The 72089-nt window shown below is 31.3% G+C and overlaps 1 pseudogene; it reads right to left on the bottom strand.

Moving 5' to 3' along the window:
• Window positions 1–15123: 15123 nt before the first annotated feature.
• LOC114092816 (adiponectin receptor protein 1 pseudogene) lies at window positions 15124–71154 on the bottom strand (annotated as a pseudogene).
• Window positions 71155–72089: the final 935 nt, after the last annotated feature.

Raw genomic sequence — 72089 nt, 5'->3', positions numbered from 1 at the left:
AGGAGAACTTAATGGGCAGTTCTGGTGGGAACTCAGAAGAGTAGAATTCTGATAGGAATGTGAATAATAAAGACTGTATTTATAGTTTCAGAGGGAAATAGGAACTCTAGGAAATTACAGTAGGGGCAATTCATTCTAAATTCTGGCAAAGAGTTTGTCGAAAATTTTCCCATGTCCTGAGACTTTATATGAGTCTAAATTTAAAAATGATGGATCAATTAATCTGTCAGAAGAAATTTCAAAGCAGCCCAAAATTTAGGCAATCGCATCAATATTGCTATTGATTTTAGCGAAGTTTACAGTGAGAATCTGAAGCAGTAGCAGAACACAGGGATTTTTGAAACTTGCTCTAAATTTGTGAATAAAACTGAGGCCCAGGAAGGTAAGGTTTTTGAAGAAATTATAAACACTAAAGAAACGTAAAGTACTCCACATAGAGACAATAGAAAAGATGACTTGAGGGTATCACGAGAATTAGTAACACCATAACCATTGCAGGCTCAAGGGTGTAAAAGTAAAAATTTCTTTAAGAGACTGAGAGAACATGCTACCCACAGAGGAGGACTAGGAAGTTATTTCACAATGTTCAGCCCCCTAGGCACTCAGAGGCCACTGCATCTATGGCTATTGGGGGAGGGCCAACTACTTCTGAAGCTGACAGCAGATCTTTCATCATTCACATTGTACTGATTCTTTAGGAAGGTGGGGTGCTAGGGTTAAGAGGTCATGAAAGTTCACAACAAGATGTCAAAGGAAATCCTGGGAGAGCATAGAAAGTGAAGTAGAATCAGAATCCCTGCAGGCTTCTCCTAAGAGATTGATGAATGAAGTGTTGAAGGTGAGACCAAAGTTGAAATGGAGAACTCCCTGGACCAAGAGATGCCAGTGATATGGACTTCCTGTCAAGAAAAGCTGCTGTTTAATGTTAATCTTCTTCTCATGCTCTTCATCCCTACTCTGTTCTTAGTTACTCTCCTTATATCAAAGAAGACATTTGGCATTTGTTTTTTAGGGATTGAGAGGTTGGAGGGAAAGGGAGAGAGAAGGGAGAATGCATGGAAATGGAAGGAGACCCTCAGAGTTATACAAAAGTACATACAAGAGGAAGTGAGGGGAAGGGGAAAAATAATACAAGGGGGACAAACGAATGTCAGTAGAGGGGGCAGAGAGAGAAGAGGGGAGGGGAGGGGAGGGGAGGGGGGATAGTAGAGGATAGGAAAGGCAGCAGAATACAACAGACACTAGTATGGCAATATGTAAATCAATGGATGTGCAACTGATGTGATCCTGCAATCTGTATATGGGGTAAAAATGGGAGCTCATAACCCACTTGAATCAAATTGTGAAATATGATATGATATATCAAGAACTATGTAATGTTTTGAACAGCCAACAATAAAAAATTAAAAAAAAAAAAGAAAGAAAAGCTGCTGGCTACAGAGAGAGACAGTACAAAAGAGAGCTGGCATGGACTGTGAACAGCAATGTCAAGGTGGTGGGGCCAACCAAGACCTTTGGAGATCCCACCTCCCCACCATGTTCCCCAAGTGCCAAGCAAGGAGCCAAGGGACTTAAAATTTGCACAGCTATGTTTTGGTCTTCCTTTGGACCCATTCTTTCTTTCTATTTCCACTTTTCTCACTTTGAGGATGGGATTATTTTCTTTATACATAGAATATATGTAATTTGCTTTTGACCTTTACAAAGGCTCAAAATAGAGTTTGCCTTTATACTTAAGGGAGACATTTGACTTAAACTTTTTGGCAATGCTGGAACTCTTAAGACTATTGGAACTACTGGAGAATGACTAAATATATTTTGCATTGTGAAAGGGATATGAACTTTTGGTGACCAGTAATAGAAAGTTATGATTGTGACAGGAGCTGCTCTCCCCAAAGATCCTATACTAATTCAGGAATATTCAGAGGCAAAAAGGTTAGATTATGAGACCAGAAACCTAATCAATCCATTGTGATTTGAATGGACCAAGGAGTTGGTAACTATAAATAGGTTTTGACTTGCAGAAGTAGGTCACTGAGCACACGGTTAGGATTTTACACTTTGTGTTTTGATGCCTCAATATCTGTTTTTCTCTCTTTCCCCCTCCCTCCTTCTTGGCTGCCATACATTGAACAGTGTTCCTCTACTTTATTTTTTTTACAATGATCTTCTGCCTTAATTTTGGCCCAGAGTGATGAAATCAGCTCACCATTAACTAACCACCAAATCCTGAGTCAAAATAAACTTTCCCTCCTCTAAAGTTGCTATTGACAGATACTTTGTTATGTGGTAAAAACCCAATTAACACACATGTTGCTGTTTTAGAAGCTATTAAAGAGCACAAATATGTCTTTTAAGTTTTATTTTTTAAATCTACTACCCAATATTCTTCAGCTTTACTTGCCTTTAAGGCATTGGGATGTATTTTGGGTGTGGGACAAGGTAGATCCTCTATCTTCAGGAACTCACAATAAAAAATAAAAAAAAAAAATCAACTAAAAGCCAGGTGGGATGGTGCACAACTATATCCCAACAGCTTGGGAGGCTGATGTAAGAGAATGGAAAGTTCAAAGCCGCTCTCAGTAATTTAGCAAGGCCTGAAACAACTTCATGAGACCCTGTCTTGAAATAAAGGATACGGCTCACTGGTTAAGTGCCTAGGTTCAATCTCTGGTAACAACAAAAAAGAAATTAAAATTAAAAAAAAAAGTTACAGGAATACAGCTTGAATCTGATAGTAGTAGGTAAAGCAAAATGACTGACAAATGTATTATGACTGATTTTTAAAAATTGATAAGAAGAATATGTATTTACTTATGGGCTCTGAAAGAGAATATATTTTTAAGTGAGAACATCACATTATTTAGGTAGAACACTCAAAAAGCCCAGTTAACAAGTATTGAAAGTTGTTGCAGCCAGTGTATTAAAATATGTAGAGGAATTACAAGATGGAATTGGTCTGGCAAAAAAGAAGGAAAGTTCAATTTAATTATAAACTAATCATGATCATAAAATGCATGAAGTTAATTTAAGTGAAAATATCCTTGAGATGTTGATCAATGTTGAGGAGGGAGAGAATGGCTAAAGCAAGGATACAATGTCAGTAGAGGTATAAATTTAAAAATCATAAGCATGTGCTGAAATGTCTGTATTGGTTATATCAAACTAAAAAGAAAACTAAAAAGAAAAGAAAGTTTTTATGCAACATAAAATATAGATTTCTTATGATGGACTCTTATTCCTTTCCATTAATAATAGAAGTCATTCTCTCAATTACAAAATTTCAAAACATATTAGATAGTAATGTGAATGTATAATGATTCCATTTCACTAAAGTCTCCTAAAACTTTAAAAATATATCCCAAAATATTGTCTCCTCTTTTCTTTGATATTCAGAAACTGTAAACAGAAAGATAAAAAGTAAGACAATGAAACAAACAATGCTTATCTGATGTGTGTATGTGTAGTATTTACTTTAAAAATAATGATATATCCAGAAATTATGAGAAACCATGTACTGATAAAAATTTATTTGGATATATTTATTACAGCAAATAAGAACAACTGAAAAGATCACTCAGTAAAAGAGAAATATGGTGGATTAGTAGTGAAAAAAGAAAGAGAAAGACAACTAATTATAAATAAATGTGTTTATTGGGATGTAAAATATACTGGAACACCAGATTAAGATATGCAATCTTTTTAAAATCATATATTAAGCTTAATTCTATGAATCTACATTCTTGTACCTAAATTTAGGAAATGTGTAGGAATCTCAGATAAGATATAAAAGTGAGATAAGCAATGATACAATGCCAGTAGAGGTATAAATTTAAAAATCATAAGCATGTGCTGAAGTGTCTGTATTGGTTATATCGAACTAAAAAGAAAGAACTTGTTATAAAGTTGTGCAAAATTATATTTAATTCTTGTCATTGTTCTTTAAAGAAAATGAAGCCAAAAATATTTAAATTGGCATTACTAATTTATTCTAAATAATAATAAATAAAAATAACATATAACAAATGTCTAAAAATATTAAAACTAACAAATGAAAGTAGAAATAATAAAAGTAGATGACAAAAATAATATTAATAGGATTAAGCCACCTATAAAATGTCACACTACTGACAGGTATGCTTAGAGACTTCAGATATACAAAGTAAACAGAATGTGAGGTCATATCAAAGATTTATGGAAGTTTTACAGAAGCTCATAAATTAATCTTGAAAATATCTAAAACATGGGTCACAAGAAAATACTACAAAACAAATGATGTTTTCAAAAAATTATTTAGCTTTTTGGAAATTTAAAATTATTGTTTTCTTTCTTCATTAAAGAAAATAATTAAAATTATTATTTTCTTTCTTCATTAACAAATCTTTGATTTGTTAACATTTGTTTACCATTGTTTATATATAATATAGTGTGAGTGGGAGGGGAAAAAGCTCACCATTAAATAAAGATGAAAATGTTTAATTCAAAGCATTTACTATTCTTCCTTGTATGGATTTCAATGTAAAATTAAATGTATGCATGTTTATATGGGAGAAAATAGCTCAAATTTTCTTAACTCCAAATGATATGAAAAAATTAAAATAAATTTGATATTTTTTTTACAGAAGTAGTAAAATTTTATCCTAAAAGTGAAACTAGGAGAATTTCACCATTTTAATTCTAAGCTTATGTTGTCACTAACACTTGTTAATGTTGTTCTCAATTTTTATTTCATGTTTCATATTTTGTGGTATTTTCTGCAATAAAATACTGTACTGATAATATTTTAATGAACTAATATATTTTTTACACTTAGACATAAGATCATATTTTTCTCATTTTTAAAAGGTAAACCTCATAGGGATTCTTTGGTGTAAATATTTAATATCAATGTTACAAATAAAGAGCACAACCCTCAAAAAAATTAAACAACATTTATCAGAAATACTGTGCATCAATCTTCCAGGGCATAGTTATGACATAATGTCAAATAACCTAGAATTCTACTTTGACTTGATCACTTACTGGCTATTTGACTTTGGGAAGTTATTTAAAATTCTGTTCTTTTATATGTTTAACAACAACAACAAAAAAGGCTTAATAGTGTGTTAGTCAACTTTGCATCACTATGACCAAAATACTTGAAAATACTAACTTAGAGTAAGACAAATTTGTTTTGGGTTTATAATTTCAGAGGCTTAATCCATGGTCAGCCAACCCCATTGCTCTGGGCCCAGGAATGAGGCATCACATCATGGAAGAAGGTAATGACAGAGGAAATCTTAGCTCATGGCAGGCAGGAAACAGAAAAAGGAAGAAGCCTTAGGAAAGAAAAACCCTTCCAGAACATGATTCCAGTGACATGCCTCCTTCAACCTTGCCCCAACCTATCTACAGTGATCTCCAATTATTACATCCAAATCAGGATGAATTAATTAGGTTATAGATTTTATAAACTAATCATTTTATTTCTGACCATTCCAGCATCAATAAATTACAATAGTAATAGATAAAACTTTAGTGTTGACACGCTTTTGAATTCTAATAGGCAGGCAAAGTACAGTTTATTACTGCCCATTATCCAAAATTGCTCATTTGATTCATTTACTTATTCATTCATTTACAAAAGATTTTCTTAACCCCTTCTTCCATGTATGAAAGTGTTTCATGAGTTTTGAATACACTTAATGATAAATAGAAAACAATTTCTGTACTCTGGGAACTTATATTTTGTATTTTTCTGGCTAAAATTATAAAAGCCTCTGAATACATCTAGTATCTCAGTAGAAAAAAAAAAACACATATATTTATAGATTCTAAGTGTCCTTTTCGATTGAATAAAACATTTCTTCAATAATCAAATTAGAAATTAGAAACAGCAGATTTTAAGTAAAGATTGAATATATAAGTATTTATTTTTATTTATTAAATATCTCATTAAATTCTGTGAATCTGCTTTTATTATTTTTGACCCTTTTAAAAAGGTTTTTACTTCTTTCTTTGATCCTCTGACTTGTTAGTGTACACAGATTAAATAATTAAAAATTTGTATAATTCATAGGACAGCTAATGTTTTAAAGATTATAGTAGTTTTGACAATGTACAATGACTAATAACTGTTTTATTCTAACCATTTGTATTTTTCATCAAACTTACTACTTATTGAGCTGAAAAGAAAGAACAGGGAGAAGAGAAATCTAACATTTGATTTTTAAATTTCTACTGTCTTTCTGATAATATAATGCCCTGAAATTCCCACAAAAACCAGAGCAGATACATTAATTAAAGAAGAAAAATTAAGAGTAATTTGGATGTCAAAGAAAGGTCTTTATTCATCATCTGTCTAACCCAATAGTTGATTTATTTTATTACAAAAATTTGATTATGGACAATTACTAGAGAAAATCAGTGTTTTCATTGTATGTATGAGCTATAAAAATGAAAGAGAAATTAAAACATAAATATAACTGATATACTTGTTTGAGCAACTAGGATTTACATTTAGTTAAACCTAGTTTTCAGTCAGTTATGGAGCTCCTACTTGTAGTTGTTAAACACTGGGCCAAGCTAAGCATTTTGTATGATCTTTATTTACCTATGGATTGAGGACATGAAAATTATTTAAATCTAACTTACCAAAAGAAAAGTCATGATATCATTTCAGAAGCAATGATTTTCTGCTAAAAAGTACTTGTTTTCTAATATGTGCTTCTTTATCCATCAGGATATTGACCAATAATTTTCACACAACTTTCCATTGCCCTTTTGTCCAAATACCAAAGAAATCAAGATCCTAAACAGTCTTAAGCATCAGCCTCATCAATCATTTGGACAGCCATTGGCTGGGTCAGGGACCCATAAAACATTGCAATATGGATGAAAAAAACAACTCAGTAGAAAACTGTTGAAAATGAAAACTTTCCATCATTCTTACAAAGTCTACCTACTTGAATTTTCATGCTTGAACAGAAAAGAGAAGAAGAAATCAGACCACACAATGACAGGTAAGAATTGAATACCTAACTTTAAAAATGATTTTTTCCTTTCTCAAATATGTTTTGAGAATGTTTAATTTTTTCTTCATTATTTGGATCCTTACATAATATGTTCTTTAATTTCTTACTCGAGTTCTTCTGCAATGATGAATGACAAGCAATTCTTTCAAAACAACTTTCATTTCATTACCTCCTAATGAAACTTCTCTTTGAGGTTTACAAACTGCATAACTAAAAAGTAATTTTAACTCATAAAACATAAGGAAACTACCTGGGCTCTTTGTTTGTACATGTGTATGTATATGCGTGTATTATTTGGGGGGGTTGCTTTTGTTTTTGTTATTTGAATGATTGATTTGATTTATAAAGAAACAGCACTTTTTAAATAAATGGATGTAATAAACATTTGGTATTAGAATAATTATGTGTTTTAAAAGTTTGTCTTTTGTAACTGACCTATAAACCAGACTATTTGTGAGATAATGTTGTCCTTGTATACCTGATATAAAAGTCAACTAAAATGGTGAAATTATCAGAAGAAGATACATTTGTCTAAACCAATAACAAAAAACTTAAAAAAGAAAAAAAAAAACTATTTTTGGTTTCCTGGAAAATTTTGTACCAATTATCTCTTAAAAATTTACTTAATTTATTATTTCAAATGAGGAAAATTTTAGATTGCATTTCTCTCAACAATTATTGTATATAACTATTTGTGACAAAACATCTAAAGCATTTTTTCCACTTAATATTTTTTATAGTCTAAAACTATTTTTTAGCTGACATTAGTTGTGACATTTTTTCATAGAAAAAAAATAATCTACTTAAAATATCAAAACTTATAGTCACTTTGAGATCACTTTAAGGTGATCAAATTTAATAATTATCCAACTTATTAAATTTATCTGCAATATCAGACCAAGCTCTATATTGGGAGCTATTTTCAGTTTATTAATAAGATTTTTCTGGAGAAATTCTGATTTTTTTATGTTCATGCTACATAATGTTTAACTGGGCAGCAAGTAATTTTGTTTTAAAAATCTCATGAGAGAGTTTGAAATCATATATTTTAACAATGAGAAAATATATTAAATATTCTGGTAAGGTAAGGAAAGATTGTGAAAGTTTTTAAAATGATAATTTCCTAGCATACAATTTTTAAAAATATCCAAAAATAAAAATAGGACAAAATAATACATTTAATTGTCATAGTAGAGGAAGCAATTTTGGTTTTGGTGCTTATTTTAATTAAGGTTTCTTTGATATTACTGAAATTATAAAATTGATATTTTTTGTGGAAGATACACAATACTTTCTAGGTTCACTCATTGCTTATGATCTTTTTCTCTCTTTTTTTAAATATTTATTTTTTAGTTGTAGTATTACATGAAGGCATTGCACCTTTATTTTTTTATGTATTCTTATGTGGTTCCGAGGATCAAACCCAGGGCCTCCCCATGTTAGGCGAGCGCTCCACCGCTGAGCCACAACCCCAGCCCCTGATCTTTTTCTCTTATATGTCCTACCAAGCTCTGACTCTCTCAAAAATATTGATCAGACAAGGGACTTCTCAAGGACAGTGACCTCATAAACTACAAAATATCCTCCAAATAATTAAACACTTTTGCTTTTGTACAAATGAAAACTTTAATCTGTCAGCTGAATTAGATACTTTTATATTAACAAAAGAACATTGGATTCCTCAAAGATGTCCACCACAACTATGCATTTTCCACTTACAATAAAAACACATAATACCTTTTATTTCTGTAGCGTTATTTTCCAAAAATCTTCACTTGCAGTTATATTTGAATCAGAATAATATCAGAGTATGACACTTCTTTGGTGAATGCTCAATGAAAATTCAGGCTCAGTAAAAGATTTAAAATTTAGGAGCACATAAAGAAATTCAATTCATAAATAAGTTGAAAGGTATGCTGCAGTTACAAAAGGTAAAAATTATTCTAGAGTCACCCTTGAATATAATTAGTATATCTAATTTTTGAACAAAATGGACTAAACTATTCTAAAACCCTACTCACACATAGGTTTTCAGCTCTGTGAAAAACACACCATTGGATATATAAATCTTAACTGAAAGCATAAATATTTAAGAAAAGAGTAATGTAGAATTGTTTTATATACTTCAATGTTAAAGTAATTCACTTGGTTTTTATTTACTTTGTAAGTGATCACATAATCACTTTCTACTTAATTTTGATATGATACTTAACAATATAAACAACCAAATGAGCTCATTTATGTCCATGATTTCAATTATTAAATAGAATTGATTTGCAAGCACTTATGAGTTTAGGGAAATCTTAAAGCATTTGACCAGCTTACAAAATACTAGAAACTGAGTGTTACTTTTTATTTATTTATTATTATCTGGATTTATTATTTGACTTTGTAATATTTATCTTTTTTTAACAAAGAAGCATTAAAAACTAACACAGATGACACTTTTTGATTTTTTAAAAAAATTGTTTTTAGTTGTAGATGGACACAATACCTTTATTTTATTTATTTGTTTTTATGTAGTGCTGAAGTCCAATCCTCACATGTGGTAGGCAAGCACTCTATCACTGAGCTACAACACCAGCCCCTGTGATTCTTGTACATAATAATGAATTACCCCAGATTCTTGTACATAATAATGAATTGCCCCAAGAAAGAATATTCAAATATAGACACTATTGTTGATGAATTCATCTGTTTATTCATTTAAAATAATTTTCCATCTACCTAAAAAGAGTTACTGTGACCACCAAAATTCCTTATTTCTTGTTTCCTTGTGGAATTCAGTGTTGAACAAAAATATACAGAACCACTTAAATGGGATATATATGCATTGAGATGTGTTTGTTCATCTGAATTGGTTATTTCAACACATGATAGGCATTTGAAACACTGAAGAAGAAACATAGGCCTGTGATTTAGAAACCCTGTACACAGGACTTGAATTCTGGTCCTCATGCTCATGAATTGTTTGAACTTTGGACAAAGTACTTGACCCACTTACATTTTTTTTTCTAAATACAGTTTTTTTTTCATATTAAATAATTTTTAAAGGAAAGCTCACATTTAAGGATATGGATTTTTCTTTTTAAACTTTTGATTCTGTTCCTGTCATCAAATGCAGGATAATTTTATTACCCTCAGTGTGTTAAAACCACAAGCTTAGAAACAATTACTGAACCATTTTACAAGTGAAAAACAAGAAAATTTCCTCTGGCTGATTCTACTCCTGAAGAGACCCAGATATAGTTCTCTGATTTCCACTCAGCAATCACATTAAATTATTTGAACACAGGAGTCTCCACAGAGACTTGGAATTATTCTTTTTTTTCACTGAATTAATTCCATTTGACCATTTTCCTTTGAATTTCAGACCCAAAATGTGAGTAAAATGCAACATATTAAAGTAATAGTAACAAAATTATGCTTTAAATAAGTTAAAATATATAATGTGGAACAATTTGAAGTACTGTCTTATAGGTTTAAAAAGTATTTCAAAAATATTTTTAAAATGACCAAAATTTAACCAGTTTCCTAGGAAATTTTCTATAAAACTTATATGGTCTAAATGCTGATGCAGATGATGAAATGAACAGAAAATGAACAGAAAAGAATGCTTTATGAAATTAGCCAGATCATTGGGAAGGCTACAGAAAAATATAGTAATTTAAAATAGGACAAAGTGACTTCACTAAGAAGATTTAACATTATCTAGTGCAATAAAAATCCAAATTCCTACTGCTCTATTTTAGACTGCCTGATTATATTCAAATTGTCTATTTATTGTGGTTAAATATTGAAATGCAAAGAAAACATCTTTAAAAAATTGAATAATGTCTGTTTTTCATATGCAGTATAATAAAAAAGAATCCAGAAAATTTGAATGAGAAAAATATATTACAGCAATTGTGAAAAATATTTATTTAAAATTTTAAACTTCTCTCAATTAAAAATGAAATATTTTTTAAATCTTTACCACTTTCTCCAGCTCTGTGATTTGCAAGGTATCTGGTCCCTTTCCTACCATCACCTGAATGTGATAAAGGTAGATGCAATAAACAAGGGTATTTAGGAAAGAATATGTCCCTATAAAATTTATGTCAGGCTAAATATAGATAGAACAGACATTTCTACATTTCTTGTACTTATACTTATGTCAAATTAATCCTAATGTTATGTACAACTAATATGTAACAATAAGAAATGAAAAAATGGAAACAGGTTAAAATAATGTCTCATATTTGAGAACCAGTCAGAAGTATATAAAATGTAGTTCTAACTTATTTTACAATATTTAATTCATGAGCAAACAAGAAAAACTAAAGAACATGATTTTCATGTTAGATAAAACTAGGTGCTCTTTAGAAAGATTACTTTGATATAATTTTTTTTGTTCATATGAAAAATAACATTTCTTCAGAGATTTTAAATATATTTAAGTTTGTATTTTTGTTGTACACTACAATATTTATTTTTAAATTTTAATTTTTTTAGATATACGTGATGATAGAGTGTATTTTAACATATTATACATACATGGAGTAAAACTTATCCTAATTAGGATCCCATTCTTCTGGTTGTACATGATGTGGAGGTTCACTGGTCATGTATTCATATGTGAACATAGAAAAATTATGTCAGGTTCAATACATATATGCAATGTATAATTATCCGATCAAGGTTTTGAATACAACTATTACCACAGATACACATGATTTTGGGGGGTTGGGAATATTCAATATCCTCTCTACCAGCTATTTTGAAATATTCTATTAATTTTTATGAACAATAAGTATCCTATTGTGCTATAAAACATTAGAAGATACTTTTCCTCTCCAACTGCCCTTTTGTACCTGTTAAACATTCTCTCTTCATCCTGCCTTCTCCAATACCAAAGTACATTTGAAGAGAATCTGCTAAGTAATAGTCTGACTGAAGATTATTTTTGTGAATATTTTTATGAGAAAAACATTATGAATGGTGTTGAAAAGAAGGGTACTTTTATTTAAGTGTGTATTTTAAATGGCAATTAGTTTAACAGTCTTGTTATTACTCAAGAGTTATCACTTAAGATTGTTGCCATGTTATCCTAATCTTGTTTAAAAGGCTTTCCAAGAAAAGATAAATAAAAGTGCTTTATTTGTATTATTTATGAATTTCTATTCCATAAATACAACTCTATGGTCAGTTTTGAGCTAGCTGTATCATGTCAGTGGAGCTGTGATAAGTCAGCCATCTTAATTGGATTCTAGTTTTGCAGTGCAAATGGACTCCAGCAACTTATTTGTGAAAATTGGAAGCTAGAATTTAGCACAGATTTAAACATTGAGAAGCAATGTGATTTGGTTTAGAATTTTTAATTTTCACAAAAAGAAACATTGATCCCAGTGTGGTGGTGCAGCCTGTAATCCCAAGGGCTCTGGTGGCTGAGGCAGGAGGGTCATGAGTTCAAAGGCAGCCTCAGCAAAGGACAGGTGCTAAGCAACTCAGTGAGACCCTGTCTCTAAATAAAATACAAAATAGGGCCGGGAATGTGGCTCAGTGGTCGAGTGCCCTGAGTTCAATTCATAGTATCCCCCCAAAAAGAAACATTTATTTGTCAATGTCAGGAGAAAACAGATACTCATGGGGAAATGATTATAGTTCATATCAACTATATATCTCAAGAAATTAACACACACTTAGAAAATAGTCTGCTCTGCTCTCTAAGCAACACATCTAATATTATTTCAGAAAGGGCTTTTTCTTTCAAAGCTTTGGTACACATTTGGCATCTTTAGGTATGTCATTGTTAATATTCTTATTTTTTCCCAGTATTTCTAATAACTGGGAAAAATTGTAATTTCTATTATCTCTTTCCCACAATTGAGGATGTCCAATTTCCTAATTACACAGTTTCCATAATGATATTAACTTTCCCATCATGGAACTGCTGAACTTACTTCCTATTTTAATTTGACCACGTACTGAAAACAACAACAACAACAACAACCACCATCAATAGAAGTGGGAATTTGAAGCTTATTTGGCATGCATATCATTTATGTTTATGCATGCTCCCCGTCTTATTTATGTCCTGTCATTCTCCTTATTTATTGTACTGCTCTGTCAATATCTTGTTCTTCTCAATTTATTTGTTTTCAAACAGTAAATTCTCTGTTTTATTTTTGTCTTTTTAAAAGCTAAAGCTATATGAGAACTAAATGAAGTTAGTTCTACATCTGATTATCATTTCATTTTACTTCCAAATTGATCTGATTGATAATATAATTTTATGATGGCATTATTTTTCTTACTGTGTTGAAGGTAAATTAATTCTTTAAATTATTTTAGGGATTTTTTTATACTTTGGAAATCTTACTGCTAACTATTTAGGGTTTTTTGGCATTTGATAGGATCTCAATATTTAAATGAGGAACTAACCCCTTTTTCAGGTCAGGGATATTTGAATATGTCATATTTTTTACTAAAATTCTTCCTTATAATCATTGTTTTCTGGAACTCTAATTATATGTATAATATCTACTTTCCATTTGTAGATTTTATTTTAAAAATTTTTAGTTTTATCTGTTTCTTTTATTTCCTCAGAGGTTTCCTTATCTTAATTTCCCAGAAAATTAGGTTCTCAACAATAATAGAGGCTTTATCTACCTCTTTTCTAGTATTCAGCACTTTAATTAAGCACTTTGTTTCTCAATGAACTTATTTAAAAATTTTCTCTATGTATTTTTCTTTGTCTGCTTATTCTTTGTTTTTAGTGGTCCATTCTTGAAATTTATAGAAATATACTGTCAACTCTATTTAAGGCTACTAATTATTAGTTTTAAATTTATACTTGCTTTTGCTCATTTTCTATATTTCCTAATAGTATGCATTCACATATTGTGCCATAGACATCCATTTAATGAATTAATTTTAACTCATTTCTACTCTTATTTTTATGATTTCATAGAACTGTTATCAGGGATGATTCTGAAGTCCACAGTTAAATCCTCATGTGGTACATGTTCCAATCACCTCTCCCAAAGTTTGGTGTATTAATATAGTAACTTGCTCAATTCACAGTGCCATTTTTTGAAATAATCTACTCTCCTCCATTCTAATTTCCTAGAGCAATTATTCTTCCTTTCTGAAGTTATTCTGATATGTAGCTTCTCTCCTTGCTCCAATTTCTTACCTGGCAACAATAGTCTTCACATTGCCACTGGTGGCTTTCCCTGCATGGGTTTGATTATGTCTCTTAGATGATTAAAACTTACTTTTTCCCACTTTCCATGTTATAATGCAATTTTATTCACTGCAGAACTTAAGACTGTTTATAATGCAGTCCACGCAAAATTCCCTGAACTCATAGCAATCATGGGCTTCCTCCATGCTAGGTTCCAACTACACCATGCAGCTTTACTCCTTGCATATCTCATCAATTCCATACTCCACATGTATGTATACAATCTACATCTTTTTTTTGCTGTACTTTTTTTTTATTATCATCATAATCTTTGCATCAAGATACATAGCAATGATGGCAGGTTTCTTTTTAAAGCTTAGTATTAAATATTAAATATCTTTCCCCAGTTTAATTTTACATTACTCTGCCAAGAAAAAAAAAAAATTAACACTCAAGTTATTTGAAGCCTGGACACACTTCCATGATTAGCCGGGCTATGTAAAAGTTGGTGTCTTATTCTTCCTGCTACGTAAGCAGATCTAGGCCCTAGAAAGATGGGACCAGTGTGCTACAAAAATGGATAGCCTGTTATAAGCCAGGTTACAAAGTAAGGACAGGGGTAAGAGAGGGACATTTTCTTTCAGGAAAAAGAAAACTATTTCTGAAGAGTCCCAGTCCATAATTTTTTCATAAAATGGTTGAAGGAGCAGGTAAGATCTCAAAATGAGCTTCAAAGTACTGTCTCTGTGAAGGAATGGTGGTTGTCTTGCTGAGGAGGGTGACTGTTGAGGAGGGGGATGACTATGTTGACCATCCACACCCTCCCCAGCTAGGGGAATGGGAGTGGAAAGTTTATTGCCCAGTGGCTGTGAAAGTGAGCTGAAGCTTAACTGGTACTGAATTCTCTAAGAAGTTTCTTCTAGAAACAGACAATTCAGACTCTTTCTCTCACTTCAGCAAAGAAGTTATTTTTAAAAGCACTTGGGAAGTTCCTCCTCCACCTCAAGGTGGGAAGGCTCAGAGAAGGAAGTCATCAGTACAGCCACCTTCTAGGCCATAACAGAATTCCTGAAGGTTGGAGACCCCCTGAAAGTGGACAAAGGCTGCGGCCACCACCAGGATGTGGCAATTCTGATGGGACTGGAACCATGTGTCAAACTTTCCCGGAAAGAAGCACTCAGGAATCTGAGCAGCATAAAGCCAGCTCCGGTGATGTACATCACAGCCATGAGGAAGAACCAGCCCATCTGGCCCACTGTGGTGGCCTTGATGAAGCCCTCAGCAATAGTAAAGTGCATGCTGGGCACAACACCACTCAAGCCAAGTCCTAGGAACACTCCTGCTCTTGTTTGCTGGTGCTTAGGAGTGGCAAACCAGTCCCACTGTGCCACAATGATGTCAGAGATGCTCAGGACACGGACGAAGGAGAGGTAGATGAGCCGAGGCGGTGGAGAGCAGTAGAAGGAGTAATAGAGCCAGGGGACAAAGCTCCCCATAATCAGTAAGGAATCCCTGAATAGCCCAGTTTGGAAAAAGTCTAGGAGACTTTGTCTGAATGACAATAAACGGTATGGAAGAGCCAGGAAAAGCTGAGGCAGAGCACTGCACCCAAAAAGCACATGCCAAAAACCACTTTCTCCTGAAGAGGGGCATGAAGTACATATTTGGTCTAAGCATGGTCAAGATTCCCAAAAAGAGAAATAGCACGAAACCAAGTAGATGGGTCCAAATGTTGCCAGTTTCTGTGTGGATGCAGAAGATGCTCTTGAAGCAAGCACAAAAGGAGGGCATGGGTGATCTGTGGCCATGTAGCAGATAGTCATTGTCCTTCAGCCAGTCAGGAAGTACATCATATGGGATGACCCTCCAACGCCCCTCCCAGACCTTATATATGAACTCCTCCATCTTCTCCATGGCATGGTGGGCCTGCAGGGGAAGTGTCAGTACCCATACCTCATTTTTACTTTTTTATTATATGTTTTGTTCATTATTTATCCAAGAAACAGTAAAAAAAAATCATGCTTTTTAATGAAAATGTTTCCCATGTTAATTGTACTTACTCCTCTTCTTTTTAGAGATGTAAGTTTCTTCATGTAAAATCCAATTGTGATGTTCCTCTAAAGTTGCAAGTACACTAGAAAGAACATCAGTGTATTGAAAACTACTTATAACTTAATTTCAATCCCACTCCTCTTTTCCAGTTATGTGATCTTGGAAAAGACCTTTAACAACTTAGGAAATTGATATTTTCTTTTGCATATAGGAGGATTTATTGTTTTTTAAATACTAAGTCACCATGGAACACATTTTTTTTTCTGATTAAAAGACTTTCTGGCATATCAAGATCCATAGTATTTTTTTTTTCTGTGTGTTTGTGTGTGTAGTGCTAGAGGATTGAACCCAGGGTCTTTTTTTCCAATTAAAAAACTTTAATAATTCTTTAAAACATAAGGAATAAAAATTAATGCCTTTAGTTTATTCACTCAAATAATATCAGTAACTTTTTAATAAGACATAATGCATGCTTTATGGCAGGGATAGAAACATGAATAATTTATGAAGCATTCCACTTGGGAACTCTACATTTGTAAAGACATAGCAGCAACAAAGTACTTATCTAGGGAAAAGTATGATTCGGAGATTAAAAGAGGAATGGTAGTGAGGAGTGAATTTGACTCTGGGACATCCATGTCATGGAAAAGAACTGGGCTTGAAGAGCAGTTTGGGAATTAATATGTAAGTCTATTTGAGAAATATATAAGCATAATTGTTTAATATATTGATTCTCCAGTTTTAAAAGTCATATGTGGCAGATAAGAGGACATTTAGAAACTATAGAATTGAACTAAATTCACCCAGATCATAGCTACTGCTTCCTAATATATTTTGATATTCATAAACTTTTTCAGACTTATAATACAATTTACATGAGTATACTTTGAATATTTATGTCTACAAATGTATACCTAATAGCTGGGTGCAGTGGCACATGCCTGTAATCCCATCAACTCAGGAGGCTGAGGCAAGGAGGATGGTGAGTTAGAGGCCAGCCTCAGCAACTTAGTGAGACTCTGTCTCAAAATAAAATATTTAAAGGGCTGGGATGTAACTCAGTGGTAAAAAGAGCCTGGGTTCAATTCCCAGTACCAAAGAGATTAATATATATCCTTCTACAGATCAGAAATGAGTCAATAATATGCATCCTGGTTTTTTTTTTTTTTACCTTTGGCTACATTTGTTTTTATTTTGATATTCTTTCTCCTTATTACTCTTTCCTTTTTTTTTTTTTTAAATTTTTATTGTTGGTTGTTCAAAACATTACATAGTTCTTGATATATCATATTTCACACTTTGATTCAAGTGGGTTATGAACTCCCATTTTTACCCCGTATACAGATTGCAGAATCACATCAGTTACACTTCCATTGATTTACATATTGCCATACTAGTGTCTGTTGTATTCTGAGGGGAGGGGAGGGGGGATAGTAGAGGATAGGAAAGGCAGCAGAACCCAGGGTCTTGTACATGGGAGGCAAGCACTCTACCAACTGAGCTATATCCCCCCAGGCCATCATAGAAATTAATTATAATTTTAAAAGATGAATATTAAATGTATGTATGAAGTAGAAAAAATCAGTTTAACTTTTTTTTTTGGCTAAGAGTAATTTTGCAGAAAAAACCATTAACTCCATAATTCAAAAGAGAAATTGAAGGGATTATAAATTAAGTTTTTATTAAGCCGTTAGGAGCAGATAATAAAATGCAATGTATTTCTTGGTGTTGTATCAAAAACTATGTATAGGCACAATAAGAATGTAAACGTGGAAATTCATGCATTCTTTGCTAGTTATTTCTTTCGGCAACTATATTCCCAACTGTAATACTTCAAAAATTAAGTACCCTATGGCAAACCAAACTAAGAAGGATCATCTGTTTCCTTGGGGAGCGTAGGTGTCTATATTACCTGATGTTCTGTTTCAACCTCCCAGTATAAAAGAAAAGGTATGGCACTTATTGACTCTATTTTAAGTGGATTCAGGATGTAGAATGATCGTAAAGGCCAAGAACATACACAAAGCAGTGATTGAAGCACATAGTGCATTTATTGCTTTATGGAAACAGACTGTAGGTAGAAAGTAGTCAAACTCAGTTATAGTCATCATGTCATATGATAAGCTGTCCTTTCTGTAATATACTATTAAGTCTGATAATATTCTATCAAAAATAGTTTTAGAGCATTTAACATTATTCATTGTGAACTTCTTTATTTATGGACATATGAACATGAAAATATAAAGCCATACACAAGGTCACTGTGTTCCTTGTATAAAATGTCACTAGTAGCCTGTTTTTTCAGCATCTATTATGGAAATCTGTGCATCAGTATGTCTAGAAACCTAAGAGGAAAACAGAACTTGTTCTCTACTATGGAGATTATAGATGAGCATAAATGGGTCAAAACAGTCACATAACCCCCCCCCCCCGGGGTTTATATTTACATCCCTTTCTAGCATTACAAAATCATCATCCTTAGTTATAGTTATTACCGTAAAGAGCAGACTGTACATGATATGTTTTACATAGACAGAATTCAAATTAAACTTTTTTAGGAAATGAGGTTTTGATATTTTATTTTCTGTAAAAGGAGACACTAATAAAGCATCTTCCCAGAAGGTCCCTAAACAAAATTCATCAAAGAAAACTGTGAGTGGCTATCTCAAACAAATATCTAAAAAACAACTTGTAAGTCTCTTCTGTTCTTTACCCATTAGTAAATTAGATTCATTAGACTCAATTAGATTCATTGGATTGATAATTACTGCTTTGAAAACTACAGTGTGGCCTTGAGTAATTATAGCTTTAGATTAGTGATGACTGGCGGTTGGGAAGGGCGGACATCAGAATGAGTTTAGGGAACTGACAACATGTGGCCAAGTCTTGCATAAAAAGTAACTGGCATAGCTGCCAAAGTGAGCAAAAACTGAGGCATGTGGGAGGAATGAAAGAGACCAAAGTTGAAAGATAGCTAGGATTAATATTTGCTCAATTTAATTTTTTATACCTTTATTTTATTTATGTTTCCTTCCTTCCTTCCTTCCTTCCTTTCTTTCTTTCTTCTTTCTTTCTTTCATGGTGCTGAATATTGAACCCAGTGTCTTTCACATGCTAAGCGAGTACTCTACTGATGAGCCACAACCCCAGCCCCTTTTAATTTAATTTTTGACTAGAAATACTGAATGGAATTTGTTTTAAATTTTGATTGAGAGGTCCACTCTCAATATCTACCTTTTATTTTTTTAGCTCAAAATAATGCTCACTTATGGATTTTTGTATCCACTGAACTAGTTTATATACAATTTTATCCACTATAAACACATGGGAGTCTATCCATTCAAATGAAATTTGAATTTGAATGAGATTGAATTCAAATGAAATTTGGCTGCACATTAAATATAGATAAAGTAGGAGAAGGTTTTACAACTAATACATTTCATGAAACAGTAGATCTCTTAGGCAAAACAATGAAAAACTTTGTGAATATTAATACATAAGGCAAAAATAAGACAATAAAAAAAATTCACCAAAGAAAGACTGATAGTAAAACTGTTTCTTATATCTAGATGTCTCAGAATTCTGGTGAGTACCTGACAACTTTTAGGGGAAACATTCTTGTGTAATATGAACTAAAGTTGCTATACTTATCACTAAATTAATTTTATTTTTTAAAAATCTGTATAACTTTCAAGTAAGGCCTTTTGAGTTCTGATTGAATTCTTTTCCCCATCAAGTTTTTTATTAAAGAACTGAACCACCAGACTCACTTTATAGTTGCTGGGAAGAATCAGTGTCAATAGGAAGAATTTATAGTCTGTTCCTGTTTGACCTAAAGAATATTACTTTGCAATTATTTTTATAACTATGTAGACATTGTAAATACATTTTGTCTTCAAGATCCTATCTCTTACTGTGATAATCACTGCAACTGTACCAGATATATGGAGACATTGTACCATATATATGGAGAAACTGTTATATTACTGATAGTAGTTGGACATTCAATATCTATTCCAAAAGCCATTTTAGTGAATGGGTATACCCCACATGCAATATAGGTAAGTCTATGTCCAAATCTTTACAACACTAATATCAAATGTCACCATATCTACAAATACTTAATTTTCAGTATATTTATCATATATTCTCCATACAAAAGTACTTGTGGTGCTTATTCATGATGGTTGAAAATGTAGTAGGATAACAATAGAAAGCTAATTCAGGCTGGCATTATATGTCAGGATAAAGGCAACATTATATGGGAATTTAAACTCTTGTCTGGGGTATCATTTCAAGCTGCCAGTTGAGGCAGGTGCATATACATAAGACACAATATAGAAATGACTTCTAATCAAGTTCCTAAGGGGCTAATATTTTAGCCATTGAACTTGGCCATGATTTTACTTTGGATGTTATCTGAAAAATAGATTGGTTTATGTCCCTTACAACTAAAGAGGAGCCATCCACAAAGCCAATAACTAGAGAAATGAAAACAGTATATTCACCTTTAATTCAGAGAGGAAATTCAAGTGAAACCAATAATATGACAGACACTAAAGGGACAGAGAGAGACAGACAGAAACACACAGAGAGGGAGAAAAAATGGGAGAGAATAATAACTCTTATTTACCAAATTTTGTTTTATCTACTAAACTGCATAACTCGGGTGTACATTTTAAATACTAACTCTATGAATCCTCAGATCATCATCATTTCTACTGTTAGCATGATAAAAACAATGCACAGGTAATTTAATAGCTACCCAAGGTCACTGTGCTAATAAGTGACTGAAGCAGGAAATAACAAGAGGCCATCTGATTCCAAATGCCTTCCCTGTATCAGCCAGGCTATATTATATGTGTTTAATGACATTTATCCAAAATATTCCTTTTTATTTTTCCCAAAGCAAATATAAAAAGAAGAAAAATAAAACATTTTCTGTACTCATTCTCTTTTGTCTTAAGTTTATTTTTCACAATATAGTTAAAATTTGGTCTTAAATACAATTCTTTAAATTCCTTTTATTTTCATATACAGCTAACAAATAATACAAATTACATAGTGTTTATAAACACAGATAAGGTCAGAGTCTAATAAAAGAAATATAATGTTTAGTTATTTTTTCTCAATACTTAAAAGTAGGAATAAAATCCTATGGTAATTATGATATAGAAGAGAAGATAGAGTGAATGCTTTACATTTAATGAGTGATTGAGTTCAATATGGCTGAAGAATAAATCCCATACATCTCTTATTTGTGAAAGTGTCTGAAACAGAGATTACATTTACAACAGACACTGCTGTGTCACCCAGAGTCTTAATTGTAACAGTATAATGATCTGGTTATTCCATCCATTTGTAGTTTCAAATTGCTGAATTTAAATAATTCATGAAGCAAATATTACCTGAATATGTGAAAGGTGAAAAAATCACATTCTAACTGTATAGCAAAGAAAAAAGTAAAAAGAAGAAATTTAAGTTCTCAAAGCAATTGCAGTTTTCAGGAGGAAATTAATATTTAGTTAATGAATAAATGGACACAAGAAACTTACAATGGTTCAATATTCCTCTGAAGATAGTTAGTATGTTAAATACATGCAGGGTATAGATTCCATGGTTAATATTTTGCAAGTGTGAAATATGTTTTATTCCCATTTCCATGGAGATTTCAGGTTCTATAGATTTCAAACCCAATTTTGCAAAATGTGAAAGAGGTTCAAAGAAAAATGAAGGACTCTTGTATATAGTAATTCAGTTACATCAGTTACAAGAATTACATGTCTTCATCATATTTTTATAGTAAATTTTACAGTTCAGTTTTCTCAGGAAATAAACTCTAAAGATTAGTATAAAGCACACAATTATTGAATATTCTCAGGGTTAATTTCTATGATTAATTTTAAAAGAACCAGTGATGGTAAATCTATTTTTTACAGAGAAACATTCTTGTGAAACATGAACTGTAAGTTTTTATACTTGTCTGTACATTAATTATATAAAAAGATTGAATAATTTTCTAATCAAGTCATCTGATTATCTTTGAATAATTTTTCCTCAAGTATGTCTGTTAAAGAACTGAATATCTCTTACCTCACAGTTTTTGGGAAGAACAACTCTGGAGAAACTTTCAGGTCTTTGTATACATGATCGTAGGTTGTGCCTACCTTGAAGGAAGAACCAGTCTAATGAGAAGAGGCTGACCCAACATGTGGAATTTAGGGCCTTGAAGCTATAATGTCCCAAATATCTAATTTCTAACTCAAATTAAAATTAAAGCTCATCTAAGATTCCATATTAAAGAATATTTTTAAATAGTAGTTTTCTTTTTAAAGGGACCTATAAGCTTGAATAGAATGCTATGATTATTAATTATACAAGTTTCTTAGAAACTGGAAAAATTTTGCAAAAATTTAAAATAACTTTAAAATTTAAAAATTCAAAAAGTTATAATAACTCTGATAGTAAGTATCATTCCATTGAATGGAAGAGGATGATCAGCTCTGAGGGGTATAAATGTCTACTGTCTAATCTACACTTAGCAGAATTTTCTAGTGGAAAAGGCAGTAAAAAATGTCTATCAGCAGCCAGAAATCATCTTATTCCTCACTTGACAAAGTGGCTGGTTCATTTATTTAAGAGCATTCTGTTGCTTTCAACAAAGGTATCCCTCTGTAAAAATCCGATGTCCCTAAATTTCTCAGAGTGAAACTAAGTTATTATTAGAAACATCCCAATAATTACCAGAAAATAAAAACCTTAGAAGCAGAGAAGGGTCACTAACATTATCTTAGTGCTAATAAATATTCTTGTCAAAATGAATATTTTAATAAACTTTGTTTCATCTTAAGAATCATCATTAAAGATGGATATATATGCCTATTTTTTGAGCATATAAACAGAAATTGAACTAGTGCTGCAATAATGATAATCATCTTTACTTTTTCCATGACTCAGCAAATCATCTTAGTTTTATCACTAGCACATATCTGTTAAGCTTACAGTAATCCTTTTTTATAATGAGTGTTCCCATGGGGTAATTACTACATAATGCTTTCTTATTATAGTGTTGATTCTAATCTCACAGTAACCTTAGAAATTCAGTCTCATGATAATAAGGGATTTCATATCACTCTTTGGCTGTTAACTTTCCTCTCAGTAAATGTCTTTCTCCTTTCAGCTATATACATTTAATTTAAAATATTGATATAAAATTTTTCTGAAGACATTTGAGGAAAAAGAAATAATCTTTTGACAAATCCATGTCTCCAAAATTCAAGACAACTGACTATGCTATATTACTATTGCACATGCATTGCCAGATAACTGTGATGTATTCCATCAATGGGAATGGTATATAATTTAATTTAATAGTATATTGAATTTCTTCTATTTAAAAGTCTTCAAATCACACACTTCTATATTTTTAAAGGCACTAAGAGAAGAAAAGCTTCATAGTTTCTGGAAATAGGCAACATAGCCATGAGTTGCCTTACCTATTATCAGAGGATTGTGAAACTATTTTAATATGTTTTAAGTCACCAAGAACCTGGGGATACTTGATATATTAGCCAATTCCATTTCCCTTTTCCCTTTATGCATATAGGATCCGGGAATCATGAGGAAAAAAATAAAATTAGTCTTTTTAGATATATTAAATAATATAGTAGGCAATACATCATTTTAAAAATAATACTTTGATGACACAAAGTAAGACTGTTTCATTAAGCAGTATTTAAAAAATATATTTCCAATTGTTTTGTGTCTCTAAAGTTATCTCTCTTAATTGCCATAATAGTAAATGTTTTTACCCATCACTGACACATTAAAATTTTAGGGTTTATACATGACATTACCTTTTTCATTTCTTTCATATTACGTGTCTTAAGAAATGTTTTAAAACAGTTTAAAAGAAATGACAGACTATTAAATTAGACTATTAAAACATAATTAGAAATAAAAAGAATATCAAAGCTAAAAATACAATTTTCGTAAGAGTCAAAATCTTTATCATATTTAATATTTAATTTGACTCTTAATTTTCTAGTAAGACAAAGAAGATGGGAGGAACAAAGGTAAATCACAAAGATATTGTGAAATTATATATATATATATATATATATATATATATATATATAGGCTCTCTCTGAGAATCAGATGATTCCTAATGTTGCAGTTCAAAATAGTTCATTATGAGACATGGAATAAATAAAAGGAAGTATCCACATTGTCATCTTTTGTTTCTGTTTTTATAATAAATGTAAAAAAATGTTGCATCTGATACTTAGTTGAAAGTAACTTTTGACAAATTCATTTCACTAAGTGCTATTCAGGAAAGATTTTTTAATATATCTTTTTTATTCTTCACCAAGGCTGGTTGTATTAGTCAGAGTTCTATAGAGGAACAGAATCAACAGGAAGTATGATTATAAAAAAAAGGGATGTATGAGATAAGCTTATACTACCAGAAGCTGGAGAGTCCACAATGGTTATCTGCAGGTTGGAGCTGGCAGAACAAGAAGATGAAGTCTAGAACAAGAGGGTTCAATGGTGCTACCCTTTAGAGACCAAAGTCTTCTGGAAACACCCTGGAGAATCACTGGCAGAGTCTGTTTTGGAAGAATGAAGGAGTGCGAGTCAGATATCCTCAGGCGATAGAAGGAGCAATCAAGAATCTATTCAAGATGAATTGAGTTTGCATCTTCTGCTGCTTCCTTGTTCTTCCAACTTTTATTCCATCCAACACACCATCTTATTAGACAGTGCTTTCCATGCTTAGGGAGGGTTTTCACTTCAGTTTGCCATCCCACATGTCAATCATCCTAGACACACCTTCATTGAAACACTCAGAAGCCTCTTAATCTTTGACGCCTCTTAATTCAAATATCTTTGCAATTCAAATTAACCATTATGCTGGTAGTATAATGATTCTTCTGCCAATCTCAGAAATGCTTGTGGAAATGATGAGAACTCTAGGGATACACATTTCAAACTAACCCTTGGAAAGTTTCCTGATAAAAGATAAGACATGAGGAAATACAAGTAGATCCATTGGTTCATACAAAATCCTTTTTGATCTTTTCCTTTATTTGGATTCTGAGCATGCTGTAAATCAACCACCAGTATAATCTAACATAAAAAGAACAGTCCATATTCTTCCTGCTCAGATGACAAAATTCACAACTTGGGAACAGATGAAAAGACACATTAAGAATATTGCTACAATACAAATACATCATAGCACAATATTACCCCTCAGCAGGGGCCTCTCAATACCACACACCATGAAATTATCTTGAAATTTATAAAGTTACTTTTTGAGGTATGATAGCCTGTTGATTAGCTTCTTGGCTACAAAGTAACTATATAGACTCTAAAAGAGGTAAGTCAATGTGGAGACTGAGCATGATGTATGAAATACCCATGTGAAATGTCAGTAACTGAGATATTAAACTACTTGAATGTGCAATTGCATGAATCAGTTCAATTGCATTTAAAAATACCTTAAAGCCTCTCATAGTATCTGTACTAACCTCGGTTTTGACTGGTCATATGACTTGTAGAAACTCTTAAGTTAACTCCAATACGGTACATAGGAAGAACAGAGATATTTTGTCCAATATGGCAACCTTTGTTTGAATGATGACTCTTTCTCAATAATATCCCTTAGTGACATTTTAATTTTCTAGTTTCAAAAAGCAGATTGTGTATGTATGTGTGTGCATGTGCGTGTGTGTGTGCATGTGGTGTGTGTGTGTGTGTGTGTGTTTGTGTATGAAAGAGAGACAGCAACTTATGATATAAATTGTAAATTGTGGTTAAAAATAATTGCTTCCTTCTCTCTGAAAAAATCTATATATTGTAGAAATAAGACAATAGGTAGCTTATACTTTGAAAGGCAGATGTTTAGAAACAGCATCTCTTTTGCATTAATTCTTTATGCACAGTTCCTAAAAATTCTCTGGAAATGCTCACATTTTAGTTTCTAACTGTCATAGACATGTCAAAACTATCCATAGAATTCCAGAAGCTTAAATCCCTAGAACCTAATGAAAATCTAAGTAATTTAGAGGCTGCCATTGATGCCCAGGACTTCTACATCAAAGAAACATTTGAATATGGTGGCAGGAACTGCTTAGCTATTGTGATTCTCTTCATTTTATGGATCACAATTTAAGAAAATCCATACAAGTCCACAAAAGCTCCAATGTAGGGATTTACATAATGTTTAAGTAGCCTGGGTAAGAACTTCATAGCTCAATTTAAGTAGCCTGGGTGAGAACTTCATAGCTCAAGTCCATGAAGTACATCTCACATAGAGAATCACTTACATATCCTCCCGCAAGTAATTCAATGTACTGTATTGTTCCATACTGATAAAATCAACAAAACAAAACAAAAATAAAAACAAAAACATCCAACAACAGAAAAGCAACAAACACAAAAAACATGTAGACCCTCTGAGGGAATAAACTATAAACAGAACACTGAAAGCAGTCACATCTTAAAGTTAGGCAAAGCAGGGTGAATTTAGTTCCAAAAAAAAAAAAAAAAAAAAAAGTGCAATTCTTCACAACCAACCCAACATACACAGGGAGCTAAAGAGATTATTTTATCCGCCAGTGGGGAAGTATCTCCTAACACTATCAAACCTTGTCTTATAAGTTCAGCCTCCATGTGGGACTTAGACTAGGATAGTCAAAAACTGTCTTTAGCTCTAATAAGGTCTCAAGTTGACAAAAACTGATACCAGAAGTCAATAAATCAACAAATCTATGAATAAACTCTTGGAGCTTTATGTGACTGGCAGCTAGAATATGTGAGAATAAGGATGGACCATATTTGGTCTTTGTGTTTGCAGCATAAGGGGGAAAACAGATCAAGAATAAAATATGTTGCTAGCATTCTGATAAAAGTATAATCATATGCAGTAAAGGCACAGTGAGAGAGTAATTGATTTCACCTGGCCTGGACATAAGTGCAGTTACCAATGAATATTTTATGTCTACTATGAGAGATGAAAAGTTTGTGAATTTTGAAGTGCAGTGCAGTGATTATGCTATCACTCTTGAGTAGATTTCCTAGATAAGAGGCTGTCTCTGTCCCTCACTGGCTGTGACCTTGAACAGCTTGATTAAGGGTGTTATTGCTCATTTTACTCTCTATATATGAAGATTACGATAGAACATTGTTTCAGGGGTACTATGAGTGTGTAATAAGGCAATAAAAATAAAAGTTTTGTAAGATTCCTCAGCCCATAGTAAGTCCAGTGTTTTAGAATTCTATTATATGCATTCAGAGTGTATATCATCAAATATTATTATTATTATTTTTATGAGAAAGAAGAAACCAATAATAAAAGTTAAGGAAAAGGAGGGGGACAGAAATAAGAAATTCAGTGGAATGATTATTATAAAACTTTCTGATATACATCTATGAATACACCACTGGATTACACTCTGCTATCATGCATAACTAAAAAAGAACAAAGGAAAAAAAACAGAAAGAAAAAATCAATAGGATCACTCTGACATTTCAATAAATCTGCCCCTTGGACTTAATATTTTAGAAATGTTACCTGGCAGATCTCTAAGTGTAGTCTACTTATATCTAAGTATTCCAAAAGGGATTTTGTTATTTACTTCCTAAATTATAGTTCATCAAAAAATAAAACACATAATCATTTTTAATCAATCAAAAATTGGTAAGTTAAATCATTGTAATCAATATGCTTTATCCTAGTGATTTTAAGTTTAAAATCACAAAAATCGTTAACTAACTTGGATATAATCATAATTTAAAAATGAAAAGAAAAACTAATTTTTATTTGAAGTCTAAAAGTATTTTATTAATCTAAAGGCCTTAAGAAATTTTCTTTAATAAACAGCATGTTAACACACACTAACAAATTACCACTTAGGTTTGTCCTGATTAAAGTTAGACTCACAGATACACTGAATCTTCAGCATTGGTCAATGAGGGACTCCACTTACTTAGAATAAGTACTATACTTCTCCAATTGATCAGATGTCAGTCACTTTCTTGAGGACAAGTGCCCTCTGGTGTTTTTGTTTTGTTTTGTTTTTCTACCTTTCTTAGTTACAATCAAGAGGAGAACTCATCTCCTATACTTCTGACCATTTCAAACATCTGACTTGCCAGTACACAAGTTTAATAAATTTCCAGGGGAAGACAGCCAGCAACTCATTGGGGGGTTCTTTTGCCCAGAGGAGTCCAAGCCACCCTAAATCTTAATATTCAAATAATTAACAAATAATACTCAGAAATACATCTACAAAAGCGAATCCCTTGATAGATCTAGTTCACATGGATTCTTGAACCAGACAAAGACAAAATGGCTCCGGTGGTTTATTAAAGGGGGTACCTCAAAGGCAAGAGTAACGTTTCAAGGGTGGAGTCTTGCTTTGTGATGTCTTGCAGTCAGCAGGTTGACTGACATCTTGGCAGGTCATACCCATCTCAGGTGCTGTGTGGGATATTAGGCAGAACTTCAAGGGGAAGTTCACCTGCATCAGGGAGCTCAAACCCTCTGGGGAGTGCCCCAGGGAATTCCCAGTGCCAGACTTATCTCCTCAGGAAGCTACTATGCTCAACATAGTCTACACACAGCCCACAAATGCTTATGAACAACTAAAGGCATTGTTCTACTATAATATCTATCAATCACTGCAAAAAATCCTAGTACCACAGTTTGCCCTTAATTTTTCACACACTGATTTCCAAGGAATATGAATTATTTTTTCTTTATTTAAACAAACTTTACCTCTAAGAGTTTTTCCTTTCAACCCTCTGGAATTCATGTTTCATCACAAAGAAAATCTCTTGCATCTATAGCCTCACCTCTGAGATCCCTTTCTATTTGATTCTCCTCTGGTGACATGAAGGGCTCCAGTGAGGAGGGTTTATTTTCTCCCACAGCTATTTTACCACAAGATCTGCAATGAGGAGCATTTTTAAATTCTCAGAATCTTTGTGTCCATAAGGTTAAGTTTGAACCTATGGAAATCTAAACATGTAACTAACTTAATAAGAAATATATTCATAGGATGAGAGTTACCACAATTACTTAAGGCATAATGCATAAAAATTATGCATTTTAATGTACTTCATGCCAAAGAGTTCTGACAAATGTTTTAGAAAACGCTTAGGAAATCAAATCAGCAATTTAAGGGCAGGTGCAGAAGCCCTAGCACTTTGGATAGCAAACAGTGAACACTTAATAAATACTTGTCAGATATAATTTGTTTTGGGAAATTTGCTTTGGTTTTACAAGCTATGGTATCATGTTTATAATTCAACAAGTATAAAATTAAATACTTTGCAAATGGGATTTACATTTACAACTACAAGACAGTCAAAGACATCTTGATTTGGAATAGCTTATGTGCTAGGCAGATTAATGAACTCTAAAGATATTCAGGTCCTAATCCCAGAAACTGTAAATATTTTGCCTTAAATGGTAGAAAGGTCCACACACCTTTAAGGTTTACTATCTTCAGATAAGATTCAGACTGGATAATTCCTGGTGACATGACATAACCACATTGTGAGAGTCAGTTTCACAACAGTATGATGGTACATGTAGGAGTAGGAGTAAAGTGACTATAAACTAAGAAATTCTGGCAGCCTCTAGAAGCTGGATTCTTTTAGAACAGATTGACTCCTAGAGTCACTAAAGGGAACATATCTCTGGTGGCTGCTTGATTTTACATTCACTTAAGATTTCTAACTTCAAGAACTGTAAGATAATCAATTTGCTTTGTTTGAAATCACAAACTTTATGATTTTTATTTTCTTAGAAGGAACATTAGGGCAGGATGGGACAATTAGGAAACTAATGAAGATCTGAACTATTTTTTATAAATGGAGATGTGTAAATAATGTGCTCATCATATGTAAATTTATCAGTGACACATAATTAAAATTAAACACTAAGAGAAAATTGAAGGAATCAAAATATCTAGAAAAGATAAATAGTAAATTAACATTTACAAAGGCATAATTTGAAGTATTATGCTGATTTTTAGAAGTTACTTTTGGTAGAATTTTATTAAAAGTAATCCATATAAAAATGCATTAGTACAAAAATGCTTAAGTCAAAATTTTCATAAAAATAAGCAATTGACTCCCTCAGGTATTGATAACTGGCCAAAAATATATAAAAAAAGATAAATCACAGCCTTCATTAAACAATTCTGTACTAAACTCTTAATATCATTTTATTTTTAATATATTTTTAAATTCTTTTTTTTTACTTGTTGATGGACATTTATTTTATTCATTTGTCTACATGCAATGCTGAGAATTGAACCCAGTGCCTCACACATGCAAGGCAGGTGCTTAACCACTGAACCACAATCACAGCCCTCTTTAATATCTTTTATGTTTCCAAATTTAATAGTAGCTGCAAAGAAAAAAAATTTTGTATGTATATATATACATATATATGTGTGTGTATACATATATATATATACACACACACACGTATAAATCTATGCATAGATAATATATATACATATATATAATTTCAGATCTGTATTTACCACTAAAATAGATGTCCAACCCGTGTGTGTGTGTGTGTGTGTGTGTTTTGTGTATGTGTGTGTGTTGAAACACATGGTCATATAAAGATAATGCCCTGAAAAATATGTTTATATTTAGGTCATCAAAGATGAGTTTAGAAAGGCTATTAGTTACACAAGAGCAACAGACATAACTATGAGGTAATGACGGACTTACCTTTCTTTGAAGAACTGTGTCTACACCATGACGTTAATTCTTCTTAGTGCTTTTGAGTAAGAATCACCTAGGCTCACTTCATACCACAGAATGGCCAAATAACTTAAGTCAGGCCAATTAGCCTAATTCAATATCTAACAGGGCAATTGGCTTAATGGCTGTTATATCATTAAAGATAGGAAGTCAAGTTCCCCCTGGAAATTTTGAGAGTGCTCTGGAGATAAAACATTTTTGTTTCCCTGGAAATAAATCAGCCTTGATCCAAAAATGTATCCCTTTCAATAAATTCAGGTATAATAATAGAATAAATAAATGGGAAAGAGAGAAAAGAGTGAATACAGGTGCTGTGGTTTAGATATCAGGTGTCCCCAAAAAAACTCATTTGTGAGATAATGAGAGAAATTTCAGAAGTGAACTGATTGGATTTGAGAGTCTTAACCTAATCAGTACATTAATCAAATGATAGGGATTCGTTGGGTTAAATTGTAGGCAGGTAGGGTGTGACTGGAGAAGGTGGGTTATCAGGGGCCGCCAGTGTCTCTCTCTGTTTTCTGATGTCCATGTCCTGATCTGCTTTCTTCCACCACACTCTTCTACCATGATGTTCTGCCTTAGAACATTCTGGAACAGAGTTTCCTCTGTGAACTGAGACTTATGAAACTGGTGAGCACCAAATAAACTTTTTCTCTTCTAAAATTATTCTTCTCGAGTCTTTTGTTCATGGTGCTGAAAAAGCTGACTAATATAACAGGAGGGCACAAAACTTGATGTTATCATTTAAAATTCTGCCTTTAGCTTTTCTTAGGTTCCTCAACCCAGTTTACCATTATATGATGTAGGATCTGTGAGAGGCTTTTTTTTTTTTTTTTGAGTTATAATAATCCTGGGCAAATGGTGATGGTTTATTTTGTTTTATGCCATGATATATCTGTTTTGAAGGTTAGAGGAAAGAAAGAAATGTAGTTCCACTACTATAAAATTAAATGATTGATGGAATTGAAAGATGACCTATATTTTAAAATTTTTAAATAGAACCACATTTGTTAAAAATACAAGAAAACTTGAAGTTAAAGCTCAAATACAAAGCACTAAGACTAATCTTATGTAAAGTCATGATTTCACAGGAAATTCAAGCAAAACCAATAACAAATTATTTCACAGAAATTCTGCTTGAAGCTTTAAAAATTGAGCATCACTGTCTAAAATATCGGTACATCATTACATTATCTTGAAAATGACTGATAAGCTTTGACTTTGAACTGTTTGTAATGTAGTTTTATGGATTGTAAACAGTGGGAACGTTTAATGTAGGAGGATTTTAATTTAAGATCAAGTGACTTGTTAGTATTTGAATAGTATTCAGTGTGGATAATCAATTACTGATAAAAAAAAAAAAAAACTTTCCAGGTCTAAAGACTGCATATATCTTACACATTCTTATTTCTTATATTGTCACATAGAAAAGAAAACCTCCTTTATTGAAGGAAAATAGACTTCTCAATACACCCTCCATTTCTGTCTTTTCATGGAGGCAAAAATAGTGGCTCATTAACTACCATTTTAGAATTCATTCTCTAGCCATCACATTCTGTCAAATTCTGTAGGAGTTTAATTGTCCCCAGCTTTCACTGCCTCTTCTAATGTAAAAGGAATGTAAACAGCACCAAGAATGACATTTACAGTTTCCTCTATAATTAATGCATTTTCAGTAACCTGTAAGACAGAAGTATAGATGATGCCTAGAGCAAGCAGAGTATAGATTTAGATTTTAATTTGAAGCAGAATAGAGTCATATATTAAAAATGGTGATATTGTTGCTTAATTATAATCAAAAGATGATATTGTTCAAAAAATTCTATTCTCATCATAAAATAGTTTACAAGCCTTTATCAAATATGTGTAAAGCAATTGATGCTTAAACACCACTTATGGAGGGGAAATTCCTAACCTTATATAAAATCTATTAAAAGTCCCCTACAATTAGCATCAAATTTAAAAGCAAGAAACTTGTAGCTTACCCCTTAAGATCAGGAATAAAACAAGGATCATCCCTCTGACTATTTCCATTGAATACCACACTATCAGTGCAATATAGGGAAATGCAAGAGAAAGTGAATTAAAAATTGTACATATTTTATTTTATTTTTTTTTTTTGCAGTTTAAGAGATTGATCCCAGGGTTTAGTACTTGTTCTCAAGTCCTCTACCACTGAGTTGCATCCCTAGCCCCGTTGTGCAGATTGAGAATAAAGAAATAAAACTGTCTTTGTTTACAGATAATAAGATTATTGTTTAAAAAGTTTGAAATAATTCACAAAAGAAAACACAAGGAACTTATGTGTAATTATGTAAGTTTTCAGAATCCAAGATAAATATACAAAAATCCATAATTATTTTATATACCAATAATAAACAATAAGAATTTTGAAAATTAAAATACAATTTCATTTACAATAGCACCACAACCTGAAATATTTAGGTATAAATATAGTAAAATGTACTCAATATATATGTAAGCCTACAAAACTCTGCTGAAAGAAAATAAAGATCTAAATAAATAAAAATATTCCATATTCATGCATAGAAAGACAATTATACCTTACTTGATCTATAGATTCAAAGCCATCTCAAACAAAATTTCAGCAATTTTGTGGATATTGACAAAATAATTCTAATTTATATGGAACAGCAAAGGAAACACAATCAATAATACAATATGAAAAAAGAACAAAGAGGACTGACATTACTTTATTTCAAGACCTACTGTTAAGTTATCATAATCAAGGCAAAATGAAATTGGTGAAAACCCATACACATAGATCAGTGAAGCAGAACAAAAAGCCTAGAAAAAGATCCACATACATATAGTTAGCTGATATTTGACAAAGGAATAGAGGCAACTCAGTAGAAAGGGTAGGGTTTTCTGCAACTACATATCCATACACACAACCAATGTAAATCTAGGTACATGTCTTAGACACTTAAAAAAAATGAAATGAAATGAAATCACAGCCCTAAAGGTATAACAGAATTCTTATACAATTTCTAGAAGATACCACAGCAGAGATTTAGACTTTAGGTACAACACCAAAGCATGATCCATGAAAGATAAAAACTGAGTCTATTGGACTTTATTACTATTAAATATGTCTGCACTGTGAAATATAATTAGAGTAAATATTATTGGGATTTCAATCTGATTCTTAAATAATGATGCTACTACATACTTTTTTATAATTTATTTTTAAATTTGAAGACAGTATGTAGTCTAGCAGTAGTTGCTCAGAACTCACTAGAGACCATTCAAAATAAGTAATTAAAAAGACCAGTGTTTTAAAGGGTTGTAAGTAAATGTGACCACTGGGAGAAAAAATTTTAAAAATAAAAAATATAAATAACTGAATTAATTATGTCGATTATTTGGAAATGGTCAGATCATAAGCAATCTTGCATATTTTGTGCATGTTTCAAAGATTTTGTTTAACCGGTCATTGAAAAGATATAATAAAGTAGAAACTGTCTAAATGAATTTCAGCATTTTTTTTCTTGTTTATAACAGTCTATGGTTAGTCCAAAATGAGTGGGTAGGCACCCATGTAGAAAAATAATAAAGCAAACCCAGAAGCCTGTTTTGACCATTTACTAAAAGTAGAGAAAAAAAACACCTTCTCCTATGAAATCACACACTTGATGACCTTCTTTTAACATAGTAGGAAAGGCATATTCATAAAAATATTATAGTATTGTAAAACTACCTAAAATATAGTATTACTAATGGTATTATTGATAAAACATGTTCTTTAAATAGCCAATTTGAGTACCTTTCATTAATAGAATGTTTTATTTAGATAATTTTGATCAAAGTTTAAATGGCATTAAAATAAATGAATACATGCATAAATTTATAGTTTAATCTGAGGAAAAGATATAAAATGAATATAACACAGAAAAGTACAAAGTTGATAATATTTAAATATAATAATGTAAATTTTAATAAAATTAATATAATTTTTGATATATAGTTAGAATAAATTATAGTATGATATTCCATAACAATTGAGTTTCATTATATAATCCAGTTATACTTCAATCCAATAGATAGTAACAGACAAGAAAAAGCATGAGCAATATTTAAATGAAGGTAACAAAAATAAGGGAAACAGCATATTACAGATGACTGTACTAAGAGATCTAAACTATGCCATGTGAAAGAACACAGAATAAAGGGTCATAACTTTTTGACAAGGAAACAAAATACTTGTGATTTATATACTATATAATTAACCTAAAAATTTCAAATAAAATATGAAGAAAAATAGCTACTATTATAGCTTAAATTTGATTTCAAGTTAAATATTAAAAAATTATAGCTTTTCTAAAGGAAATTGAAACTTTTCTTAAAAATTAATAATACTAAAATAATGGAAATATGACTATGCAAGCATTATTGGGTAATATGTGAAGATATTGTGTATTTAATTGGTGGTTTGTTTGCTAGTTTGTTTTTTGTTTTGATAATGACAAACATGAATTGTTTTTTCATATATGTTTCCAAATACGGAGGAGTTATGGTCCTCCTTTGATTAATCAAATATACCTCTAGTATTTAGCTCATGAAAATAACTAGAAATATTTATAAAAATAAGCACAAAAATTGAATTATATTTAATTCTCACATATGCAGTTTGACAAAATATTGTGAACATTTACCTCAAAAGGAAAATTTTGGTTAAATAAATTATGTATAGACATCATGAGTCATTGTACCACTATATATCATATTGCATTTTTACTGATTTTGAAAAATAGCAGATTATTGTTAAAAAAAGCATAATTACTTTAAGGATTGTGGGGGAAACTTTTCAAATTCCATATCCATTAATATAAAAAAATTACACTATATATATATATATATATATATATATATATATATATATATATATATATTTATTTATTTCACAATTAAAAGAAATTGCTTCATCCTGATAAAGGGCATTAAATATATTTTACAAAATCTTATACATAGCCAAAGACAACAGAAAACAAAGTAAACATTAGCTACTTGGGACTTACATTTCAGGTTCAAGGAAGAATCATTTTATTCTTTGTAGATTAATGGAAATTGCCAGAAATTCAATGTTCAAAACAAATAGACCTGAAAAATACAAATAAAATTTAATCCTACAAATAGAGTTTGACTTCAATTATGATGAAAGATAACATATTGTCAGTCCATAAGAGATGCTACTACATAACACTATAAACTAGGTAGCTCATGAACAAAAGAAATATTTTTCATAGTTTCACAGTCTGAGAAATTCAGGATCCAGGCACCCGCAGTTTCAGTATTGGGGGGAGGGGCCTGCTTTCTCATTGGTGGCAACTTCTTACTATGTCCACATGGAGAAAGGATAGGCAAGCTCCTTGAGACTTCTTTTACAAGGGCACTTGCCACATTCATAAAAGTCTCCCTATGTCTCTACTCTTAAGACCCTTTCTTGAATGTCAAGATTTTAGTATATGAATTGGAGTGTGGGAACTAAGCACAAACATCAGACCAAAGCGTATATCAAATGAAAAATATGTTGAGATACAATTTTTCATAGCAGATAAAAACCACAAAAAATAAAATCTTGACAATATATGTTGAATCTCTGGAGAAATAGTCTTTTTTTTTTCTGCAAACATCAAGTGCAAAGTATTATAAACCACATGGAGTAGAACAGTAGAAATTCAACACATGTTTACATTTAACCCGGCGGTACAATTTTTAGATATTCTCCTTAAAGATATGCATTCAACCATTGAAACAACGTATGCAGGAGAGGACTCCTCATTTTATTGTTTGTAATAGAAAATTAGGATGGGAGAGATGCCATGCCTAGAAATAAGTCAATTTCCATTGGTTATATCCATTAAATGGTATTCTATGCAGGCTAAATATTTAATTAGGTGCAAACTCTATCAAAATATTCTGAGTGATTTTTAGAATATATTATTATACCAAATATGCTAGGGGCAAGAATGTCTACTTTTAGTGAAGAAAAAAAGGGCGATGAGAATAGGATATGTATATGTTTGTATATACATATGCACATGAATATGAATAAACACTAATAAATGCTTTTATGCATACAAATCTGTAGAAGTCTAGTATGTCTATCTTTATCTTTCTATAAACCTCTTTAACTGCAACTGTCTCTTTAAGATATTTATGTCATTATGTTTTAACCCATATCCAAATACACACACACACACACACACACACACACATATATATATATACATATATATATGTATATATATATATATATATACATATATATATGTATATATATATATATATATATCACAAAATTTTTAAAAGGCCCAGTATATGTCTATTTCTAAGCTATGTCTATTTTGGACCTTTTACTCACTTCTTAACCCACAGCAATCCAGCACCTATTGCTTTCATTTTATCCAAAAATCACCACTAGCTAGTTAATGGCTAATTGTTATCTACCAATTTCAATTCATACTTTCCAGCTGCTATCTTCACACACGGAAATGGGATAACTAATATGCTACTCAAAACTCACCCATGCTACAAATTCAAAGGGCTTCTTTCCTTGGTTTTCTCGTATCTCTTTACATACTGTTCTGATTTATTTCCTGCTGTCTGTTGGAACATTGATGGTGTTTACTCAGAATCCACACTTGGTCCTTCTCTGCTTTCATTCCATGGACTTTGTAAGGTAAGAAAATTAATTCTCAAGGTTTTGTCTACTATCATGATGAAGAAAATGTAAATTTTCACACCTGAAGCTCAGACAAGATAGCTCTTTTCAGTCCCCAAATAGTGAACCCAGTTGCATACTGAACATCTCTGTATTAATATCTTACAAATAGTAAGGTAGTACCAAACTGTACTTATTTTCTCCCCCTCCCTAGAGGGAAAAATACAGGAGAAACACATATGCATTTGCCACAATCTGTGCCCTGTTTTCAACAGGGTCATTGTGGTGAGCCGTTCCTATAGACCGTGGCCGCCATTAGAAGATGGCGCCGGCTTCCACTGTGGCCTGTGATAAACAACTCCTTTTATGGAGAGTTGGCACGCAATCCCTGACCACCCTATGAGAAAGATCCACGTGGCAGCTTAAGATTGGTATGTGGGAGGCTTTATTAGGCTATGCTTGGGCGCTCGGCGGGAGGGTCGCTAGAAGATGATACCTGAATCAAGGCCTGAATAAACTGCTGAAAGAAGAATCCTGTGTCGTGTTTTCCCTTGCTGGCGAGGGGTCGCGACAGGTCATGAATTACAACACTTCCTTATTATCTGCCAAACTGAATATCTAGAAATTATTCTAGAACATTCCCTCACTAAAAGTATTCTGTCAGTTGCAAATTTTGGAAAATTTTAATATATTTCCCTCACTTCATGTTCATTGGCACTATCATTCTTCAGCTTAGAAAAAAATATTCCAAATTTGTCTGTCTAAATTTAGCCTAACTCTATTGCCTTCTATGATAATAAGATAATGTAATTCATGACCCTGATGATGTTGGATGGGTAAAATTCAAACATTTGAGGGTGGCATAATAGAATCTTTTCATTTGATCCAAGGGCAGTGGTGCATGCTTGTAATCCCAGTGACTCCAGGAGTTGAGCAAGAGGATTGCATGTATGACACCAGAATCAGCAATTTAGTGAGACCCTCCCTCAGCAAATTAGCTAGACTCTGTCTCAAAATAAAAATTAAAAAGGACTGGTGATGTAGCTTAGTGGTAAAGCACCCCTTTGTTCAATCCCTAGTATGGGGAAAACAAATGGCTTTTCAAGGATTTTATATTTGAGAGTTTTCTCATCTCTTTTTTCTTTCATATCATTTAAAGATGAATCCAATGATATATCAATCCCCTTATAGTTCAAAAGTATATCCTGATATCTTCAGGTATATTCAGTTGTGCATGCAGACTTTACATGGGTCTTTCCTTTTGCATCCAATCACTCTAATTCTATCTCTGTCATCTATTTTTTTCACTCTTCAAATTTGGCTCAGATGTCACACTTATAGGAGGTATCTGGAATGCAGGTTGATCCTTCCTCCTGGACAATTATAAATATGGAAGTACTTACCACACAAGTTTGTATCTTTTATTTACTTTCTTCATCACTCTGATCCTTTGAAGTCTACCTTGTTTTCATTCCTATGATTACTAAAAAGCTAGAATTATCTTAAGAAATATTTATTAGCATCTAAGAGAATGAGAGAGGATTTATACAAAAAAAAGAGGACAAAGCAGGGCTTTATTAAATGTAAAATATTGTATTTTATGATTTATGAAGAACAAGTAAAAGAAAGTTGCATGAGATTTTAGAAGTTCAGAAAAAAATAAAAGTATTGCCAAATATTAAAGACAGAGGGGAAAAAAAAAACATTTAGAGACTCTGCACCTTTCTCAAGTAGAGGTCACTGGTGACCTTGATGAGAACAAGTCTACAAGATTTATGGAGTCAAAAGTCTGAGTGCAGAAGATGGAAGTCATCAGGACTTGCTACTGTTTCTAAAAGCTCAACTTTGTGCGGGCAATTGTGAGGAAGGGGTGGCATCTATGGGGTTAAGGCACCAATTAAAATAGGCTTCAGAAAGGAATTTCAGGGACAGGGATGGGCAATAGGACTCTAGGGAAAGGAAGTAAGAGAGAGACAGTAGAAGCTGAAAAAATAATTTGAAGTAGATACAATTGAAAGGTGGAAATGAAAAGTTATGATTGCCCAGGGAATCCTCTTTCCCACTTAGATCACAGGTATGTGAACAGGCTTTCTCATCATTCTGTCTTCAAGGACATCCAGACACATGTCACATAGAAAAGATTTTCTATCTCAAAGTGTATTTTGCCAGTAACAAGTTTCAAATCATAAACCAAACGATGATACATGTATTGTAAATATATCAATCATAAAACGAATGGCAGGCCTCCCCTTCAGGTTGGGATAATGCTATTTCCAAAGAAGAGATGATAGAGATACAAATTTGTCTAAAATATTTATTTTATTTGATTACATGCCTAAAAAATGAAAAGTGTGTTTATAGCTTCAAAATGTCATTGTGTTAAAGTGACATAAATGGGTAGAAGGAGATATATCTGTATTTTTTTTCATCAACTTGCAAATATACTCACCAGATAGAAGACAATTTAAAGTAGGATATAAGTATCTGATTAGATAAATTAGCTCTGAAACTAAGATGTAAAATCACTTTCTCTAATACTCAAGGTATATATTTGCAGACATGTGTGTATATAATGCCTCTGCTCACATAATAATGTTAGTTCTTTAACTGACATGGAAAACGTGAATTTATGTTTTTATTTGCTACAAATTCTAAGTACACAGTCACTTGATACAAAGCATTGCATCATTATTTAGTACTGCTTAGTACTAAATTTTCCTTAACTTTCACAGTTTATGGAAAAGCATACATTTCTCACATTTTCACTGTTTTTTCCCTGGAGTAGTGGATGAGTTTCATTTTTTAAAATAAGGGTGGAAAGGTTTATTCAGTTCTTTGAATTGCACATAAAAAAGTAAATCAATGTTGTTATTTTCTTAATTTGATTATTTTTTTCATTTTTTAAATTTTTAAATGATTTTAGTTACACATATTTTCAAAGATGACCCCTCAATTTTCTATATCATTTCACACAACAACCCTTAATATTAAATGTCTACATAATTTATTAAAACTAAAAAAAACTAGTATGACTAGAATAATGTTTATTGAACTACAAATTTCATCTAATCTTGTAGAGTTTTTCTACTAATGGCATTTTTTATATTCTAGGGTGATGTCTAAGATATGTTGCATTTAGTAATCAATCTTCACCAATCCTGATAAATTCTTAGTTTTTTTTTTTTTTTTTTCTTATTTTTCACAACCTTGACATGGTCAATGAAGTACTGGCCAGGTCTTTTGTACAAGGTACCTCAATTTATTTGGGCTTGATTTTATTTTGTCATGATTAAATTGGCTTACATGTTTTGGAGAGTAATATCATAGAGGAAAAATGTCCTTGTCACATCATGTTTGCAGTACTTGATACCAACATGTTTTATCACTGGTTTTGTTAAATTTGATCATTTATTTAAGGTGATGTCTTCAAGCTTCTCCATTGTAAAAACACTTTATATTTTTTTCTGTGCTCTGAAACTTTGTCAGTTAGTCAGTAGGTACAGAACACACCTGAAGTTGGGGAATGAATCAAGCTCACTTGGAAGAAGGAACATCTAGGAATTTGTGTACATATGTGAAAACTAATCAGTATAATTAATAAATGTTTTTTTTTGTGGAGGGATATTTTCAAGCTATGTAATCATACTTTCTGACCTCAGAGTTTCATCCACTGCTTCAAACATTCATCTTTGGATGGGTCTTGCTGCAGCCATTATTATGGAGAATCTTAATGGAATTTTTAATTACTTTATCACCTCTATGTTTATCACTTGGGATTTTTCCGTAAGGAAGATTTGTATATTCTTTTTTCCCCTTTACTTATTCATTCATGTATTCCTTCATATAAGAATCAAGTTGATAAGTGTGATAAGTGTTTTATTCTTTGAGTTATTGTTTATATTATTGTTATTTGCTTTTTTACTCAAATAATTAAAACTTTCTCCATTCTGAGCTTTTTTTTTTTTTTTTTTTTTTTTTTTTGATACTGGGGATTGAACCCAAGATCATGATCAGGCTAAGCATGCATTCTACCATTGAACTACAACCCAAGCCTCAAGTTGGTTTCTTTGACATGCTCCTTTTTTTCAAAATATATAACACTATATATATATATATATATATATATATATATATATATATATATACACATATATATGTCATATAAATATATAACACTTCCATGCTTTCTTTCTTGCTCTACTCTTTGAACAGCTACTTTTTCATAAATCTCAAATTCTTTTTGTAAAAAATGTACAGCACATAAAATTTAGCTGTGAAATGTGCTTTCTTCTACTGATGTATCACTATCTCTAGGACTCTTTCTTAATGTAAAATTGTTTTTGAAAAAAGTACCATGCAATAAAATAAAGCTTAAATAACAGAAATAACAAGAGTAGTAAAGAAATTACAGTCCTACAAATGAACAGCTAACATAATTCTTGATATGTTTCTCATACTATTTTTTCTTTTCTGCCTCAAATATTATTTTTACCTTTTTTATAAATTTCCTATAGCGTTGAGGCAAATGATGAACTGAGTTCAAAAGGAGGTTTTATGGTATAGTTCTATATCATAAAGAATGTAAACCTGTGATTATCAATTGGTATATTACATATTAAACATCAGACATTTTCTGTGGAATAAATTATTTTACAGAATACTTTATTTAGCTTAATATATGTAAATATAAATATATAACATGTTAACTACATTTTTATCTATGATGGAGTATCCTTCATTTAATTCAGAATAAATTTATATGTGAATAAATTAATTGAAAACTTTGTAAAAGATATCTTCATGTAAAAATTATTATACAATATCAAACAAGTATAAGTTGCAATATAAAGTAATCCTAGTTTATAAGTACGTTTCTTATTTTGTTTACCTTGCTTTCTGTGCACTCCCCACAGATTTCTCAATTTGAAAGACAATGAAAACATTAAGAGGATGAATTTTAAGACAAATGTTACCTTTTATGAAGCAGTATGTAGGGTTGTCTAAGAATCCAAATTCTTGATTTTTTTCATTACGCATCTTCCAGTTATTGTGCGATGCTTGTTAAGTTGTTGTGACCTGAATTTTCTTTTCTAGCTTTGGATAGTTTTAAAATTCTGCTCTCATGATGGAAAGATTTCTCACTATTGGCAATATTATAAATAAGATATAGTTTTTTGGGATCAAAAAATGAGAGAACTATAGAAATAATCATTATGAAGAGCATCTTTAAACTTTATCTGACAGCATCCAGTACACAATGGAAATAAAGCAATAATTCTCTTCCCTTAGAGAATTAGGCTGATACTGAAGAATTCCAAGGCCAAATTCTCATAGAACTTTGCAGAAATAATATAGAACCATTGAAATTACAAGTATACTTGAGTTTTTTCACTTCCATCTTGTCGAGAAATTTAAAATATAGTCAGAGGGTTGGGGATGCAGATCAGTGGTAAAGTGCAAGCTTAGCATGTATGCAGACTTGGATTTTATCCCTAACACTAAATAAAAAAACATATAATCACAGAAAGACATAAATAAGTCTAAAACATATGAAAGGGTTTGGGGAAACTTACACAATAAGGTTATGGAAACCAAAGGAAAAATATTGACAGTTTTCTAAGTATAATTATGTCAAATAAAATTTTGCTTAAAGGAAATTATTGTTTTTGATGACCCTTTTGTGGAAATATAAAAGGAGATTTGACCAAGATAAAGGTTAACAGTTGAGGGATATTATTAAACATGAAGATCTGTATTTGAATTTGAAATGAAAGTAATAACATTTAAAAATGTGTAATCCCATACCTATACAGAACACTAAAGAGGCATCAGATGAGTAATGTCAACACATTTTCTGAAGATCGGAAGATTTACAAGGATTAAATGACTTACACTGCAGAGAAACCTAAGAGTTAAATGTCCACAATGGATGGAGGCCAGAAGCAGCAAGTTGCTGTGGTTTAGAAACCACCACTGTAACGTTTCCTGACAAGGATGCCCCTCTGGGAGGCAGGCTTAATTGCTGGTGCTTAGCAGTCCACTGAAGGAGGGCTTATTGTCCAAGGACCTTCCCCAAACCAAAATAGATATCTTAATATCCCTTCCTGACAAAGGAATAAATGGTAGTTATTCTCAGGAAAAATTGAGTCAAAGTTATGGTAGTTTCAGGAAGACCAGTGGAAATTGAATGAGAGTGAAAAACTGTCCTGAAAAGCAAAGTGAAGTAAACTTCAACTGGATATTTCTCATCTTATTTCTTTAGAGTTATCAATATCAGAGTAGCCAGATATGTACTCTTAGTTAAGATATTTTACAATACATTTCTGAGAAACCAACTGGGCTAAAATGATTAAAATAAGCAAACAAAAAATAACATCTCTCTCTCTCTCTCTCTCTCTCTCTCTCTCTCACACACACACACACACACACACACACACACACACACTCACAAATACAAACCTACAGATATAAACAATTGTAGGCAAAAGATCTTCATTAACAAAATGACTCCTCCACATAAACACACAAACATAAAGCCTCAGTAGAATTCTAATATCTCAATGTAAATGAAGATGAAACAGTCAAAGATGAAAGGACATTTTATAAAACCCTGTAACCTAAATGATGTTGGGACTATCATTCAGAAATTAGAGGGGAAAAGAGAGAGAGGGGAAACAAAAATGAAAAACTGAATATTACAGTAGAAGTTCGAATTTGCAACTAATATGTGATTTATCAAGAGTGCACAGAGAAGCTGGGCATGGTAGCACACGCCTGCAATCCCAGAAGCTTGGGAGACTGAAGCAGAAAGATCTCCAGCTATGCCAGCCTCAGAAAAAGTGAAGTACTAAGCAACTCAGAGAGACTCTGTCTCTAAGTAAAATACAAACAGGGCTGGGGGTATAGCTCAGTGGTGGAATGCCCCTGAGTTCAATCCTGGGTACCCCCGCCTCAAAACAAACAAACAAACAAACAAAAAAAAAAAAAAACAAGAGTGCACAGAGAAAAAAATAGAAAATATTTTAAAAATGTACTGGTATCCAGTTTTTAAAAATTCCACCAGTTGTTCATCATCAAAAAATAAAGAGTGATTCTTTCACTGACTATTCTTCTAAATATTCAGACTAAAAGGAACAAAGATAAGAAATCCTAAAGGTAACAAAATATCAAAGGCAAAATTACATATAATACAATGGAATAAGATTGTCCTCAATACTCAACAGTAATACTGAGACACTGAATGCAGTATTGTTATATAATAGATTAGATGTAAATACATTTGTGTCCTTAAAATATGTGGATAAAAAGAGTTTGAATGAAAGGGAATATAAATAATTGGGTCAGGGTCTAAATTATACAGAAGAAAATTGGCTGAATATCATGGTAGATTTATGCCATATGATACCAATTGTCTCTAACTAAATGCTTATATTATGCCAGTCACAAAATAGCTTATTCTATCATCACAATAACTTTATGGAACAGTCATCAATATTCTGAGTTTACAATATGAAACCTGAGTTTCAGAACCTAGGTGGTAGAGCAAGAACTGAAGTATCTTAATTTTAAATATGCAAAGTCAAGTCCATTTCCAAATCCATTATCCATAAAATCCCAGTAAAATGTGAATAATAATAATATCCCTTTCATTGAATTATTTTAAAGATGATTTAAAATATGTAAAAACCTCTTCTCTCACTAGGAATTAATAGTCAAGATTAGTTTATTTTTATTATTATTATTCTTTTCAATATCCATGTCCCAAATTCTTATTTTCAAATGAACAAAGAAAAGCTAAATCTGGTAAATTAAAAGTGAACTTGAAACTTTATTAATATTATTTTACTTAGCTGAAATATAATTTCCAGGACAGGTAATTACTTTGAAATTATACAAAAAAAAAAAAAAAAAAAAAAAAAAATCAGGTGATATCTAGTTCAGTAAAAACAAAGAAAAAAAGAAGTACATACAAACTTCTTTAAATCAGAAAATGATGTAAGTATTTTAAGCAAACACTTATAATTTTGAACATTTGCTAAATAACATTAAGTTTCTATAAAGGCAATTATGAGCTGAGAAAATGGATCTCCAAAATGTGACAATTTAAAATTAATATACACATTTAGCATTAGTACAAAATAATGATGTAGGTGTGAATGTGTAATGTAAATATACAAGAAAGATATATAAAAAATCATAGGCTGACGGATATCAGTATAATTTTCAAATGTTAATTAGAACTAGGTGTCCATGAAACAAGAAGACAAAGAAAAACACTAGGCTGGCAATATAATTCTTTCAAGGACAAAATTAAACCTTCAATATTGGAGTACTCTTTCTTTTCTCATGAGTTCAAGTTATAGAAACCAGTATAACAGTAAAAATTTATTATCATAAATACAGTAATAAAAATTAGAATGAACACCCAGAAAAGTAAATGACAGCATTGCTCTGTACTCCTTTGGAATTAATCTGACATAGTTTCATTAATACCTTTGAAATGATATTATCAAACTCTAATAAAATAATGTGTGTTTAATGTCCCTTCATCTTTTAATTTCTTTCTTAGATGTCAATTTAGTAAAGTTTTCATGATTAAGACATGTATTTGAGGACATAGTTCATAGATAAGTTTATCCTGATTGAAACATTACCCAGTTTATACATGTGTGGGAATATTACATTAGGTCTCATAAATATTTCAATTTTTATATTTTCTATAATAGTTAAAACCTAAATGTAAATAAGAATTGAAAAGAATAAACAACCCATCAGAGACTTAAACTAAATAAACATTACTACATTATCAATGTTACATGATGTATACTATCAGCTGCTTCATTGTCTATAACTCATTTGCTATGTAGATTGTGTCCACTTTCTATTAATATATGATATGATAACTTTGAACTGTGCTTAGGTAGACAAAACCTGCTGAATCATAGAATCCAAACTACTTGATTACATGAATATTAATATATATATGTAGTTAAAAATCAAATTTTTTCAGTTAATGAAATGTTCTGTAATCGCAAATAATAAATTAGTTATGTTGATAAGACACAAAATTTGGTTTTGGCTTGTCATTTCAATTAAATATTTTAAATAACTATTTTCAAATTCTTTCTAAGACAGTGTGATATATTAGTTATTCAATTAAAGTACAAGCTGTTCGTTTCACTTTAATAAATTGTTTCAATTTCTTTGATACATAGCAACTTATGTCACTGTCACAAAAATTAATATCAAAGAGTCTTAGGCTTATGAAGCCCAGTTCATTTGGAATCCGAATCATACCATTTATCAGGCAATGACATTTGGCTTAAGATTTGAATCCTCAAAATAAAATTAGAAATGTCTATAGACGATTTATCCAAATAGTAGTCATATTTGGATTTAAAAGTTTGCATTCTACTTTTGCAAAGAATATCTCCCTTATGAAGCTGAGCATCCATTCTGAGTAATAACATAAAAATCAATAACCTCACAGAGAACTTGAAATCAGCTAAACTCTGGACTTATGAAAAAGAGTATTGGTTCAAACATGTGACAAAGTTTATAGAAATTGGTATTATGGTTTGGATATAAAGTGTTGCCCCAAATTACCTATGTTAATGCATAATATACAGGGTCAGAAGCCCTGAGGGCTACAGCTGGGAGGCTTATGCTTGAAGCTGTGAAGGTAAAGCCAAAGCTGGAATGGAGATCCCAAGAATTAAGAGATGACAGTAATAAGGACTATTTGCAAAGATATGCTGATTATAAAGAGGCCATGTATGCTAAAACTAGAAAGGACAAAGGGGCGGATTGAGGACGCTCTTTGGGGAAAAAAAAATATTTTGCCACCATATATTCTAATGCTATACATGGAGTTATATAGGTCATGTTACCCGAACTGGATTGCAGTCTTGTTTTGGTCCCATTCCTTCTTCTTATTCCTCTATTCCTCCCTTTTGGAATGAGAATGCTTACTCTGTGCCACTGTCTACTAAATATATGTAACTTTTGATTTTGCAGGGTCTCATAATCAAGAGTTTGCTTTGGGTCTCAGAGGAGACCTTGGAATTGAACTTTGGGCAATGCAGGAATTGTTAAGACTATGGAATTCTTGCAATTAGACTAAACACATTTTATCTTGTGAGATTAATATGATCTTTGTGGGGTCATGCATGGAATGTTATAGTTCAAATATGAAGTGACCCTACAAACTCCTGTATTGATGCAGAAATATTCAGAGGTGAAATGATTAGATTATGAGAGCTATAATCTCAACAGTTCATCCTAGTTTGAATGGACTGACTGGATAGTCACTGTAGGCAGATGGAATGTAGTTGAAAGAGGTGGGTTATAGGAAGCATGCCATGAAAGAGTTTATCTACACCTTCCCCTCTCTCTGCTTCCTGTCTAATGTGAATAGAGCAGTGCTCCTCCACCATGCCCTTCTGCCATGGTTGTTCTGCCTCACTGTGGGCCTATAGCAAGGGAATTGGCTGACCATAGACTAAGCCTTTGGAAACAGAGGCAAAATAAAATTTTTCCTTTATGTAGCTCTTTTTGAGTATTTGGTAGTGGTGAATAAAAGTTGACTAATACAATGGATTTTTTTCTTAGAAATCAAAACATTATTATATTTTTCTTCGTATTCTGAAGGAGATGAGAGATGTGTAGGTGCCAGACATTTGAGATGGCCATTATTTAGCCAAGAGTTGATATATCAAATCAGTAGTTTGTTCACCTAAAATGAAACAATGACTACAACTTGAGCTATCATTTGGGATGATTATTTCTATTGCATCCCTACACTGTTGAAAATAAAGGTTAGGTTTCATCATTATGACTAGTGTTTGTACTCAGGGTTTTCTACATTAATACCTCTCTCTCTTTCTCTCCCCCACCCCCGCCTCCCTCCCTACCTCCTTACCTCTCTCCCTCTCTCTCTGTGAAATTCTACTCTCATTCTTTAAGTTTACTTCCAAAGTTGTAAAAAATTTTGTTATGTGTTTTAGCAAAAGTAAAATGGCTGTGGTCATACACTCTAATAAAGGAGAAAATGATATTTACAGAAATACAATCTCTGTATAATGTTTTTAAAAAATAATTTATAAAGTCCTTTAATTTCCTGGAATGAATGAGGATAAATAATTTGTATATGAGATATTTCCAAACTTCATCATATTCAATTATCCCTTCCTCTCAAAATTTAATTTTTATTTAGAACCTGATATGAGCAATTATATGTTTCTAAAACACCAAAAATTCCCAAGGGTATGTCTGAAATCTTTCATTTATTGAAGCTATGAATGTACAATGGTATAGCTACCTTGGAAGACATTTAAGCAGTTACAAAATAACTTATAAAAATAAACCTACAAAAATAATCATACTCTATCCATATCATCCAGCAATCACACTAATAAATTGAAAACTTTTACCCTAATAAATTGAAAACTTACGTCCACACAAAAATCAGCACACAGATGTTTATGGCAGGATTACTGATAATTGTTCAGACTTGGTAGAAACCAGTATGTCCTTTAGTAGGTTAATGAATAAATGAACTACAATATACTTTGACAATAAAATATTATTGTGCTAAAAAGAAATGAATTATGAAAATAGAGAAAAATTTAAGCATATTACTAATTAAGGAAAACATTTTTGAAAGCTTATCTAAAATCAAACAAGATATATCTACCTACATACTGTAGAATTCCAACAATATGACATTCTGGAAAAGCCAATACTCTGGAGACAGTACAAAATCAGTGATTGCCAGAGTTTATTAGAAAGGGAGTGATGAATAGGTAAAATATGGAAAATTTTTATAGTAGTAAACTTATTCTGTGTACATTATACTGGTTGATACTTGTCATTATATATTTATTGAAATTTGTAGAATGTAAAAACCAAAAGTGAACCCATAAATAAACTACAAAATTTGGGTAACAATGTGTTAATGTACATTCATCAATTATAAGAAATATACCACTACACTGCAGAATGATCAGAGTCATGAGATTGTGTGTTTGTAGGGTTGTGTCTAGAAGTCTGTAATTTCCCCTCAATTTGTTATGAATCTAAAACTGCTATAAAGATTAAACTTACTTTTCTAAAAAAGTGACTAGATTAGTAATTATAACTTTTTGTGTGTATTCATTGTCCTTTAAATTAATTTTTTGATTCTTCATTACACAAACAAGAATATTTTTTACTTACATGTTTCATTTAAAGGAATATGCATATATACTACTCATTAGAACAATTTTACTTACTGTAACTCAGGTACTATTATCTTCCTTAGGAAAATATGAAAACCATAACCGAGAGGTTAAATCCAGGATAAAATAGCTAATATTCCATAATGCTTATATTCAGAATCTTAAAAATAGATTTTGACCAAAATCTTAACCCAGCTGCTTTTATTATTCTTAACCACAACAAAATAATATTTTAATATGAATTCAGCTTTAGACATTCTAAATTTTAGTAAAGATGTTCCACTGGAAATTTGCAAAATGTTTTTTGAGAACAGATGAGTGACCACTTATTAAAATGTAGATTTTACATCTTCTTAACCATCCTCCCACTCATTGTAATAAGTTTCCCCAGTTAAATCTTATATAAATTAGAACTGTTAAGGAAAGATGTATAAATGTTATTATGCAGTAGAGGATAGATAAAATGGTTTAGATCTTATTTCACATTTGAAACTCAGATTAAATTACTTAGAAAAAAATTCTAAAGGAAAGATCTATCACCTATATCTCTTATTAAAAAATGCTGAAAGAGAAGTAAAAAGGGACACATGAAAATGCAGAAATGATATAAATGATGTACACAATCCTTGCTTATCCTGTAGTTTTGTTCACCTAAAATGAAACAATGAACTATAGCTTGAGCTATCATTGGGATGATTCTATTTATTGCATCCCTACACTGTTGAAAATAAAGGTTGGGTCTTTCAATTTATGGTGTATAAATTCCCTGAACATCAGAAATAGTCAGTTTTAGAATTAGCACATAATTATGTTCCAATTTCCTCATTTTTTTCATATCATTCTTATTCTCTATTGCCATACTTAAAACCAGAAACTGATTGCATCTTTAACAAATTTTTATGGAGGTGCATTTTTCTGTATACCACTATACGGGTTGATAAATCATTTCAATCTTTATTGTTCATGTCACTTGATTTTTATTTAAATTATTACTAAAAGCAATCTATCAAAAATCATCATATTTCATACCTTACTTTCAACAGATTCCCCCACACTGAATCATCAATAAAATTATATATCTAGTTATTGACACTAAAGATGTACAATAAATAGGTCCTTTTACTGGAAAAGTTAGTTATGTATATTTTATATGTAGCAAAATTAAAATAAATGGCATCTGGTTTTCTCAGGAAATAATTGTCAGTTTGGAGAGACTACTATAGTTTGTAAAGTTAAATCTTCAGCCAGTAAATTCTGATCTGATAGACCAGGGTTATGACCTTGATTCAGAATTAATTAGGAGATGCAGTGAGATCTGAAAGAAAAGTCTGACATTCTGTTCCACTAATCTAATTTTACGAACTGCAGTACTTGAGTTATGGATTTTTTTTTTTTTTTTTTAACAATCACACCTCATAGGAATTTGAAAAGAATAAAAAAAAATGAGGAAAGAAGATGAAACCCACTACTTTAAGCAAGACTGCTTCTTGAGAAGATCACATTACAATACCCACCAAATCCTGGAACTTGGTCCCAAAAGAATAGCTATAAGGAAGATATGGGGAAAATGTAGAATATCTGAATGCAGCATATTTATGTAAAGAAAATACAGAAATCTATCAGAAGGTCAGTTGTGACAAAGTCATAAGATCTGTGGTCTAAATAACAACAGAAATGAAATGTGTTCATTTGAAAAATTGCTAGAAGGGTCAAAACAACAAACAAGTGATCCTAAGCAAACAGTGTCCATGTGACTTACTAAGATTTCTGCAGCACAATAATTTTCATTTAAGTAACTTTAAAACATCAGTGGCGTTTTTAAAAGAAGTAATTTTCCTTATCAGTTGTCTATTAAAACACTTAGTATGTATTTCAAAGAAAGAAAAAGTTATACATAAGATCAGATAGTTTAGCTGTATTAGGTTAACAGAAATAACTATGTTTTACTGTAAACTTACACAGAAATAAACAGATAAATTTTAACTTATTAAGATATATGAGATAACTCAAGAAGAAAATAGTAAAAAAAACTTTAAAAAATGTTCTCATGCTAATAAAAGCAAAACGAAGTGAAAATCAAATTGTTGATTTTTATGGCATTTTTTTTTAAATGAAGATATGAGTAAACCCTTGAAATTTTTATTGGTTCCAAGTTTAATGCCTATTTTCCTAACAAACTCTTCTCAAGGTAGTGACATTTTCTATTACCAGAAATTGTCAAATATTTGTGTGTAAACACTTGAGTAGTTTTTCAAAATTGGTATTAGGGAATAGCAAAGGAGCAATGCTCTTGAGATTGTCTTAGGAATAATGTCAGACAGCATTTAAAATAGAAAATTCAATGAAATATCAATTCATTATTTAGAGATGAAATTAAGATGTATTATATAATGATGTGTAATATGAAAATAACTTAGTCCTAACCTGAAGCAAACGTAGTGTTCAAGCATAATAAGGGTATACACATAAAACTTGTTATTCCAATAGCTGAAAACTGTTAAAAAATATCTAAATATACATTCCAAGAATCAATCATTTATTATTGTGAAAGTGTCAAGTACTATAAAAAAGCATCCATAGACTTTACCCATTTGCAATGATATCCTATTGAAATCAAGATAAAGAAGACATTTGCTTCCCATGTTATAAGGTAACAAAGAAATTCCAACAGGGATCCCTGAGCAGAAGGTGAATGAGACACTATTCTCTACCACTCCTGTAAGGCCTCCCAATGCCTAGCATAATGAACCACCCTATAGGAGAGTCCCTGGGATTTGATTCAATCACCATTTTGCTTTTTTTAAAGTTTCACTGACTACACAAGAAGAATGCTTTTTTCTTCTTTTCATGCTACTACTTTCAACTTGTATTTGTTGACCTTTATATTCAGTTCTCTTATATTATCAGTTATATTTCTGTGGAGAAAGGGCAGAAGAAAAACATGTTAACAAATTTACATTAGTATATTGAACATACTTTTTAAAGCAAAAATCCTCATTCTTAGTCAAGAGCTTAAATAAAATATAAAATTGATATTCTAAAATAAATACACAATAATATAATAATATAAACATTGGCTGACAATTGTAATGTTTAGAGGCTTTTCATTTCAGCAAAAACATATAAATACTTTTGAAAGCCTAAGCTAAAAATTATTCTCATTGAACTTCTAGTTCCTCACTGTATGCTTTAAATCTGGTTTTCCTAAACTGTATCTGGCACATTAGTAAATGGAAAATTTTATTTAAACAAAAATGTAATAAAATCATTTATACAAAATGATGATTATTGAAGTAAGTACTTGCTAAAGTCATGTAGATATTGCAAAGTAATTTCCATAAAGTCACAGAAAGCATTGAAGTCTAAAAGAAATGTAGAATGTTCACACTCTTAAGATATAATTACTACTATGTTTAAAATTGAAATTCTATATATTATGTCAAAAGTGAATAAAACCATATGAACTCGAATAAAGAAATTTTGTTTAGTATTAATGAGAAATTTCCTTTACAAATATCCGTGTTTATGAAAAAATCTATACCTTGCATGGTCAGACTGGTAATTTCCTTTATCTACATAGTTCACTTACTATATAGTTCAAACTTCAAAATTTATTCAAGTTGAAAAACAGAAATAACTGCAAAAAGAGCAATATACGTATAATATCTTTTTTTGAAAATTTCAGTATTGCACTAAGGAATCCTTCATCTGTCAATCCTCACTGTTAGATACATGATCACTGGAGTATGCAGATTTAGATGCATTACACATTGAGCTCCAAGGATAGGACAGCAAAGTAAATTGTCTTGTAAGTTACATCACAACCCCCGGTATATGAATATTTGCTCCTGAGCAATTTCATGTCCATATAAATTCAAACAGTAGGAAGAAACACTAACATAAACTCAATTTTCAAAATATTTTTAAAAATCACAGAGATTGATCAAGAGACAATGCTATGAAAGTAAATTAACTACATTTTCCATTTCTAGCACTCTTTGACAGACAGAAACTTTCTCTTCATCTGTTTGGCTGTCCAATATCAGAGAGAATAGTTGACATGGTTATGTATTTACTCCTTTTTATTAACATTCACTTTCAAATTTTCAGATATCCAGCCATTCGCACTCCATCAAAAGTTAGCATTTGGTAACTGCTTGTATTGGAGGTCAAACCAATATCTGTAATGATTAAGAGAAGAAGGATGATTTCAACAAAGTCACACAGAAGGGAAACTTAACTAAGGGAAGTAGGAGAATTTAGAAAGACAAAGAGAAGGGCTGAAGATATAACTCAGTTGGTAGAATGCTTGAACACGCAAGGCCCAGGCTTCTAATCCCTAGCACCACCAAAAAAAAAAAAAAAAAAAAAAAGTCAATTACAACTCACAAGAGCAATATTATAGCTCAAATACAACAAACTCATATTGTGAAAGAACTTTTAAAAGTCCTTTAGTTGTGTTTAGAAAAGTGAACTTAGCCTAGGTAGGCAAAACTTGCTAAGTTTATTTTCTCTTAAAATAATACCAAGATACTCTCTCACTTATTGGGAAATACTGGACTCAATCAAAACCTAATATTATACTAAAGTTCTAAGATAAATTTTATAGCAGTTACCTTAGCTCAATAGCCAGAATAATAATATCTAATTTAAACATTGAGAAAAAAATTATAAATGACTCATATAAGATAGAAGAGAGAATAACCATCAGATTTTCTTGGGAAATGAGATATAAGAATTAACTTTAAGAAAAAAAATAATGCAATGAAAAGAAGTAATCTGTAGTATATTCTGTATGAACTTGTTTGTCCATTTCATTTTATTATAGTTGGCACAAATAAATACATTTTTAGAATTTAGAAAACAGAATCTCAACTAACTTTTCCATAAATACCTCTTTCTAGAATTCATTAAGAATATATGAGAAATTCTTCCATATTCTGTATGAATTTATAATTATTTGTGCTACCATACAAATAAAGCTGACATATTTCTAATATTGAGATAACTTTGAAAGAATTTTTTAAAGGTACACTTAGTAGTACTCTGTATATAAATTTGTCATGTGCATATTTCAGAAGATATTCAAAATTTGTTGTCACTAAGATAACTTTCCAAGTTTCTGAAATCAAGTCTGTGAAATCAGTTTCAAATGACAAGTTAATATTTCTTTAAGATCTTGAATTTTAGATCATCAAAATTGGAGGCATTATATGTACACAGTATTTACCTTCACTAGTAAAGAATATAAAAAAAAAATTCATAGTTTCATTTTTCTAGATGTAATAAGAGAAACATTGTTTATATAGGAATCCTCAATCATTTATTTTGCTATTGATATCATTCATATGACTGAGACATAGTTGAGTCTATCTCTGGTTATTATCAAAAGAAGAATTATAATTAATCACTCTTGTATTAATTCTAGATCCACTTTTTTTTTAACTCTTTTTAGTTATGCTACAACACTAAGGTACACCTTGACATAATCACAAGAACATGGAAACCAATCTGCTCTGATTCAGTCCCCAGCACTTCCCACCCACACCCCACTTCCCTCTACTCCATTTGTAAAGTATCTTTTCTTTGTTATTTTGTGTTGTTAACAAAATTAGGATGTTGTTTTATCAAAGAATTAATGAAATTGTGTTTTACTTTATTGTACAAAATATTGAGTACTGTGGTGAAATAATAAAAAAGATATAGTGTAATTTAGGCAAAAAAAAAGGCAACTATATTTATTGTGAAAGAGTCAATATTTAGACAAATTTTATCTGGTATCAAATGAATCAGTGACTTGGATCAAAGATAAAGTAATAGTCATTAAATCCAACTTGAGGATAAATAATTAATCTGAATCAGCCTATACAATTCTTAGCTTGCTTGTTTATTTATTTGTTTGTTTGTTTTTGTGACAGGGTTAAACCCAGGACCTGGCACATACTAGGGCCTAGTGTCAGGAGCCAAGAATGAATTTTGGGTTTGATGAGCCACCTCAAGGTAGGGGCATTGCTCTTCTGAGAACTCTTAGTACTATCTCACAGATTTGATACTGCTCAGTTTATGCTGACCCTCTGCTCAGAGAGAATTCTGTCTTCCACGGAATTTATTGATTCAAACAGCCCTAGATTCCAACGCAGCTGCCAAGGGATGCAAGAGATGTCAGTGTGCCCAAGAAGCCTTGAGGTGCCAGCTGCATGGAGAAGTAAGAAATACTGTGCAAGTTGATAAGCTCCCAATTACACTGTGTTCCCCACTGCCTCACTTTTCTTTATTTTGTAGAAGTTTCTCTCACAACAACTCCCTGTGATGTGTTTGAATATAAAAGAAAGCACAAAAACATCACTCTTTGTTAGAGATCAGACTCCATCAGGGCTGATTCACACCAAGCCCTGCTATTTATCTATTAGTTGAGTCCTTGTCTTTCTTTTTATATTTCTTATTTCTAATCTCCTCATCAGTCCAAGTTTGGGGAAATTGAGTAAACATCTCACAGGTCATAATAGCCTAGCAAATGTTAGAAGTTTTTAATGTGATAAAACTCTTAAAACAATATGTGTCAAAGTCATGTAATTACTCTTACAGTAAAATATTTGCAAATATTTCAAGAAATGTTTATACATGCTGTATGTCAATAAGTAAATGTAGATAAAATATATGTATTTTTATACAAAGGTTTACACAATAAATATGCATTAATGTGCATGCAAAGTACAAAAAATTGTCTTTGATTTTTTCATATTTTCTCTTTTACATGTATAATATAAATATATTTTTAAGAAATATATGTTCTAGTAAGTGTAAATTCTACACCATTTTACAAGGTCATTGAATTAGTTGAATCTGCTTCTAGAGGAAGTAATGCATTTTACTAGATACACTGCAGATCTTTATTTTTTACACTTTTCCTAACTGATATATCTAAGTATCACCTATAAGGCGATAAATGGCAAGAATTTATAAAAATCATACTGATTGCCACAGAAGTTAGCAAAAAAAAAAAAGGATTGCTTGAGCTAATAGGTTACTGAGTATGTTACAAGGTGTGGTTTCTGAATGTGAATAAATCTTTCATTATAAAACTTCAAGATTTTATTTGTATTCTTCTGTTTTAAATGTTACCATTTATAAAATAAAAAAACTCTCGGGCAAGAAACAATTAAATCTTTTTCTCATTCAACCTCACATTTTGTAATTATTCTTTGTGAACTTGACAGATCATCAGAAAAAAAAATTAAACTTTACTCCATGTTAGTTTTATATTTAGGAAGAAGCTTTGATTCCCTGAGGGTTTGCTGTTATTATGTTCATTTCGTTGCATCTTTCATTGTTCTTAGAAAGCTGCACTGAGGAAAGTAATATGACTTTTACTTTTAATTGGAAAACTAATTAAAGTTAGGTATAGCATTATTATAACTTTCTAAATATCTCCTTTTTGAGCTGCTGATTAGAGTTGTAGCTACTTATCAATCACAAATCATGTATTAAGCACCCATTATGTAAGTCGTAGAAAACCTAGTGCAAAAATGAAACCTATTATAAGATACTTGAATAATTAACAATTCTGAGATTCAAGGGACATTAGAGCATAAGAGAGAAAAAAGAGAGAGAGAGCATACATACTGACAAACTTTCAGTAAGTACTAAAAATGTTGAAACAGTTTTAAAATTTTTTTCATATAAATAATGAGCTTTAAAAGTTCAGGTTTTTTTTTAATCCTTTGTCTTTTAGACGCATGTTTAAGTTTTAAATTTTGTATTTCCAAAGGCTTATTAATTTACTGTTTTGAACATATAAACATACAGTACTACAAAGAAATTAAATGGAGCTTAATTGTAACATTGTTATAGGCAGAATTATGGCCCCTCAAAGATTTTCCCAGATCTTATAAATAGTTCACTTTACATGGCAAAAGAGAAACAAGATTGAAAATTAAATTTGGCCTATTAATCCAAGGATGTTAAAATGAAGAGATTATTTTGGATTATGTGATTGGGTATTTATTTCAAGGGTCCTTGAAAGTAGAAGAGGAGATGATGACATATGAGAATGACTCATATGGAGGAAATATGCTCCCCCACAACCACAAGGAGGGCAGACAGCACTGCTAATATCTAAATGTTAGCCCCACCTCCCCTTCAAGCTGGACATATAGACTATAAAATTATAGAATAATAAGTTTATATAATTTTAAGGGACTAAGATCGTGGTAATATTGTTGTAGCAAAAATAAAAACAGCATTGATTTTGGCACTAGCATTGTTGAGCTACTGTAAAGAACACATAAAAATGAGGGAGTGTTTTGAGAATATGGCAGTGGAGATAGGAAGAATTTGGGGTGCATAATAAAAACAGGTTAGAATGCGTTGAACAGATTGTAAGCGTAAAATATGGACATAAACATCTGTATAATTGACAACATAGAAGAAAGCGAGGAGCATGACAAAAACAATCTAAATCTGTACAGAAAGCACCTATATTACTATGAACAGACTGTTACTGGAAAAATGACACTAAATATCCTACTGCTGCTGCAACTGCTACTCATGAGGGCTCAGAAATAAAGTCTTGATATACAACTCTACTCTAAAGGAAAGTGAGAATCTTTTATTTTGAGTCAAAAGTGTGTGACTGAGGAACGCAGATTTCAGTTACATTGAGTGTCATATTCTACTGCAGGAGAGATTACACAAACTTTTATAGTCAAAAAACAAAAAAAAAAAAAGAGACTTAAACTAATATATTACCAATTGGTAGGAGCATGAGGTAGATAGGCTACAGTAAAATGTGAAAATCTCTTCAATAGGATACAGATGCTATCACATTCAATGTTTAATGTTAGTAGAGAGGCTGGGAGTCTGTTAAAGTTAGGCATACATTCCAAGAGTTTTATCTGGAGGTCATGAGGAAGTTAGGTAAGATACAGATGTTAATAGTAAATGGCTATTATAAAGTGCTAAAGATGGCCCAAGATAACTTTGGCTCTTGATCTATAACATTGCATCTCCTCACAATCATGAAGTTTTAGTCATTCAAGGCCCAACTGGATTCAAGATTTTTAACATAGATGTGGCTGGTTTAGAGAACTTCAGTTCACAGAACAAGGAACATCAAATTGTAAACTGGAGGAGGAAAGGCAATCCTTGTGTTGGGAGTATTTTATCACAATATTTTTAAAAGAAAGAAAGAAAGAAAGAAAAGAAAACTCGTCAGTGTTGTTTCCTGCAGTTATGTAGGAAGATTTTTTAAGAGAAATTTAGATACTTAGCTAAGGAGATTTCCAAAAACTTTGTTGAATGTTCTTTAGTTTCTTCTTGTGGCTTATGGTAAAAAAGTAAGAGGAAACAGATAAATTGATAATGAAACTGATAAGCAAAAAAGGAACCAGTATTTGATGATTTGGGAAATTTTCAGATTATTCAGATCTCAAAAGATGCTAAAATTAGGAGGTTTACTGTTAAGAGAATTGACATTATGATTGATGTATGTATATTCCATGTATGTATTATATGTCAAAATACATTCTGCTGTCATGTATGACTAAAAAAATAAAAATAAATCATATGGTAAAAAAAAAAAAAGAAAATATGTTCTAGAGAAAAGAGTGAGCATTGATTCTATAAGGTTTGTCAATATCTACATAGATCAAATGTTTATATTATTTAGTCCCATAATATTCTTTGAAAAGATAAAGCATGTAACTCATACATATCTGCCATCTCTGCAGAGCTAAAAATACACAGGTGGGGTTATTAAGGAAAGGTATGTGAAGGAGCCTCTTATCTAATGGAGTACATATCCATGATATTAATAGGAGACCCAAGGAGTTCTTAAGAATTTGCATCAAAAAAAAACATTATTAACTTGACTTAAAACAATGAATAGTGTGTGAACTGAAGGAGTTCAGGGACCTTCAAAAATATAAAGCTAGAAGCTAATAACACTAATTATGTATAAACAAATGCTACATTTCATGGAAAAAGAAATCTGAACCAATAGAGGACCCATCAAAGCTATTAAGTAGAGTAGTATTTCTCCTAGAGTTGAAATCCCAACTCTTTGCCTGGCTAAATATCAAAATCACTTAGTATCAGTGATTCCTTTTATTCCTTCCATTTTCTTCAGTTGGGTTTGAAGTATGTGAATTGTTATCTTTGCCTGCCCCACCGCTGCCTTTTTTGAGCAAATAACATTTTTTTCTGGTTTCACAGGTTCTCAGAGGGAGGAAGATTTTGTTCTGGATAACTTATACAAAGAGCTTTGCCTATACTAATTTAGACAGTATAGATAGGGAAGTTTAGGACTTCTGAAGTGAGGAGATTAAGATGAGATTTTGGACTTTGAGTTTGTGTTATAATAAGATAAGTCCTTTGGAAACTTGGGGCTCAGTTAAATAAGTTATACATGTGAAAAAAGTGTTTATCTTGAAGGACTAGAAGGTGAAAAAGATGATGGTTCCACACAGATTTGGAATGTATTAAATTCATTAGTTCCTGCAACTTTATATGTCAACCAGTAATTAAAGTTGCAGGAAGAATTTAATTTCCAAGTCAACTGATTTTGACATGGGAGATTACCTTGGAGTATCTAGGTAGATACAATATAATCACTTGGAGAATGGAGGTGGCAAGAAAAGGTCCACTTAATCCACAATTGCTGGCTTTGAGGATGAAGGAAAAAACCAAGGGACTGAAAATGAATACAGGTGGTATCCAGGATCAGAAAAAGGCAAGGGAATGGATTCTCCTCTAGGTCCTCAATAAAGCAACACAGTCCAGCTGACACTTTAATTTGAGTTAGACTGGGAGAAACTTCAGACATACAGAATTATATGTTACATTTGTGTGGTTTAATGCTACTAAGTTTGTATTATTTTTTTTGTAGTATTGATAGAAAACAAAATTAACTAAAGACTTGGATCTGATGTTTCTTTTATTTTAAAACATATTTAATAGATAAGTTCAAAGTTACAAATAATTTATAAAAATTGTACCCAGGAACTCTGTGGACACAACTTCAGAAATTCAACCACACTTTCTTTTTTTTTGTATCCTCATTCTCATTCTCATGCTCTCTTTGTCCCCCTGTCACTCAGATCATTTGAGTTTATGTTGTTTATAACATACATTGTTATAACTTTGTTTTTAGTGTATACCCAAAGCAAAAACATATTTTAATATAACCACAGTAAACTATATAATGCAAAAAATCTTACCTTGAGTAATAAATTAAAAAAATAAATAAATCTTTGTCTCAAAACTTGGTGAAGATTAGTTACAGAAATGCCAATATTTTCACTGTAGCTGAAACTTTTGTTTGCAGGTGTAAGTCCTGAGTAGCAGTTCTCAAAGTATGCTTCCTGAAACAGCATTTTCAGCACAGCCTGGGTATGTAGTAGTAATGTGCACTCTCACCTTCCACACTGCCTCATTTACCCCTATTCAGTCATAAACTGGACTACTTGTGTCCAAAACTCTGATTTAAATAAGCCTGAAAAGTCATTCTAATACATGCTAGATTTTGAGACTCTCAGACCCACGGACTACATGCCCTAAATTTTTTTATGTAAGAGGAGGAAATAAATAGGCCAAAAAAAAAATTATTAAAGTGCCTGCTTACATTGCCAACTTCTTTAAAAAAGAAAAAAAGAAAACCTAAAAATCACTTATGTTTCTACCTCACTCTTTAGTAAAATATTCAGTTACATTAATAAGTACACTGTGTTGACAGGGCTGTGAAGAATGATAGAGAATGGCAGCATTTTTAGGACTTAGTACTCACTTTTCATCATCAGGATGGTCCACTCTGCATCTTCCATAGTGAAAGTACCAGCCATTTTAGGTGATCTTAACATTGAAATTATGGATTTCAGGAGTAGCATCTCTCTCTCCATTTCTTTTCTTCATCACTTTATGATGTAAATCTTCAGAAGGGCTTTACAAAGCATCACAGTAACATACTTTCTATGAAATCCTATAATTTCAGGAGCTGAGAAAAACTGAGACACTCAGCAGGCTGTATTTTGAACTTGAATTATTGTACGTACCAAGGCCCCACACTCATTCATCCTAAATAAAATGCAAGGCGGCTACAATTAGATTATAGAAACATAACAACAAACACCAATCTAATGCTCTAAAAGTTTTTTCATTAAATAATCAAATCTTGCATGATAAATATTACAAAATGTGTATAAGCTTTTCCTCTACATACAAAATTCATTTGCTTGAAAGGTTCTAGTAAGGTGAGAAGGAATGTTATAGTAGAATACACATGCTACATAATACCTTCAGAAAAAAGAAGTATCCATGTCAGAGGTGCTTGCTAAAATGTTTATGGGTGAAACAAGATGTTACTGGGGTTTTCCTTATAATATTCCAGGGAAAAAGAACAAAAAAAAATCAGGGAAAATAAATTATTTCAAGAAAGTGAATAGAATCACTTGTGAAGCTGACAGATAATTACACTATTATCATTATTTTTCTAACATTTTTCACAATAAAAAGTAAAACATAAAACAATATAAGACAAAAACAAAACAAAACAAAAAAACACAGATCATTGGGAAAAAACAGTGTATTTTTTTTAACTTTGAATTTTATTTAAATGACTAATATTCCCAGACACAAATGTCTTTCAGAAGAAAGTCAAGAATAAACCCATGATATATTGAAGAAATTGATACAGTTTGTTAAAAATGGAGATTTTTTTTTATAAAGCACAAAGAGATACCTTATAGATAGGCATTTCAAAAGAAGAAAAAAGAAAGTATACAGTAGTTAAGTCTCAAAATATTAATCTACATTATATTTGTTTATGTATTGTTCATTTATTTCCCATATGGAGAGCCCAATAGCAAATCTGGTCTGTACCAAAGCAAAATCAAACATGTATACAGAAAAGCATTCTATAAAACAGATATGATCTGATGGTACTTGGAAAGGCATTGTTTCCCTTCAAAGGTATACTAACACCAGTCTTGAAGGAGATAAAGAGGCTTTGGAAGACCATTTAAGATGAGAGCAGAAAAAGGTGTGAAGGGAACATAGACTTGAACACCAGAGAGGCAGACAGCAGCCCCTCCAAGAAATGTCCTCCAGCTTTTCACTGACAATAGATGCCTCTGTTCCAAAAGAGGCGTGAAGGACAGCAGAAAGAGTGCTTGATTCCTCATGCATGTTCAAGAAAAGAAAACTTCAGCAACAAATAGAGGAATTTAACAAGACTAATACAAGAACTCTCTTTTAGTGCCTTATTTATAATTAAATGGTTTGTTGTATAAACTGTAATTCCAAATCTTCATTAAACATTAGTCAAGTTAATGTTAGAGATCAAAAATGGTAGTCAAAATGACTATAGGACTTCTATTCTGCCTATAGTGGCATTTTATGATTTTTTAATACACAACAATGTGAAAAATCAGAAAAATTATTACTGCCTTCTTCAAAAATACATTACCAATTGGTTTGAAATTTAATTTTAGAAATTGACAATCATTTTTTAAAAAAATTAGTTTGATGTTGAAGGTAAGAATCAGAAACAGTGATGTCATTTTAACTCATAAAAGGAAGGTGTATTTAAGAGTAATGAAATAATATTTAATTCTCCTCAGTAGTGTTAAATCAAATAGCTCTGCTTTCAGACTAAATCTGTAGTCTCAGAATTCAAAAATATGGAAAAACAAAACCTATGCTATAACATACATTTTGATATTACTAGCAAAATTTTTTCTTTTTTACTTATAGTAACAGCAAACTTAGCATGTCCTCCACTCATTCTTTTTCATTTTTTTTTAAACTGGGTTGGAGAGGGTACTGAGGATTTAACCTATGGACTTTCTCAGGCAGTTACATGCCCAACCCTTAAAAGAAAAAAAAAAAAAAAAAAAAATATATATATATATATATATATATATATATATATATAGAGAGAGAGAGAGAGAGAGAGAGAGAGAGACAGAGGGATAGATGTGTGTGTCTTGCTAAGTGGCTTAGATACTCACTGAGTGACTGAAACTGGCCTGCAACATGTAATCCTCCTGTCTCTAACCTCCCTGGTAACAGCCTTATGCCATCACAACTGGCTTATGATCACTTTTTAAAATGCTGTTTCCAATATACAATTCTTCAAAAAATTAAAAAAGAAGAAAAAAAGAAATCAGTGGTACCATATTATTGCATTCCATTACCTACCAAAAATAGAAATAATAAAAAATTAAAAAGACTATTCTCCTATATGCTTCAATTTGCAGAGCATGTCACTCAGCTTAGGGACAACACCCAAACTACCATGGTGTGATATCATTCTCTCATTTGCAGAGATACTTCTAAATATTCTTCAGTTTTCTGCCAATAATGTGAGGTGCTGTGATATGAAGGGAAAAATTCATTGGTATTTTCACAACTGCCAGATTCCCCATTTCCCTAATCAAAGAGATGTACTAAGGCAAATACTCAGAAGTCTAGGATGTACCTCTTCTTTCAGCCTCTTCTTTTTCACTCTTAAATAGAAAAAAAAAATAACAGCAGAAACTTGCAAAATCTTGTAGAGAAGAATAATATTATAAGAACATCCACTTGTGATTACATCTGGTGTGATACTTAAACTTAACCTGTAAAGAACAGAATAATATTCATCATGTGGATCTATTATGAACTAAAGGAAGAAACATTGTCTTTGCATTTAAATAGGATTGAGTTTGAATTCCAATCATCATAATCTCCAAAATAAAAGCATTGATCACAAAAAAGGACTTTTAAATTATTCGATCTATGCTTGTTATATACTTTCAATAAGTTAACATTGATTCCTTATAAATTTGAACAAAACATAATCCCAGAATAGTTTGGTAAGATTAAAACATAGTTTATCAAACATATGTTAGGTACCACTTAAATAAAGTAGGGATTTAAAATATTATAAACATTATGTTCAGAAATTTATTGATGTTTAAAAATAATTGAACATCGAAAATAATACTTCCAAATGAAGACGACTGAGATCAGTAAGATAATTTCCTAGACAGTAATTATTTCTCAAGGTGTTTTCAAAAATAGACTTTTAAAAATAGACACTGCATTTTGGGGGGCTTCTTTTAGCCTGTGAGTGTTTTAAGTGGTGAATACTGGAATGAAATTTACACTCCTGAAATTCAGAATATATGAGAAACAAAAAAAAAAAAAGGAAAAAAAAAAGAAAGGAAGGAAAAAAGAATTAAAACTCACAAAACCAAAACACCAAATAAAATTAATTTCTCATGGGCATCTACTTTTAAAAATAATGAGTTTTGAAAACAATATGTTGTGTACAATAATCCTGCAAATGTTGATTAGCATTCTATAATGCTTGGAATCAATATGTCTGCTATGAAATTAAAGAGATTCACATTCTGCTATGGTGAAAAAACTCTTGAGTTCAAAATCACATTAGAATAAGAAAGTGAACTTTTAATGGAACTTTTATAACTTGCATGCATATATTGTGTTTATCTGTATTTTGTGTGAAGATTTAATCAGAGATGCCTGAATAAAAGAACAGATGGAGGCCTTATTTAAATTTAGAGAGAATGAATACCACATGCTGAGCTCAATAAAGTAATTTAAATAAGTTTCCCATCTTATATAAATTTTATTTAATTATGTATTCAACTTAGGAATTCTAAAATGGCAAAAACAAACTATAAAAAATGAATACTACCTATGTTTCCACTTGTATGTAAGCATAAACATATGCTTTAAGAATATAGAAAATTTTAAGGTATCATCAAAAGAATATTAAGATTTTACTATTGATTAGATTTACCATTAAAAAAAAAAACAACAATAACAGTTTTTGTGGGCTGTAGTAGAGTGGAGTTTTGAATGTCCATATTCTCTTTAATTAGTGTTTTTTTTTTTTTATTCTTAGTTATTGTGTGTCCTGGTTTAATTTTAGGATTTAAACAAAGAATTATTTTCCTTTCCCTTTTCTTTTTCATATTATAAAGATAAAGTTTATAAAAATGATTATTTCTCTTTCAATTGTTTTATTTAGTAGTTTGATACATACGGCTGTATGATATAACAGAAATGAAAAAAAAGATAAAATGTTTCTAAAATGAAGTAGTATGAAGTAATATTAATCATTACTACTATTAATGTTAACAGTTTGAAGGTCGATGTACAGCATGCACCAAAAAAAAAAAAAATTTACTCTGAGCAATAGTTAAGTATTTGAGGATATAGGAAAGTGTTAAAATAAAGTTGAAACCTGCAAGAAAGGTCTTCTCAAGTATTTGAGGGGAGAAATTCCATATGTCTAAATGAAAAAGGATGGGCATCCTCTTAAGAAGATGTCCCTAGTCAAGGTATTGGAGCCTATGTGATGCAAGAAAATTTTCTTCTTATAATAGTCTTAGGGTGTCACAGCTTCAATGTGAAGAGGTAAATAATGTTCCTCTTTTGAACATATTTTCAAAGAAAAGTGAGAAACAAAAAATAAATTTTTGTTCTGATCATATTCTGTGAGTCATGCTTGTTCAATGTCCCAGTTAAATATATTCTTGTTCGTCAAGTCTTACCAACTCTATTTAAAGAATTGATGAAAATGGGGTTCAGACAAGAAAGCAACTTTCCTAAAATCATGCTGAAAAAAGAGCCAGGATTAGAGTTTTACTTGTGGTTCCTTCCTTCTCTGAAAGGATGTACTCTCCCCCTCAAAAGTGTCCCCTTCTCCCCTTTCCTATCTCTTTAATAAACTTTTGCTTGTTCTTTAAGTGACATGTTCAATATCTTTCTGAGTTGATCACAAGAATCAAGGATTACAGGTGGGCCTTTGTACTGCTTTAGTTTTCCAGAAGACCCTATTCCTATAACATTATCAGTATAAGTGCTTACTGTTTTTTAAAAATTTAGGTTGTATATATTGACTTTATATTCTTGATTTAAGGACCATTCAATTATCCATTGAAAATTAAACAAAAAAAAATTTGGCATAAGACTGTATAGAATTCAAATTATTATGTGCATTATCAAATGAGTGAAAATTAGAAGATCAAATAAATTTTTATTGTATTTTTAGTAGAGAGATGCTGAATTTAAGTAGAAAAGGATTTATGCACTTTTTATCTTGTGACTTATATACAAGAATAGTCAGCTAGTTGAGAGAAATTTTTTAGCAGGTATCTAGATCAACCTGTTCAAAATATATGAGGGCTGCAATGGTAAAGCATGTGTATTTTAAAACCACAAAAATGTTGGTTAATTTACAGATCTTAATTCATTACCTTAAGTTATATTTGGGTTGTAGCCTAGCCTTGTTTACCAGTTTCTCAAAGGAATTAAAAATAAGATCGAAATATTTTGAAATTTTTGTGACAGGGATAATTTGGAGAGGATAAATCTGTAACTCCCCAAAATAGCAATGATTTTAAGTGTTGTCTTCTTAAACACTTACACCCCAGGCATTTTTATAATATCTTCTCATCTTCCCATTCTTATATAAATTTCCTAAGTGTCCCAAGACTTATTGGTTTTTGTCTCACAACACATTTCCCATAAAATATATTTTCTCTATTTCTCAACAATATTTTTATGTGGAGGGCTCATTTTTATTCATGGATTCTTTGCTTTTCTACCAAATACCTTTATCAGTGAAGTAAACCAACCAAAAAAAAAAAAAAAAAAAAAAAAAAAAACATTGAATAAGAAACATTAGAGGAGGAAAAGCTGAGAATGTTTCAAGTAGCATACTGCAATTTAGGTCTGGTATTAATGACCTAAGATTAGCACAGAGAACACTATTTAATGGTTTATTCCTCAAACAAGACTGTCTTCACTTTGGACACCAGTTGCAGTTAGGATCATCAGGTCATCTGCATTTCTAACAGGTACAAATTTGTGGTTTCCATATCCTAGGAAGATTCAGTCATTCACTTAATAATTAACAGACCTCAGGAAGAACCATGCTCTTTTTTAAAATATATATATAGTTGTAGTTGGACACAATACCTTATTTTATTTATTTATTTTTTAATGTGGTGCTGAGGATCTAACCCAGCACCTCACACATGCTAGGTGAGCACTCTACCGCTGAGCCACAACTCCAGCCCCAGCACCATGCTATTGATTACAGTTTACTATAAAGAATACAACTCAGAAACAGGTACATGAAGAGCCACATAGGGCAAGAACTAGTTGAATATCTACAATACATAAATGTACCCAGGAAGAAATTGGATCAATGGTGTCTGTAGACAGTGGATAGAATCAGAACATTACAACTATGAGATGCCTGATTACATATTGGAGTTGGGAAAATATTCTAAAATAATTGCAACTACTGAACAACTCTGTAAATGTACTAAGAGCTATTAAATTGACACTCTACATGGGTATATATGTATAATATATGAATCATTCCCATAAACATATGAAATACATGAAGTATATATATATATATATATATATATATATATATATATATATATACACACACACACACATATATTACCTACACATATGTGTGTGTTGTATTTTCCTTTAAACAATCTTTTCAATGCCCTTGACAAACATTTTGGATATGATACTGTTTCAGTGAAATCTTATTCCTGGTCTAAATGATAACCTTTTAATTTTGGAGTTGATCAAAAATATAAAAAGGAGGTATAAAAATAAATTCTGGTTTTTATGCTTCATTGGTTAGAGTAAACACTGAAATAAATGGCAGTTTGATGTGGTGGCACATGCCTGTAATCCCAGTGACTTGGGAAGCTAAGGAAGGAGGATTGCAAGTTTAAGGCCAGCCTCATCAATTTAGTGAGGCCCCAAGCACCTCATAAGAACTTGTCCCAAAATAAAAAACAAAAAGGGATGAGGATGTCAGTGGTAAAGCACCCCTGGGTTCAATGCCTGATACAAAAAAAAAAAAAAAAAAGATCTGAAATAAAGACTTAAAACTGAATTTATAATGTAAAGGAAAAACAAGAATATTTCAGAATTTTTTATTTCACTAAAAAAATTATTTTAAATCTTCACACACTTATGAAGTGGTATACATAATATCAGCTACTATGTGCTACTGTATTTACAATGTGCTTACTATAATAGCTGTCTTAAGGTACCATACTTGTACATTATCTCAATTCATTTTCATAATATATTATGTGTTTATCTACAGATATATATTTCATATCTACCTATAACTATATATCTATACCTATATTTTATATAAACTATTTGTTTTTACTTATGAACATTTTGATCTTATGTTGGATAGCCTAAAGACAATAGCAAACTTTAATGCCACTAGCAAATTTCATCAAGGGAGAAAATATTTCTGTTAAATCTAGGAAAGTTGAAAAGCTTATTTCAGAATTTCTGAATGCAGGAACAAGACATAAAATATATTTTAAACAACATATGTTCTAGTAGAAGAAAATATTCTAAGACACAATGAAATAAAACCTTTCATTCTTAAAGAAATATAAGATTCTCAAAACTAAAACTCTCACTGATACCACAAAATATAGATTTAATAAATAAATAAAGCAAATTTGGAAATGACACAACAATTTTAATAGATTAATGTTTTTTAAATATGTTCTGAAATCATCTGAATATTTAGTTTGGGTGTAATAGGGAAAATGAATAAAGAATCTATCTATTTACATATATATATATGTATATGTATATGTATATATTTTCACTATTTCCACCTTGTATCCTTAGGCATCTATTCTACATTCATTCTATGTACCAGATTTCAATATTTTTTCTTCTGATATTATTTTCTCAAAATCTTTCAAATCTTATAATATTTAAAGATATAAAATTCTAGTTTTTTTTTAATTGAATTTAGTCAGAAATTATGACACTATAGGCAGAATATGCAATGACCTCCATGCTACATATAGCCATCACTGGACAGCCTGATCCAGATCAATAAGGTTGGAAAATTTTGCTGCTGGTAGTTTAACAAGTGCCTTGTTATGTATCCAGATTCTCATCATGTTTTTAAGCTATCCATATTTTTTCAATAAGATATATATATATATATATATATATATATATATATATATATATATATATATTCCAAATACAATATTTTTAATATTCAGAAGAGCACATTTCCCTCAGTTGAATTTGTCTGCCTCTAAAAAGAATAGCCATCCATAAATCATGACTAATATGTGAGAAATTAACTTGTTACAGATTTCTAAGTTATCAACCTTAAACTTAATATCATAAGTTAGTTGCTCATAAGAATCAGTTTGAAATGACAACACATTAGATATTTGAAGGTACAGAGATTTGGGGAGTCTGTAATGTCACAGTTCTACAATGGTTCTATGAGTATACATATGAACAGAGAGTCCGATTATATATATAATTTTTTTTAATAGACTGGTAAGGAAGACTACTCCTTCACAAGTTTCTTGAACTAACTCTATTGAAGGGAAAAAATATAAATCAATTTATCAATGGAAATTGGGCAAGAAGACAGAACAAAGTAAGAAAGAATTGAGTGAAAGATACATTTTAACGTTAATGTGATTTTGTACTTCTTTATCTTTAAATTAATATACTCAGTCCTGATTCATCTGCATTTCTTTATCTGGAATTATGATGTTTCAGGGCTGGAATAGATCCCCTGCTGAAATAATATATCTGAACCTTAGTCTTCACGTGTTCTAACAATCCGTCTTCATCCAGACAGCCTGTAGGGGTTTACCTACACTTCATAAACTCACAGTAAAGTGCAGACCAAGATGCTATTTGAAATAAAATATTTGTTTAGAAAATAACAGTGAAAACAATAATAAAATTTCATATGTTTAAAAAATACTCAAGAATTTGAATTTAGATCCTAAGGCATGTAATCATTAACATTTTCAGGCTCACATTTTGGGTATTTTGTATTTCTTCATTAACATATCAACATTTTTAAACATAAACATAAGATAAGGCACCTGAACAACCTGAATGTTATATGAGCACTTTTGCTTTGACATTGCCAGGGTGGAACTACAGAAAATAAAAGAGAACTGGTAATCAGACAATAAGAAGTTGTTAGAAAATCAACAAAGGCAGTTTCCTGACAGAAAGACTTAGATTTAATCACCTAAAGCTGCTTTTGCAGCCATTGCCTAGACATGTTACCTTTACAGTCAGGGACAGGACACCATCAGCATGCTGCCTGTGGACAATGGATGAGCCTCCTGTGCCATTTATTTCACTTGTGGGCATTTCGATTTTAAATTGTTATCTATAGAAAACACCAAGCCTTTATAGCACTAGAAGAGAGCATATAGAGAAAAAATATGGCAATTAAAGTGATAAAGAGGGGGAGAGAGATGACTCTGCAGTGTTTATTTAAGCTATGAAGCAGAATCTTGCTGCTGAGTAAAGCAAAGATCCACACTTGACCATATATATATATATATATATATATATATATATATATATATATATATATGACTTTGAGCTTCCAAGTCACAAAATTAAAACATTTTTATTTGAGAATGGGGAACTGATAGATTACTATGTAACATTATGTTCCTTCTACATATAAGTGAGCCTTTTAATCCAGTTAAGTCTTGTGACCTTGAATGAGTAAATTGATTTTTTAGCTGTTTCTTGTATATACGAGGTAGGAAAGAACATCTATTTCACTACTTAATAAAGAAGAAAATTAAGACAGATGAGTTCCCCTTCCATTTCTTAGGTTAGAGAAGAAGCCCGAATTACTGATTTTTCAACAGGGTTTCAATGTGTACTCTTTATCATCTTGCTCAGTAAATATTTATAGGACTAAGTCAATAGATGAAGAGTTGGGTATTCTATAGCTCACCACTGCTGAGTAAATGTGACTCTGGAAATAGATTATAAAAGAAGACAAAAAAAAGGCAGATGTTCATAGCAATGGAAAGAAAAGTCTGATTACACTTAGAATTATCATCAATAATTAAGACAGTATAGGGTCAACAGGAGTAAAAAAAAATTAAATTATTCTAATTTATTATATATGATGATAGAATGCAATTCAATTTATATTACACATATAGAAAATAATTTTTCAAGTCTCTGGTTGTACACAAAGTAGAGTCACACCATCCATGTCTTCATACATGTACTCAGGGTAATGATGTCCATCTCATTCCACCACCATTCCTACCTCCATG

Source organism: Marmota flaviventris, chromosome 7, assembly GCF_047511675.1.
Source record: "Marmota flaviventris isolate mMarFla1 chromosome 7, mMarFla1.hap1, whole genome shotgun sequence".
NCBI lineage: Eukaryota > Metazoa > Chordata > Mammalia > Rodentia > Sciuridae > Marmota > Marmota flaviventris.
The sequence above is the reverse complement of the archived record's forward strand: the minus strand, read 5'-3'. Positions and strand labels throughout refer to the sequence as shown.